Here is a 57,947-nt window from a genome sequence, read left to right on the forward strand (position 1 = left end):
ATAGGTTTAACACAATATAATACAAGTATCCAAGGACTGAAAAACAGAATCCTGTATTTACTCAATTTTTATGGAATATTGTTTAAATCTTTAAATTTGGCTTCATAGACGTCCAAGGGGGGGGGGTAAAGTGGGGATTACCCTCCCCCCCGCTTTGCGCGCATTTTTGATACTAAATATTTAATAAAATTTAAATTACCCCCCTAAAAAATTTTAACCCGGGGGTAAATTTTGGGGAGGGGTAAACAAAATTTACCCCCCCCCCCTTAAAAAAAATTTACCCCCCCCCAAAAAAAAAAGCTTGGACGCCCCTGTTCGGCTTATTAAGTTTTGACACTTGTTAAGTTCAGAGCTTTGTTTTTATGGGTATTGTCATTCTTGATAAAACAATATTTCACTAAAGAGTAAATTACCTTATTTCAATGGAGAGGTAGGTTGTGCAAAAATTCCGTAAAGGTGTGAGTTTTAAGGCTTAAAAACAGAAGTAGAACGATAATATTCACTAGATAAAAAATATGTGTAATCCTTATTGAAAAGAAATATAGACAAATTAAATTTTTTAAGTTAACATAAATTTTATTGATCTACTACTGTTTTTAAGCCTTAAAACTCACACCTCTACGGAATTTTAGCACAACCTACCTCCCCCTTAGATTAGGTTCAGACCATCTATTTACCAAATATTATATTTATACTAGTTTTGCAATAAAACTAAATTGGAATTTAAGTTTATGTAAGTAAATTTAATAGTTTCACTAAATTTATTTGAACTTAAGTTAGTGATAATGATAATAATTTAATCTATGTTAACAGCTGCATTTTTAAAGCATAAAATCAAAAGAAATAAATTTTCTGACACAAAGTTTTCAAAATATAAAGACCTGAAAATACTCTTGTATAAAATGCAAACTATTCAACCATGAGGGGGTTAACACAACTTATCTGGTGAAAAAGCTGCAAGTTAGCGCACTGAATCTATAAGCTTTCCAATTTTTAACTTTAAATGTCCTCTGGTCTGGTCGCATTGGTTTTATTAGGGATGGCAATCCGAGGCACTCTAGATTATGATTCTGATCGGATTGTCAAAAATTGGCGGATTTAATCCAAAACAGATGCGCCATTTCTTTAACAAATTTTCTATATGTGTCTCTTTGCAAAATTGAAACACTTCATGGATACAACAATTTGCAGAAGTAATTCATTTTATTTTAAAGCTAAGATTAGATTTTATATATTAGGAAAATTAATTTAATTTAATCACTGTTGTAGGAATTTTTTACTGTTAAAATATGGATTATCGGCGTTATCCTTTTATAATTTTTTTTTTCAATTTTGAAAATTTGAGTTCCCTCCCCCCCACAGAGAACAACTATTTTAGGTTAGGTTAGTTTATAGGCTAGGGAGCTGAGCGCTGCGGCTAGGCAGGCAAGGAGGCCGAGCGCCGCGACTAGGCAGGCAAGGAGGCCGAGCGCCGTGACTAGGCAGGCTAAGGAGCCGAGCGCTGCGGCCAGAGTTCATAGTTCTGTCGGGGGGGGGGGGGGGGGGGTACTCAAATTTTCAAAGTTGAAAAAAAAATTCTAAGGGGATATTCCTGGATTATCATTTAATTTTATTTACAAGATTCTCATGAGATTATGAATTAAGAATTTCTTAAAATTGATTATTTCAAGGGGTTTGTTTTTCAGAATTTATATATCTATTAAAATCAGGGATCATACGTCTAAGTAGGGTTGAAATTATTTGCACATTTTTAATGCAAAAATAAGCAAATGTCAAGTCCTTGATTAAACATTCTACGTATTTTTTTTTCTTAAATGCTGTTAGATTAATGAAAATTTTATCATCTTTTTATTTTCAAAAAGCCAAAAAGTACATACATATATGATACAAAATATTTATAAATGTTAATATTTAACTGATATGGTTATCATATGTCCTGGGAAGATTTATTACTATTTTCTGGGAGGGTACAAAGCCTCGAGATCAAATTAAAAATGAGGTGGCTTATAGACCCTCAAAAGAGCAGATACAAAAAGAACTTTTGACTGCTACATTCATCAATAAGTTAAATAAATAGGATTCATGATTATTTCTTTCAGCAAAACTTCTCTATTATTATATACTATTTGTGTCTGTCTCTTCTTCTGTCTGTTATGCCATGGGGGTAGTGTGTGCAGATAATTCACTTTCCCATTACTGAACTTCCTATCCATGTTACCTTTATTTCTTTACCCTTTTGCTTATTTTACCTTCCTTATTACTAACTTTTCAATATTCATGTTATTTGCAATTATTAACTAAAGTATCCTTGGTCCATACAACATCTATTTGTTTAATTTTTTTATACTTTTTGAAGAAACAGAAAATACATAAAAAATTCTTTTAAAGAATACTTTTTATAATCAAATATTTGTTACAAGATCTATTGCTAGGATTAAATACTATACTTGAGTTCTTACAGAGCAACTGATGATACAAAATGCTTTATATTAGTGGGCCAGTAGAACTTTCAGCTGGTGTTATTCTGTTAGTTTCACCATTTAGATTGGTACTACCAAATTTCTTGAATATCTTTCTCTTCATATTGTTGTAACCAACCATTCCTAAAATATTGATTGATAATATATTCCAGGGATTATCAACTATGCATCACCTGAATGTAAGGCTAGATGAAATCAATCGTTTACAATTTTTAAAATCAGAAAATATTATACTACCATGTAAAAAATGCAGGAACTACTACAAAAGTAACAAATATAAAAGCTACTGTATGTTATTTAAATGTACCCTCCTATGTAGTAAAGTGCAGGGGACACTACAGAAGTTACAAACATGTAGACCAAGTCAAGCCTATGTACCTACCTATGTAGTAAAGAGCAGGGGACACTACAGAAGTTACAAACATGTAGACCAAGTCAAGACTATGTACCTACCTATGTAGTAAAGAGCAGGGGACACTACAGAAGTTACAAATATGTAGACCAAGTCAAGTCTATGTACCTACCTATGTAGTAAAGAGCAGGGGACACTACAGAAGTTACAAACATGTAGACCAAGTCAAGACTATGTACCTACCTATGTAGTAAAGAGCAGGGGACACTACAGAAGTTACAAACATGTAGACCAAGTCAAGCCTATGTACCTACCTATGTAGTAAAGAGCAGGGGACACTACAGAAGTTACAAACATGTAGACCAAGTCAAGACTATGTACCTACCTATGTAGTAAAGAACAGGGGACACTACAGAAGTTACAAACATGTAGACCAAGTCAAGCCTATGCTTTATAAACACCCTTGTCTGTTGGTCTGGAAGCAACACTGTGTCTAAAAATATTCAATTACATTATCAGTTTTTTTTCATTGCAATAGAGAGGCTTTAATTTTTCTTATTAATATAATTATGTATAGAAGCTACTCTATAACTCACTTGTCTGTCCGTCGGTAATTTTCTTAGCTCAGCTGCTGTTTATGATAGATAGCTGGTGATGATTCCTTTTACCAGTGAGCAATAGCATGCAGTATATATTTTACTTAGTCTGTCAGTCAAGCTTTAAAGCACATAAAAACTTATTGCTTTGAAGGATTTTCTGATTTGTTGAAAATTATTTATCACATACTTTCTTTTTTATGACAACTTAACATCTGCTATTTTTTCATTTGTTTGTTTTTCTATCTGTGATTTTTTATGCTTAGCGACTTATGTATCTTGTCATCCTTGTTTTATAAGTTAATCTTAATTTTAATAAGAATCTTACTTCTCAGCATTCCCATCACCAAACTAAAATAAGAAATATATATTAACATATTGATGTTTCTTAACTTTGTTTTATGATTTTCTTGTTTTAAGTCTTGACAAAAATATAAAAAAGTTAAATTTCTGCTTTTTTGACATGAAAATATCATGAAATAAAACAAAATTTGACTTACTTGAAAATAATAACAAACATGATAGTGCCAGCCTCCAGGATCCAAATAGTCATATTGATTTTGAAAGAAACAGCATTATGCCTAAAAATAAAATTTAAATGAGACATTTAGGTCTTCATTAATAGAGATAATCTAAAGACACAATCTCTTAAGCAGCCAATAGGAAAATAGTGAAGGAACAACTGGTCACACTATTGGTTAGAAAGTGTCCAGATCTTAGTAAGAAAGGAAGGTTATAAATAAAGGTGTTTGTCTGCTAGAAAATCATTTTTAAGTCAGATGAACCATCTAGGTATCATAGGCGTCCAAGGGGGGGGGTAATGGGCCATTTGGCACCCCCAAACGATTTTAGGGGTGCCGTAGGCACCCCTAAAATTTTGTGAACAATTACCCCCCCAAAAAAAAATTACCCCTACCTTGGGGGTGCCGTAGGCACCCCCAACGATTTTGGGGGGGGTATTTACCCCCCCCAAACCATTTTGGGGGGGTAAATACTCCCCCCAAAATAGAAAATCTCTAACAAAAAAAATTTTTGCGCGCTTCGCGCGCATTTTTAACACTAAATTTTTTATAAAATTTAAATTACCCCCCCCAAAAATTTTACCCCGGGGGTAAATTTTGGGGGGGGTAAACAAATTTTACCCCTGCCAACAGATTTCAGGGGGGGTAATTACCCCCCCCAAGCAAATTTTACCCCCGGGGTAAAAATTTTGGGGGGGGTAAAAAAAATTTGCGGCGCGCTTCGCGCGCCATTTTACCCCCCCCAAAACCAAATTACCCCCCCCTAAAAAAAATTTTACCCCCCCCAAAATAAAAAGCTTGGACGCCCCTGCTAGGTATATTATGTCTAACAGTCTATTGCAACATTAAATCAAAGATATGTACTATTTATTATCATAAGAAATATATTTGTTACTTTTTTGATTATTTTTAAAAATCTAAATCCTACTTTTTTCTGTATTGTCTTTCTTCAGCAGTTAAACCAGGAGTTTGGATGTCATGAACTTTCAAGAAATAAAATATTGCCGCGTAGCCTAAACAAAAAGTTTATATAGATTTTTGCATGATATTTCTATGAAAATAATTTAGACGTCTTTTTAAAGAAAAAAAATTCCATTCCTTTTATTAAGTTGTTGGATTTCTAGTCGTTTTTGTCAGTTATTTGATGTCACATTGCCAAAGTAATAAGATGTGTGTTAGTTTGTTTATATGATTTTTAAAAAATTATGTTAATTTGTTATGTATGTATTCTAATTTTTGAAAATCCTCTAAATTTAAATGAAGAAATCTGTTAATGCTTTTGTCATTGTCAGCATTAAAAGCTTAATTATAACTGAAGATTGCTATAATGCATAAAACATGATGTTTTACAAATAATCTTTTGTTATTCATTCTATATGGACTATAAATTTCACATTTCTTGGCAATTTACCATGAAATTTGAAAATTTGACTTGTATTAGGTCTATGGGGTTTTATGTTTGTAAAAAAAAGAAATGTTCTTTTTTTATTTGAATAGGAATAAGTTTTCATGGAAACTTATCTTGTATTTCTTTCAAATAGTTTTACAGAAAGCTAATAAAAGAATTCCAATGACAAGATCAATAAAATATAATAATCAAATGCTCCAATTGAAACAGAATTATAAATGTAGAGTAGATGCTAATTGATTGAATCTTCAAAAAACTTAACTGTCTTTCTTATTAAGGAGCTTAGTAAATCATAAAAAAATATGATTTCTATCTTGAATAGAAGTCGAGAAAATCAAGTTAGAGTAGCTTACGGTATAAAAATAAAAATTAAATTCAAATGAAGACAAAATTGAAAGAAAATTGAACCAGCTATCTAAATGGCTACGAGAATAGCCGATGAATTAATGTACAACCTGAATGATAATACACAAAAACAGTCTTTCAGTTGATTTTATTTATTGGTTAAAAGTTTGGACACTCAACTTAATTAAACAATTAAAATTCAATAAAAGTCCCCAAACTTTTAAAACGTTATTATAAATTTTTGGGATTAGTGTAATAAACAGCCCGGCCCAATTTTCCCTCCTTCTCTGGATTTTTTCTTCTTCAAATTTCTATCAAATGCTTTGTTTATGTCAAACTAGCACTAATAAATAGTTTTCACAAATATTTTACTGTTTATATTTTCTTCTCAATAATTTGATATTTAATCCAAATCTAGTACATCAAAATATTATATAAACTTAAAATTCATTGCTATAAGGTGTTAAAGTCTTTACTTTTATTTTTACAAATTTATTTAACATTTTATAACAAGATTTTTTAAAAATTGGATCATGGAAAGAAAACGAAGTAGTGGTTTTCGTCTTATTTTCATAGTAGCTTTTCTCCTATTTCTAGCCTCTGTTGGGGTTTTAACCCCGCGAGGCCTATTTCCTAACCCTGCTGTACAATCATTAACATTTACCCAACCTCACCTAAAATAACCTATCAAAGGCTACTGTGAAAATACGACGAAACTGCTACTTCGGTTTTTTTCTCCATGATTCAAAAATTTTATTCCAATAGTTTGGAGCTTGAAAAATAGTTTTCGTACAGACACAGCTATCCTCAACAGTTTAGCGGATTTATAAACAACACGCTCCAAGCGGTCAACGGATCCATAAAATAGACATACTTGCTGAATCATACCTGGTTTTACCTAAATTATACCTGCTCCTTCTTCGGGACTATAGGCTTTTAAAGATTTTCACTTAAATTACCCTATTATTTGACTTAAAAATAGCGTTCGACAAGACATCCTGTCGCTGTTTATAAGTTTTATTACAAAAAAGGAGTCATTTGTATTTAATATATTGATAAAATTGTTAACAGCGTTTGCTTCTACCATTATTTACAGTGTTTGTTTTTATACAAAATTACCATTCAAATATCAGAATGTTAATTCATACATTCACAAAACTTACTACTTAACATTATAAGATTACTAATTGGTCAACCTAAACCTCTAGGGAAGGCGGGGGAGGAGGAAAATAGGACACACAGAAAACTGTCCCCAATTTGTATTAATTTTGAGGAACAAGACTCCAGTTACGTCATATTTTTCTTTCCCGAAAAAGGGAAGGGGGAAAGAAAAAAAAGGGAAGGGGGAAAGAAAAAAAAGATGGGAGAAAAGGGGGTTTTCCCCATCTCTTTTGAAGATATTTTCTTCCCCCCTTGCCTTTTTCGGGAAAGAAAAATATGACGTCACTGGAGTCTTGTTCCTCAAAATTAATACAAATTCGGGACAGTTTTCTGTGTGTCGGAAAATAGCCTAAAATAACTAAAAAAAACAATTATTGTGCTTTCTTGAAAAGTACAACCTAACAACTTTTCAGATCTTAAGCTTTTTTTAAAAAAGCTGGCTAATGTGAAGGAAACAAAGTTGCGGTTTTCGTTATATTTTCACATTAGCTTTTATCCTATTTCTAGCTCCTGCTGGTGCTCTAACCCCGCGGGGCCAATTGCCTAACCTTGTGGGGCAATAGCCTAACCTAACCTAATATAACCTTTCAAAAGCTCCTGTTAAAATACGACGAAACCCGCAACTTCGTTTCCTTCACATGACCCAAAAAAACTTACTACTTTATAAAGTAGGATTGGTGACATTATGACTACAGTTTTAAGCTGAAATAGATATCAAAACAAAATATGAAATGTAATTAGTAAATTACAGGGCAGTAAGAAAAAAAAATTATCAGAAAATGATCTAGTGTTCGTTTAAATCTCCAGCTAGTCAAGAATAGCGGTTTCTAAAAAATAATTATATTGCCTAAGATTACAGTATGATATACTAACATTAATTTAGGATCAAATTTTTTTATTGGCACAAATGTAAAATGTATTTTATACTTATTCTATTTTTTAAAGTTTTAAGGGGTTTTTTGTTTGTAGCTAGCTTAGGATTTCAATAACTAATGAATTGATTGAATTCTCGAAATAATGGAAAATTTAAATCGGTCTCAGAATGGTTTTAGGCTATTTTTCTGCCTTTTCCTTCCATTTTGAATACAAATTCCCTGGATGTTAAAGGGCAACCATATGTTTATTTATAGTAATAAAAGACATGTAACAATTTATGGAAAACAAAAGTAGCAGCATGTTTATGACAGGGTGATTTTTATTTTTTTGAAATAAAAGTAGTGCTTAGTTTAACCCACTAACCTCTGTTCACGCGTTTTTTGTGCTGTGAACTACCATCTAATACATATTTATTATTATTTCATAAATCTAAAGACTGTTGACCTGCTGTTTATATACTTACTGATAACTGCATCAAATATTTTTGGTATATAACGCCCAACACCAATGATAAAAATAGAAAATTTAATTATGCATTACTTTTTATCATATCAAAAGATAAAAATGATAATTGTGAAACTTGACAAGAAATTTATCTTTTCATACCGATTTTCAATAGTATGCTATAATTAATAGCAAAGAAATTTACAATCATATAAAAGATTAACTGTATTTTTATCTTAAGGAAAAGTTATAGGCTACAGTACTAACCTATATAATTGAAGTTTTACTCCAGGCATAATACAAGAAGGTGGATGGTAGAAATATGATCAGCTTTTTTGACTTCAAATTAAGTTAGCAGAGTATACTTAACATAAATACATCTATGTGTTTTAAGTTTTTAATAGCGAAAATATTACCTAATTCGGGTGGGTTTATCCTTCGATTTCAAAATCCGCGCGCTTGTCATGGGAGCTCTACTGCCCACTGTTGGATATTCATTTAAGTAACATTCAACAGACAACCAACACTTTGTCTGAGAAGGGAAAGGGGACATTGGGCTGTAGCAAAAGTTTTATAATAGTGTTTTCTTATTTGTTGGCTTATAACTTTGGAGACTTTTATTAAGTTTTGATTGATTGGTATTTAAGTTGAGTTTCCAAGCTTTTCAACCACTAAGTGTAAGCTAAATAAGGGGTAAATTTGTGTATCATCATTGGGGATTTACATCACTTTATAAGTCATTGTCTTATCCCTTTAGATCCCTGTCTCCCTACTCTAACTATTTATGCCGCGCACCTAATATAGTAACAGTAGGAACAATTTTTAACTTCTTTAATTGTACCGCGAACCTATCACATCCCTAACGAAGAGCGGATGCGCTACATGACGAGCCATAGTTGCGGGTTAGTAGCAGAACTACTTTATAATGTATCTTGTCTGTCAGTCCATAACAATATGGTGAAATTTAATTTTAACCAATACTATTTCAGATAGATAAGTCAATTTTTGTGAAGATATCCCTTAACAAAAAGTAACAGCATACAACTTACTTTGTCTGTCAGTCTGTTGGTCATGCTACATTTTTTATATTGATATTTAAGGGTTTCTCGGTTTTTTTATATATTCTCCTATCATTCTTTTCATTTATTTCTATTCCTCTATTTCCTATTTATTATGACAACTTAACTGATCATTTACTTTATAATTTACTTTGTCCCACCATTATATTTACGTTTTTCTTGAGGTTAACCTTGTTAAACCTTATATTAGATAAAATTACTTTAGTCTTAATACTATACCTCTATCATTAACTTAGTTTTTACTCATCCTCTCAACACTTTTCTTATTTTCTCGTCAACTCTTTCTCATGGTTTTAATTCATGAAATATGGATAGAAACGGCAGAGGGAACCAATAACAATTATATCGGTTAAATTTAAATTTAATAAAAGACATTTGGATGGCCTTAAAAGAAAATAATAACATCTTTTTTGTATTAAAACTTATAAACAGCGACAGGATGTCTTGTCGAACGCTATTTTTAAGTCAAATAATAGAATAATTTAAGTGAAAATCTTTAAAAGCCTATAGTCCCGAAGAAGGAGCAGGTATAATTTAGGTAAAACCAGGTATGATTCAGTAAGTATGTCTATTTTTAGGATCCATTGACCGCTTGGAGCGTGTTGTTTATAAATCCGCTAAACTGTTGAGGATAGCTGTGCAGACGTTCAAACAGACGAATAAACCTAATTAATAGAGTAGATGCGCTTCTAAAATGCGCATCAATATTTATATGAAACAAGAATGATATCTTACCGAAGGGCACAACAAATATGAAGAGCATATAGTTCACTGTTAGTAGCAGAGTCACGGGAGTTACTGCATCCCATTGGGTTCCTTTCTAATATCAAACAAGAGTTACAGTATTTATATAAGCAAAGATTATTAAGTATCATTTTTTAAATCTACGACATAGCATATCCGCTCGTCGTCGGGGAGGTGATAAGTTTAAATCTCGGTTCAACAACGCATCATAACTTAAGACATTAAAAATTGTTTCTGATGCGCGATAATAACAGACATAATATGGGGATTGCCTTGGTCTAAAACAGGCGCAACTCAGAACCATGCAAAGTTAGGACTTCTAGACAAGGGTTGTGCAATCAAAGAGTTGGTTGTCTGCTGGGTGTTAATTTATAGAAATGGAGAGATTTTACCCCCCCTCCCTCTAGCTATCCTAGGTTGTTGGACCTGACGTTAAAGTGTCAATGACAGAAATCCAATATAAGGTAATTAAAAGGCAAGTTTTATTTTAATAGTTTGTTAGTTTAAATGGAAGGTTTTGTCCTAGTTTCAACACAAGTTTTTAAAAAATCATTTGAAATTTAATAAACTTGAATTTAATGATTCTTAATTATGAAAATTTTTTTTAAATTTGATTAGAAAATAAAAAGAAATATAAGTACATTATTAATGATTAATAAACTAAAATAAAATAACTATTTAAAATAAAAGAAGATTATTTTGACAAAAGGTAAAAAAGCATAAGGGAATTTTTATACTGATACAAAAAAATATAAATAGTAAGAATATATGATTACCAATAAAGAATTTTTTTAAAAATTAAAATTTTAAACTTAATGTACTGTAATTTATTTTATTTAATCATTTTAAATTCTCATTAATCACATTTAGCAAATATTATTCATTTTTTCTCTAAAAATTGCAAAAAAAATGCAACATAATTGTTTTTCATTTAGCAAATTAAGAAAGCAAAAGTATATAAAATCAATATCAGCTAGACATCTTTTGGTAATAGGAAAAGGAAATGGACGGTAAGTCATACAGGTACCCAAAGTGGATTTACTTAAAAAGTTCGGGTACTCTTTATAAATAAATAATATCACCGGTAAATATGTTCAGAAAAAAAGTTATTTTTGGCGTTTAAAGTCATAAAATATTCAAAATTGGACATGGATACAACTCGAGATTAATAACATGATTTGGTTGTAGTAGATTATTAGCAGTTTTTAGGGAGGATTAATGAAGTATGCCTTGGCCGGTAATTAACACAAAATCGTAATATTTTTTTATCTGTGCACAATTCTAAGAAGAGGACGATTAGATTAGATAAAATAGCAGCAAAGAAAATTATATTTCATTTATTGCATTACGGACTGACAGAATAACGAACGGTCAGACAGACATAGTAAATTATAGAGAATCTTAGCTAAAACAAGGATGACAACATCCATAAAAGCGAAGCACTGAAACGGTAGGACAAATGGACATTAACACTTATATAGAGTCAGAACTGAATAATCAGAATATAAAAAGTCGGAGCAAAATTGTAAGTAAATTTGTTGAAAAACTGCTTTATACAGGATAATGTTTATGAACATACTTAAATATTTAGGACTTGATTATAGAGTTGCTTTGCTTATAAAATTATACTTTGTTGTCCCAGGATTCAATATACCAAAAATCAGATCAATCGGATGATTAGATCACTTAAAAATTTGTTGTTAAAAAAGTAAAAAAATCAGCATGTTTAAAATGAACGTACGGACATTCTGGTAATGATAATAGAGTTGCTACGAGTTCTAAATCGTTCCTAACTACTACAGAAATCATCATGCAAAGTTTGAAATCGATAGGACAAATCTAACGTGCCTAAATTAACGAATAAAAGCTATCTATCTCGGACGGACGGACGGACCGACTCTAATTATAGAAAAGCTTCGCTTTTAAAAATATATAACCTCTCTATCCCCCATACAACTGATGTACTCCTGTGACCCTTCTTTGTAAAGAGTACTGAAATTAAATAAAAATATTTCTTATAATATAATATAAAGGGGTGATAATCCCCCCCCCCAAAAAAAAAAAATTATTTGGCCAAAAAAAATTTAATTTTAATATTCTACCGCCCCCCCCCCCCCCTAAAAAATAAAAAAACTTAGACGTTCTTGCCTCTGTGATGTAAATATTACCCCCCCCCCAAAAAAAAAAAAAAAAATAATTTATTTTCAATTCTCCCCCCCATACCCAAATGAAAAAGCTTGGACGTCCTTGTTCGGAGGGTACATAATAAGAGAACAAAATTATACTACCTTATGTATGAGATCAAAACAGGAACAACAAAAAGCACAGCTAAAACAAGAAGAGTTATTTATCGCATCGTATTATAGACAGCTATCCGCGGATAATTATCAAGATTAATTCCAGTTTTGTAAAATACTAGTGTTTTTTTGGAGTGTTCGACATCCAAGAATATATAAGCTCAAACCAAGATATATTCCCTGAAAAGTAGAGCCCAATAAGTTCAGAGATACAGATCGTACTACTTTGTATTGTACTAGTGGATGCGCCCCTAGCCTCTTTGGGTAATGGAAATACATATGGTATCGTTTTTAAAGCTATAGAGTTATCAAAATATTATAGTGCGATGTTATTTAACTATAGGACCAGTAGCCATATTTCCTGAAGAGTAGAGTCAAATCGGTTCAGCGATTACTGCGATCTTAAACTTCAGACGGACAGACATCATACTACTTTGTATTATAGATAAAATCTTACTTTTGATTAAAAGATTGAATAAAACTTTATTTCTTTGTATCATTACAAAGTCATGGTGAATAACATAAACATATCTAAATACAAAATATTTAATAGTTGTTTATCGCATCGTGTTTTAAACAGTGTTCCACGGATATACATATAATGTACAAACATTAGATTAAAACCAGTTTTTTAGCTCCGATGATTGTATGTTTATTTTTATATTAATAGAAAAGTGGATATAATACGACGCTAGACATGATTTTTCAGTATGGCTTAGAACCGGTTATAATCCAGCGGATAATAAAATCGGTTTCGAAGGCATGCTGGAAAATCAATTATAAGATTACATAATTTATCTGTTTAATTTAAAAATAAATTCTTATTAGAAAAAAGCATTTTAGGCCTCTGTATTTTTGAAGAAAAATAATGAATGGATGTTTAACTGCGTGTTTGTCTGTCTGTAAAGATCTCGCCAACCTCTGTTATTTCTTAGGGGAGGGTAAGTCAATCCTACCAACGGCAACTGCCCCAGAAAAAAAAGCCCCAACCATAATTTTTATATTATCTTTTATGTTAGGATTGAAGCTACATTAGTTGATGCTACATAGATTGTCAAAATTATAAAGAAAATTTATATTTTATTGGAACCATAGTGTTTATTATTTCATACGCTCACTTAATAGAAAGTTATATTTTTTTAGAATTGCTGTCATTGTTTATGATCTACATATTATGATCGAAAAAGACGAAGCCCAATCTGTCCTACTTTTGATTACTGTGACGTCATAAAAATGAGGGAGATGAGAGAAGTGATTTGTGATTAATCAATTTAAAATTTTGTTTTTATAGATGAAAAAATTAAACCTGAAAGCAACAATCGCAAGTGGGATAATCCTATAAAATAAACAAAATTCATTTCATTGAAAATGTATTACAAAATGTTCAACATAAAAATTGTTTAATTCAAAATTAAAATAGAAAATATTAATTTTCTAAAAGTGTTAATTATCAAATGAACCTAGCAATTCTGTAAAAACGTATGCATCCTTATTATTAAAGAATTTTATAGAAAATCGTTCTTTCAGTGTTTTTTTGTTTTATATTTTTTAGGTTTGGATTGGCCCCGCAGGGTTGGGGCCTAGGCTACATAAGATTTCAAATATTGTATGAAAGGGGGCAAGTTTTCTTTTCTGTCGGATTTGGGTACTCTATAAAAAAAAATATTGAATGGTGGCTGGACTAGCATTGTCCCAGCTTTTTAACCAATAATTTTAAATAGCAAAAGGGTTATTATCATCAGGGATTTACAACAATTTAATCTCTTGTCTTATCTCTTAAGATCCCTCACAACACCAAAATATTCAGCCAAAGTAAGGATTTTTATTCTTCATTTAACTTTGTGATCATAAATCATTCGAGAACTGTAATATAATAATGGACAAACCAACAAATAAGATATGCAGAGAAGCCCTGCTTATGAAAAAATTGTTACCTATTGATATTTGTAATAAAGATGACATAAACTAAAAAGCTAGTACAAAATCCAGAATGTCTATGCAAAAAATAATCAAGTATGACAACATTGAACATCTAATAACCAAAAGTTAAACATTATCTATGATACAAAGTAGCTTGATGTCTTGTCCGTCATAGTATATTGAGTAGGAATTTTGCTACAAACATACAGACATGGTCCCTTGTAGAGTAGATTCACTCTGATGAAACCTATTTCATGAGAGAAAAAAAATAATGTTTTATATTATTAAAATGTATCTAGAATATACGTGGATATTATGACAAGGGAAGAATAGTCGTCAATTTAGAATGCCAATATGGGACTCATTAATTGGTAAGTTCATTCATCCCTTATGAGGGGATGGGATTTGGTAAAGGTGGTAATCGTTATTTTAGCCCGCTGCAAGTTTCACTTTATTATTAAATAGAAGTTCCGAATTAGTTCTGGTTGATTAGCCGTCTATCTTTCAATCACATTTCCCCAATAGCATGAATGACAAACGGACAAAGATACTTTGTAAATTATAGAGTAGCCTCGCCATTAAAGAGAACTACAGTTAAATCTCATGTATAAACTGTATATATTTAAATCTCTTTCATTTGTTTAAACGAATCTAAATTAAGCAGATTCATTTTAATATACTAATGTATTTTTTTCAGGTTCATAGGAAACCTTTCACGTTATGATTTTTTTCTTTTTTTTGATAAAAACATTTGCATAATTTCCTTAGTATTAAAATTTTCTTTCATAAAACTTTACTTGGACAGATGGAAATTTAATGTTATAAAGTAGCTTCAAATATAAAAAAAAACCTATATATTTATCAAATATGAAAAAACAAGGATGGCAACAGACAGACGGATGGACGGACAGACAGACATTACGAATTATATAAAAGCTTTGCTACATAAAATTTTTACCTAAAAGAATAACTGTAGCCAAATCCATTCACAAGAACCTTTGATAATAATAAATAATTCAATTAAATTAAATTAGTAATGTTTTTTTTTATTTTTTTCCGTTAAAATCTCACTAACCACGGAATAGATTAAGTTCCCGTTCCTAGGGAGTCTTCATGTAGGCCCCGCAGGATGGTTTTAGGCTATTTTGCTTTTAAATTTAAGTCCTTCGATAGTTTTAGCCCCCTTCAACCTTTATTATATTTCGGGGCTTCTAGATGCTAGGAAAGCAGGCGCTATCCTATAAGGAAAAGTAGTAAGGTTTTTTGTCTTAAGCTTAAGATAGCAATATCATCTGAACCGATTGTATTATCTTTTTAAGTAAGCTTCACATAGCTTTCAGATTAGTGTCTTGGAACGGTTTGAAGCTATTTTTATAGCCTCTTTGCCTATTCAAATACAGGGTCTCTATTTTTATAGGCTAGGGGGTGAAGCCCTTAGTTTTTTAATATTATTGAAAGAAAGTTATGTTTAAACTATGCACTAAAGTAAAAGTATTCTGCGTGCATGTCCAGAAATATATCGTTTCTCAATTTAAAGGAAAATGAATTATAGATCCAGTGAAGGCTTTTTAGCTTTTTTTAAAAAGTGGAAACAAGACTCTGTTTTCTCTCTGGAATATATCACATTTTTTGCTACTTTCTATTTCTTTAAAACATTGAACGCAATCAATTATATATCACTGACCACTACGCCCCTAGAAGCCTCTTGGATCAATTGAGGAGGGGTAGAGTCGAGTTACCCCATTTATAATTTTTGTTTTAGATGAAAATTTGGGGGGGGGGGAGGGTGATTTCTCTTGGAAGGTCAGTGGACCCTTTCCCCAAAATACTTTCAAACCTTCAAGACCTATGAGAAGCTACATTGTTCAGCGAGATCCTTTGATACATATAGACAGACATCCTGTTACTTTTACATATTGAAAATTCTTAAAGTTACCTTATGTAAAAGTATTATAGTATGACCCAAACAAATGATACATGCAAAATTTATTACAGTATTAATCAGGGTCTTTTTCTTCTAAACAAAAAAAAGTTAATGAAAATAAGAGATTTTAAATTGTAAGCTTGAAAATGTATGGTATCTAAATATCCTTGTATATAAAGTACTAGCGGCTAAGTAAGCAATTTTTTTGTGGGGGGAGGTATATTTTTCTTCAGGCGATTTCTCTTGGGAGGGTGGTATCCTTCACCAAAATAATTATAAACCTTCCCAGGACCTATAAGAAGCTACTCTGTAAAGGAGAACCACATCGGTTCATCGGTTAGCAAGATATTTCGATAAAAATAAACAGACAGTCATCATGTTACTTTATATAGGATATTAATATTTTTTTTTTAATTGGCTATTCAAGTTGATGAAGATTTACCTATATCTTGTGGGATGGTTTTTTAACTATTTTTCATGTCCATTTTGAATACGGATCTCCTTATTTGTTAAATTTAATTCGAAGATAATGTGTAAAATAATTTACCTTCCAAATGCTATGTATAACTGCACCATTAACCACCCAAATAGCAAAGATTATTAGAAAGCAGGATATGATCAGAATTGTATCCTTGTTTTCCTAAAATTAGTAAATATATTTCCAGTACGGAAAACCGATTGATATCGGCTGGATTAGAAGGCCGTTTCTCTACCATACTTAAAAATGATGTATAGCATTGTATTGCAGTTAATTTTGAACGAATATATTATAATAAAATAAAAACCAGTTTTATAAGTCCGGGGCTAACAAAACTGGTCATAATCTTATGATTTTTCATTTTAATATCCGAGGAAAGTTGTCTATAATACGATGTCACAATTAACTATTAGTCTTTATATTTTTTACATGTATAGCATATTCTCATAGTCAGGGAGGTGAGGGGTTTGAATCTCAGCCCATAACAGATAAGATGTTGAGAATTTTTTCCTACAACTTATATGACAGGTCTATAACAGATGCTCTACATGTAAGGGGGAATGCCTTAGACAAAAACAGGCTATGCACATAATAGTCCTCCAGACAAAGGTCGTGGAATCAAAATGTCGTTGTCTGTAGAACGTTTGGCTGCTTAATCAAGCACTGTATTTTCAAGATTTGTTGCAGATATATATCATCCGTCCACTAGAGCTGTCATCCAGTGGAAATTTTGATTATAAAATATTTTTGTCTAACCTCTGCAATATTAAACTCATTATCAGGAGTAGTTATTTTTTCACGTATTACAAATTCATCTTCATATTTGGAGTCGTTCATTTTAGAGTTCTAATAAACATTGAATTGTTTAAAAGTTATTTTTATCTTACATTTATTTTCAAATATTGAAATAAAATAAGCATAACCAAAAAAATTCTTACTTCTACTTTTAAAAATGTTGATTATTTTAACTATTTTGACACCAAATTTATATAATAGAGTTATCTTATTGATTTTTTGAATGGCGATTCCTAAAATGGTTAGCAAGAATATTATAGCAATAGTGTAGCATCTCTATAATTTATTCTAAAATGTGAGATACAATTAATCATGCAGTTGTACGACATATTCTTTCTTTATAAATATTTAATATCTACATTTAAGTTAAATGTTATTTGGTATGGACATCATAGAGGGGTGGGGGTGGTAAATGTTTTGTAAAGATATTATATTCTTACTGCCATTTGTAACCTCTCAAAAATGTTCTAGGCGCTTCCCCATTGTTAAAAACCCTTAGTTTTTCTTATGTTTTTTTTACATTTCGCACTAAAAATGTGGGTTTTCTTACACTCCCCGCCCCATGTAAATTATACCCTCTAAATTACCCCATATTATTATATCCTACTACAGTTAGTATGGTTTTATATTAACTAACGACTTTTCTCAATATTACACCTCCTTTGCTTAACATTCTTTCTTAAATTTTCTTTTTGTCTACAATCTCTTAAAAATTAGAGCACTTTCTTCGCACCAGTAATCTCTATTTTTCTCACTTTTCTCTCTTTCTTTCTCTCTCTCCCTCTCTCTCTCTCTCTCTCTCTCTCTCTCTCTCTCTCTCTCTCTCTCTCTCTCTCTCTCTCTCTCTCTCCCTGTGTCTCTGTCTCTCTCCCTCTCTGTCTCTGTCTCTCCCTCTCTCCCTCCCTTCTATCTCTCTCTCTCTCTCTCTGTCTTTCTCTCGCCCTCTCTCTCTCAAATTTTTTTTTACCCCATCTGGTTAACAAACCCCATGGAAAATGTCTGTACACGCTTCTGATCTTTACTGCAATTTACTTGCATTCTATCTATCCGTGGGTCTTGACTTTCTGTATATTAGACTTTCAGTAAGCTTTTGTTTTTGATGCTGGCATCTCTAGTATCTGCTTCCCACACTGACTGAATGACGTAGAAATGTTGATTCCTGTAAAAAGGAGGTACATTTTAAATACCAGAAAGTCAGCATATCTATTTGATAAAGTTAGTTTTCAGTAATTAATAAATTATCCTATATTTGATAGTGGGGTATTTCTGCCAAAAGGACACTTGCCTCTAGAGGCCGAAAGGGTATTTCTGCCAAAAGAACACTTTAAAGAGGGGAAATGTTCGACCCTCAATCTTGAATAATCTATTTTTATCAATTTTTGGGAGAATATGATTTTTTCTCTCAATGCAATGGCTGATTTCACTTGATGGGGTAGATGTTTCATTATTGGCCTAATAGATTCTTTGCCAGCATGATAGTAAATGCTGCGTCACTTATTGATATAAATATCCTTGTTAATAAAAAATCTTTAGATTATAAAACATCTACATAAAAATATTTGGTAGCTATATTTTATTTATTTTTTTTACGATTAAATATTTTAAAATATTGGCTCAGGGCTCGGCATCTGGAGCCGAGTGGTAGATATTTTTTAGAAGATATTCAGAATCATCCGCTAGTCGACTTTTTTATTTGTCTCAGTAGTCAAGAATGAAAATATAAGAAAGAAACAAAGCACACAATATTAAATCTCTTTTTGTGTACCAAAGGATCTCGCTAACCACTATGTTTCATCCTATTTATTATTTTTTTTTTTTACATTTTATATTATCTGCAACGGCTATTAATATCACCTCGAGAGAGATTATAATAGTCTTAGACACGAATTTCTTATGCGATTATATTTAATTTGTTATAATTAATTTTCTCGTATTCATTCGAATCCGGTGGATAGAAACCGGTTCTCATCCATACGAAAAAACTATGTCTAGCACCTCCGGCACCTCGGGGCTAAAAAAACTAGTTTTAATCTTATAATTGTACATTCTATAACCGCGGAAAGCCGTTTATAATACGATACGAGAAATAACTATTATTTTTTGTTTGTGATTATATATCTTGTTATGTATAATGTATATTTTTTGTATGCATACTGTCATAAAATAAATATTTCATTTCATTTCTAGTTACTTTTTAAAATTCATTTTAATCATTAAATTGCAGGCTAAATTATAATGAAAAAAATATTTCTGCGTAATATAAAATTTTAATTATGTAATTCTTCAAATAAGAATATAACGCAAAAAAGGATTTTCTTTTTTGTTGCAATTAACCTTATTTGAAAGGTAATTATATCTGCGCCTGCGCTGTAATAAATATTTTGCGTCTGCGCAATAAATACCGGATTTGTGCGCAATCGTTTTTTCTTGTGCGCATGCGTAAAAGCTTTTCATTCTAATATAAGCTGCCGAATTTTAAAATTAGATTGTTAATATTTTGCAATCTCATTTAATTCAAAGCATTTTAATCTAATTTGTTTGAGCATTAATTCACATTTAAAAGTAAAAAGCAATAAAAAATTATACTAATGTTTTATATTAATTAAAATTTTCTATTTTTCATAAGTTAACAAAATGTATAGCCGGCAAAGTATATAATTTGGCAACCATGGCCCACAGTTGGACGCATGCGCTCTGCACAGTGCGGTCTGAATTAAGAACACACGATGAGAACACCGACAGACACTTAGCAAAATACAATGATAGCCAAAAATTAAATTTTTAGCGTAAAAATAATGAAAATTATGCTTTTTAAAGCAGTTTTATGGCATGAAAAATGAAGATTTTCTGTTTTTGTTATGATTTGATGAGAAAGTGTAGTTTTTAAGTTTGTAATAATAACTGAAAATGGACGCACAACTTGGGAACTATACTATCCCGGCTGATAACAAGGTAAATAAAATTTTGTCATTATTAATCATGAAAGAGATAAATTTATGTATAATTAGGTAATAATTCTTAATTTAGAACGAATTATCTTTAATTATAAGCTAAAATATTATTTTAATATGCTTTTTAAAGATTAAATAGAAGCCTATAAACAAAGTAAGAAGCTAAAGATCTTTGTGTATGTTTTTTGTGCTTTTCAGAGAAGTCTATTAAAATCCTAAAGTTTTTTTGCTACTTGCCCTTGCAGGCCAATAACTAGGGTTAAAATAAGCTACTCTTAGGACCTTTGATTTCTTTAGATTATATGAATTCAGTTATTACCTACTTAATTTTAATTATTGAAGATCTTCGAAGTTTAATCTGTAAATTTTAATTCATTTGTTTGAATAATAGTATGATTTACTTCCATATAATATGAACGTATTTTACCTCGTAATTTTATTCGTATTATAATTTGTAATTAAAGCCTTTGTGGTTTTCTTTATATTTAACCTGTTCTATATATTTATTAAATTATTTGATTTAGGGAATTTTATCCTTGTTGACGGCCATAGAACAGTCTGAAGATCATGATCAACCAGGTTTGCACAATTTTATTTGGCACTTTGGAAGGAAATTAAACTTCAAAGAATGGCTATTTTCGCATTGTATTACATCTTTCCGCGGATGTATAATGTACAATTATAAGATTTAAACCTGTTTTTGTTAGCCCCGAGATGCCGAAGGCAAGGTTTATAATACTAGCTTTCAATATAATGATTGTACATTTTCATATTCGTAGAAAACTGGGGATAATTCGATGTAAGACATATGTAGTTTTTTTTTCGTATGGATGAGAACCGGTTCTAATCCACCGGATATTAATCAGTTTCGAATGAAAACGAGAAAATCTTTCCTCCATTTTTATTTAACTTATGTATTATATATTTTTAATCAAAAATTCATTTTATTAAGAACTACCTAGATACCTAAGCAATCCAATGTTTTATATATGCTCATATTAAATGTTAGATAAGTAGCGGGATAGATTAGTTTATATGTGAATATTAAGATATCTTTCCTTACATTTAATTATTTTAATTGATTTTTTTTGTTTAGAAGCGTCGCCAACAAAATTGGGGGACAAGGAGCCTTTATCAGTTTCTACAGATAACTTTTCAAATGTAAGTAAATCAAAAAGCTAATTTATTTGTTATCATATAAAAACTTACTATTGCTGCCATATCAGGAGCTTAGAAATTGGAATCCAAGGTAGTGCAATTAAAGGGTTGCTTATCACTGTGGCCCTGCAGCGTAGTGTAGTGTATCTTTTGTAAACAACTTTAGTCAAAGCGATATATCGCCCAAATCCCGACAAAATTAATCCTTTTAGTAGGTGTTAAAAACATCATATCTTTGGTCTTATTTAAGATAAATTAATAATTTTTTTGGCATAAATAATTTATTTATGGCCTTATTTATTGTTTTTTTTATAAAAAATAAATTAATATTTAATTTTTAATAGTGCTACCTTTATACGCAGCAAAACGCGGTAACAAGACATGCTTAATAATGAGTGTGCAAAATTTCATCCGATTTAATCCGTGGGAAGTTCACCCCATTTCACCCCGTATGAGGCATACTTTTTCTCACCGTTTCGGTTTTTCCCCCCTGGCGGCTTGGGGGAGGGCAATATTTTCAAAATTTAAACCAAATGTTTTAGACATTTTTAAGACCTTTTCAAAACATATTTTAGATTTCATGCAACTCGAGTATTACTTGCACTTCAAATTTTCAAATTTTGAGCAATGTGTCTGAATTTCTCCCTCCCTGCGTTGAGCAGCAACATGTTTGGTGGAGCCGGGGCCGGATCCGGAGCCGTATTTTTCGTTAAAAACGGCTCCGGCTCCGGACTAGCTAAAAATGATTTTTTAAAGTAATATTATAATTTGGCAATGGTCTATTTCCATATAAAAAACTGAAAAACTATTGTTACTTAACAAATAGACACACATCCTTCTACTTTTATATAGCTTTAATCAAATTAAAGCAAAATATTTTATATTATTTATTTTATTTTATCAAATTCAATAATGAAAAAAAATTGTTATATTAATTTTAAGGTAGGAGCCGGAGCCGGAGCCGCATCAAAATTATACGGCTCCGGCACCCTGAAAATACATGTAATCCCATTTCGAAAAAGGAAAAATTAAGTCATAACTCCTAAAAATAAAAAAGTTATGACGGTTTCAACTGTTAAGGTCAAGATTTACAAACAAAAGATACGCTAGGGCCACTGTGTTATAATAGAAGTTAAACATTGCAGATGTCATAAAAGTTTCTATGAGTTTTGTCTATTTAAAAAAAAGAATTCTAGAATGTTTTTAGCTAGTAGAAAGAACGCGGGTATGAAATTTTTTAAAGCTAATGCCTACAAATTTAAGGAATTAAAAAGATTACGCTTCCGTCGACAATTCCTTAAAAATTATGATAGTTGATTGTTTTCTTACACTTCTTGAGAACTACACAGTATACAAAAGAAATGTGGCAGATACTGAACTGTTAAATAAAAATAATACTTATTAATTTAAAATAGCCAAATTAATATCTTTTTCAGTTGAATCTTGAGACACTGGCCAGTGATGAGATGAATCTTGCCAACCTGAGTCTGTGCTTGATTTGTGGTAGAAATTTTAATGTTGAGACAACCAATAATGGCATGATTGATATCAATACTCTTATTGATATTCCTGGTGAGTCAGTTAAAGAGGAACTTTTATTTAGTCCTAAAAATGTAGTATTGTCTAATTATACTTCATATGAAAAGAATTTTAACTTAAAAGCATGGAGGGAGGGAACATTATACCGTTTTTTACACTAGTCCCCACAGTTTTATATAACTTCTTATTCGTTGGCTAAACAACTTTGGGGACTTTAAGTTAATTTGAGTGGTTGATTCATTAAGTTGACTGTCCAAAGTTTGACCTTCTAATTGTAATCTACAAAAGGGGCAATTTTGTTTATCATCATTGGTGAAGCACATAAATTTATCGGCCATTGTCTTATCCCTTTAGATCATTGCTTAAAGGGCTGATTATCGTGTATTTCTCATGAAATATTAATCTTATTGTAAAAATTCCTAATAATGAAATAAGTCTATTTCTTCAAACTTTCTCCTGACCTAAGAGTCTAAATAATAACATACGTTGGATCTGTGGATTCTAATGAAATGTTTGTTATTTATTCTTATAATATTATAATATACTATTGATATTATTTTACTAAGAAAATAATCCATGTTTTTGTGTGTAGGTGAAGACAGCCGTTCAATCCAGAGTGTTGTAGAGGAGATTATTCCAGTTATGAGAGACCAATCAGGTTTAACGAAGTTTCTTTTTTGAATAGTGCCCTTTTGAGACCGCATAAACTCTAGCGTAAAATCATAATGTAATGCACCGCCAGTCGATCTAAAACAGTTTGCACTTAATATTTATCAACTGAGTATTTTGCCGCCGGGGAAAAAATTATTCTTGTGAACTGTGCAGAATATACACCCCTGTGATGTCTTAGAGGGAGTTCACACAATAGTGTTTAAAAATGTTTCTTTCCCTGAAGTACTTCAAGCCTTGATAAATTAGCAGTCATAAAGTCAAAGGGGTAGTTTCACGAAATGCATTTGAACTTAATTTAGTGAACCGCATATTTTTTCTTAGTTAATGGGGTAAACTACATTTAAATAGCATATATTTGAAAAAAAATCAATTTTCTACCACGTAGTTTTTAAAATATCAAGACCTGAAAATTGTCTTTTTGTGATATATGCAATTTAAAAAGACGATTTTCAAGTCTTGATATTTCAAAAACTATGTGGTAGAAAATTGAAATATTTTCAAATATATGCCATATAAATGTAGTTTAACCATTTAACCAGAATAAAATATGCGGTTCACTAAATTAAGTTCAAATGCATTTCGTGAAACTATCCCTTTAAATTGTTAGTTACTACTTACTGGGCTGTAAAAAAACCCTCATATTTGAGACAGTTTAAATCTTCAGAAGCTGTAGATTTCGTGTTCATTCATGTTTACACTATTTTAGAATGTACGGAGACTGATCCTGATTCAGGTTATGTTTGTGTTGACTGCTTCCTTCTTCTTGATGGTATACTAAAATTAAGGTACTAAACTATCACTATTGGATTCTTTCTTCCTTGTTAATAATAATCTTCTGGCTTAGTCAGACAAATGGGGAAATAAGAGGAAATTTTGTGGACTTTTAAGTTCCTTTTTAAGGCGCATAAGCTTCTTTTATGCTATGGCTTACAAAATTAGTCTTCTTTTGCTGACATTCATTACTTAAAATTGACCTTTTAAATGGAAGGGGTTGGGAGGGATGGGGGGATACTTAATAAACTATTTTCCTAATTCTCGACAATTTAAAGCAAAAACAAATAACTGTATCACTATCCCTGCATGTGCATATTATATGTAAGAATATACTTACAGGGTGATCAAAGCATTTGAGGGGAGGGGGGGTGCTGACTCTAAAAATACAAAACCCTTGCGCTTGAATTAAGATTGTTAACACTGCTTTAAAATGCATTTACTAAAGATCCTATTTGTGTAGTCTTTTCCGAGGCCATATTAGCGCAAAAGTTGTCCAAAATGCTACGCGCACCCTGTAAAAAGTACATACAAGTGTGTTAACTAGAGAAATGTCTAGTGACGTCTTTCTAAACTTTTCAACAAGGAAAAAATTACTTCCCTCATTAGTCAACTGCACTGTGAGAATTACATATAAGATAGCGGCCTTTGACCTTTGAAATTACAAAGCCATTCAACAAATATGCTTGTCGGTCTGTTGGACTTTTATCCTAATCTTTACATTTTTTCCCCCTATTCCATTGCTTTTTTCTCCCTTTTTTCGTGCGTAAATGTGTTATTTTTAGGGTAATGGCCCAATGGGGGTTAAATAATGTCGCATGGATAACATGGAAGGATCTTAGGGAATAAGACTTCCAATTAAGATATCTATGCAGAATATCCCTTCTGTAGATAAAAATTAGTGGTGGTCACTCCTAGTTTGTTTCCCAATTTAAATTTTTAATATCTATCTCCGTCCTTCCTTGGTACCAGCAATTTTATTATTTAAGAACTTTCCTCAGCTAAGATATGGAAACGGTTATTGTCCCAAATTACGTTCTAATAACTTAAATATATTTAGGGCTCAAATCCACGAGTACATATCAACACTGAAAACCAAATACATGGAGTGGGTGGTGAAGAAAAAATCCGCCAAACTGCCAGAACTGCTTGAATTCAGAATACCCATAAGTATCCTAAATGTCCGGGATGAAGATGACAATTTGGACCAACCTAATTCGTCCTCTTTGAACCAGTCCAATGTTAATTCTGAAGTATCTGATCCCCCGGGTGGACATATGACTGATGGTAGTAGTAGTAACAATGTGTTTTATAAGAAGACTAAATTACAAATCTTAGCAGAAACGTTAGAAGATGAACCCCGCAGCCCTTCTTCGGGTAAGATATTGTAATAATGTTTTGTATTTAAATCAGGTATAATAAGTTTGTATGTGTTTAGTCAAGGATCTCGCTTACTTCTTTTAAAAGCTCAACTCCTATATGGTTGAGTTTCTCTTCTGTCCCGGAAAGGTTTAAACAACTAGAAAAGAAATACCCCCATAAAAATAAAATTGAAAAAAAAGAGGCTTAAGTTCCCACCTTCCTCACACTTTCACCCACTAGCCGATTGTACATATTATGCTTAGCCTTATAAATACAGGGGAAAGGTAATGTGATCCTGACAAACAATTTTAAAGGAAAATTTCCCCCACAACCCCCATCTCTTTTTCTCTCCCCCTTCTTACCCACCCCTTTTCAGTTACGAGAAAAATAAACAAGTTTTACTCAACAAAATATTAAATTTTGCGGCATTTTCAATTGAAATTAATTGGCTGAATAGCATAGCAGCCACTGCTATAAATCTTAATTGTAACCTTGTTGTTCAGTTGTGGAAACGGACGAGTTCCAGCTACCATCTGATAGTTTGGATACAGGGGGACAAGACGTTCACCTGGATATGACGATTAGACAACCTGCTAAGCATTCGGTAAGAATTGTAGATTTTTTTAAAGATAACAAAATTACCCGTTTAGTAGATTAAAATTGATAAAAAGATTAAACTAACTAGACAACGAATGAGAGACTGTGTTTATATAGCTTTGAATATCTTTACAGGGGTGTATATTCTGCACAAGAATAAATTTTTTTCCCCGGCTACAATTTTTTTATTTTTCCACCCCTAGTTTTTTCTCACCAAGTAGGGGGGAAAATCGAAAAATTTAAAGAAATATATTTTATCTATTTTATCCCTCCTACCACACATTTTTTTAGTTTTTTTTCTCACCAAGGAGGGGGGGGGGGCTATGGAAAAAATGTTTTATTAATTTTACATATTTTCCCCTCCAACCACTTATTTTTTATTCCCCCCCCCCCCTGAGCCGGGGATCCCATGTATAATATAATTATACACCCCTGTATCTTAATAAAGGTTTCTTGTTTTTTTTCCATATACTTCCTTTCCCTAATTTTTGGGATCACTGTTCGTAATATCTGCTTTATAAGTTACAATTTACTCTGTCCATTTAACCATACATATTACATATATCTTTGTACTTCTCTACTTATAGATGTTCTCATCCTTCTTTCATTATTAACTTATTTGATTTATCTCTTAGGATCTTGCAGTAACGAGTAGCATAGATCCCTCAAGATTACACCACATGGATAAAATCAGTATTGGAAAGGTATGTATAGTATTACTAGCGGCTTCGCCCATAGTCTCTAGGGGCTTAGTCCCAAGAGGTTTGATCGACCTAATTTTTCGTATTTTAGAATTTAAAGGAAAAGTAAAAGCAATAAAAAATTTGAGCGAATTTTTCAGTTTTTTTGGTACCATCACAGTACCAGTAGGTATACAGCTTTCCGCGGACATTGAAATGAAAAAGATTAAACCAGTTTTGTCAGAGCCTGAGTTTTGTAAGCCCCGAGGGGTCGAAGGCGCAAAACCTGCCCTGGACAAACTGAAAACTTGCCTGCAAATTGTTTTCCCGATAGGTCTTAATGGTTTACTATTATAATTTACTACCTACCTACCTAATACAGGTCATAAATAAGATAGTAAAATATTACTTGTTTGATTTGATTTTTATTGTTAGGAAAATCTGGAAGGGTGTTTAAGCTGCGGAGAGAAATTAAAATCTTCAAAATCTAAGAAAAACAAAGATAAAAACTTCTGTGATATGTGTATGAAAGTTAAAGGTAGGCTCTTTTAAACATTTCCTCAAGTAAGCGCATCAGGATGTCTGTCTGTGTTCAGCCAAGGAGCTGGCTTACCGCCGAACTGATACCTGGGAGGGAGTGGATATTTGGCTGTTCATTACACTAGTCCCCAAAGTATCATAATAAAGTTTTCTTATTGGTTGGCTTAATAACTTTGGGGACTTTTAAGGAATTTTAATTGGTTGGTTCATTGATATGGTTCTCCATTACATTAAGTCGACTTAATCCCCTTCCTCTTTTTCTTTAGTATCACTAGAGGTTTTCGTTCTAGTTGGAAAGAAATATGAATTTTGATAAAAAGGGGGAGGTAGGCTAAGCTAAAATTCCGTAGAGGTGTAAGTTTTAAGGCTTAAAATCAGTAGTAGAACATTAATATTCACTAAATATATGTATTCCTTATTGAATAGAACCACAGACGTAAAAATTTATATATAGTAAATATTATCATTCTACAGTTTTTAAACCTTAAAACTCACACCTTAACGGAATTTTAGCACAATACACTCCCCCCCCCCTTTGTGATGTTCTTTCTGCCCTTTTTAGGAATGCATTACCTTTATTGACATTTCTAAATGATCATTAGGACAATTCTAGCTCTTTATATTCGCAATACTGGCACATTGATTGTATTTATTTATGCTTTAGGATATAGAAAAGGTCATCCGTGTATAGTCTGTGGCTTAATGCTCAAAACTAAAAGTCTCCTGGAAGCACATAAGAAGTCCGAACATCCTTCATCCAATCAAACACAGGTTTGGAGATAAATTTTACTTAACAAAAAATGCATTAAAATCTGAGGGAAATTGATTCGTAATTAAGAAAGGGGTAGGTAGGCTGTGATAAAAATCCGTAAAAGTTTAAGTACGCATCCAATCAAAAGCGATCACAACCTACCTCCTCCTTTTTCTTTCCACGAGCTCTAATAACCGTTTTTGTGACGAAATGTCAATTTTTCAGAATTAAAAAAAGCAGGGTTTCGGATCCGGATCCGCATATTTTTGAGTCCAAAAAAAATGCGGGAAAAATGGAAAAATCTACCTAAATTTATATAAAATCTCAGACATTCTCTTGATGAGAGCCAATCTTTAAGGTTTAGGCTCAGACTTGAAAATTAAAAGTAGTTTTGACTTCGAATTAAAGAATAAAATTTTTTGAAAAATTTGGTGATTTTATTTTTATTGTGAAGGATCCGGATCCGCTTACAATCAATGCGTATCCGAAACCCTGAAAAAAAGACCTTTATTAGAATGAAAAGCTGCCTCCTAACCTCCTCAATACTTTCCAACACTTAAAAGGACTCTCCACAGAAAAATCAACTTTGGATTTTTGAAAATCTAACCTGAAACTATTATTCTCTGTTCAATTTTAGGCATTTTTTGTTTTTGTGGCATCGCGATCGAAGCCCTTTGAAAATTTTGTCCGCCGCCTATTTGTACTGCCGCTATAAAAATATATACTACACTTTCCTCCACTCAATATGTGTTCGCCGCTAAAGAACATTTGCTCCATTGCAACCGGCCGCTCTACGATTTATCCTCTTCCTTGACTGGACAATCCTGCCGCCTCCATTTTGTGTTCGCCTCCGCCAAATATAACCATCTTTTGCCGCAGTTGCCGCATTCATCGCCCTTCTCCGCCGCTACTCCGCTATACATTGCGTACGTAGCTATACACAACACCCCCAGCCTCCATTTAATTTCTGAACAAGGGAGAGGGGAGCATGTATTAAAAAGCGACGTACAGCGGAGTAGCGGCGGAGAAGGGCGATGAATGCGGCAACGGCGGCAAAAATAGAAGCTAAAAATCACTAAAGCAGCACAAATTAAATGGCGGGAGAATTCACTTAAAGGAGGTAAAAAATTTCAAAGGGCTTCGATCGCGATGCCACAAAAACAAAAAAATGCCTAAAATTGAACAGAGAATAATAATTTCAGGTTAGATTTTCAAAAATCTAAAGTTGATTTTTCTGTGGAGAGTCCTTTTAACTATCTACTAATGTGTGGCGTAAATTTTGTATTGTGCTATAACTAAATGGAAGTGGGTAAGAAATGGGTTGTGGGTATATTTTTACATAGTCTCTGGCCATCGTGTCCTTGTGGAAGTAAAAACACGTTTTTGCGTGCATAAACCACATGGAATTAAAATTTTTATTTATATTTTAGTACGAGTGTAGTGATTGTAGCCAAGTGTTCAGCTCGAAACAGTCCAGAACTAAACATGAAAACACAGTCCATAAGGTGAGCATGATCTTTTTAGCAGAACACTTGAAATTTAAAGCTGCTTTTTTTACGAGTTAAGCACCCTATCTTATATACTAGCATAACTTTTTAAGGCTTTTCACCTAATTATATAGAGATTATAATGTGGCAGGTGTCCAATGGCTACATACACACACACAGGAGGGGAAAAAATCAAAAAAAATTGCGGCAGGGGAAAAAATGAATCTTTTGCAGAATATACTCCCCTGTGACCTTATACCAAACAGCTGCCTAAGGGCGCCCACATCATTTCAACTAACGCTATCAGATTGTTAAAACTTTTAACTTGGTGAATTATATTAAAAGACTTTCTTTTATTTTAGGCTCGAGTTCCTTTAGAATGCGACGAATGTGGAGAATGTTTTCAATCCTCTCAGACATTACAATTTCACAAGTGAGTTCTTTTTTGAGTAGCGCACCTTCTTAATAAGACATTACTACGCCTAGATGTTAATAGACCTTTTACGTAAATATCCCTTAAAGTGTCTTATGAGTACTGAAACCATATCCCTTATTTTTGGAAAATATTGAAAATAGGGGGGAATGGTAGTTTTTTCGCTTGTTAGGTACCTAAGGTTTTATTGTGCACTAGTTAGGCCCGCAGCAGGGGTTAGGCATAGGTGAAACTCGATTCATTTGAAAACTAGGCGGGTAGAGGTCTGTTCAGTGTTCAGTGCTTGATATGCACTTTTTGGGAAAGCACTTCTTTTCCTCGATTGGTGCAATGGACGTACCTAGTCTTGGTAGTATTGAAATCTGTGGCACTTTTCACAAAATTAAATCCGAATTCTGATATAACTGTCAAATTATAGGTGGTTTTATTAAATGAGTAGAAGCTGTAATTATAGATTTTCACGAATTTTAAATTGGGATTCTGATTTTTTTTATTATTTAGGAGTCGTCATACCGGGGAATTTTCCTACCAATGTTCTCACTGTGGCAAGGGGTTCAATAATTTTAAATTGCTGGAAGAACATCAACATATTCATACTGGAAGGTAATTGTACTAATTTTTAGGGATCTTAAGGGATAAGATAATGGATCATAAATTGATGCAAATCAACAGTAATAAGCACTTTAGTTTAAACTCTGCATTGTAAAATTTTATACACTGTTAATTTTAACCAAACAATTTATAAATAATACACTGGGCAATGGCATCTGTTAAATTTTTGGACCATGGAAAGAAAAAGAAGAAAATCAGTTACCTAACCCAACCTTAAATAACCTATCAAAGCTACTGTGAAAATACGACGAAACCCACTACTTAGTTTTTTTTCCATGGTCCACATTTCTGTACCTAGTTTGTTCATCATATTTATAATTTTTATGATATACATATATTGTAATGTTACAATTATTTGTTTTCTTCAGTAAGCCATACAGCTGTAGCCAATGTCCAAAAAGCTTTGCCAACCGAGGATCTTTATGGCTCCATGTCAAGAAACATCAGAATGATAAACCTTACATCTGTGATTACTGCCTAAAGGTACATGGACATTTTATTAATAGTCAATTTTGGACATTTGGACAAGATTTAATGAAAGTTTTTTTAATCCAACGAAATTTAAAGCGCATATAAAACATAGGAGATACCAGAGAGATACTCCTTTATTCCGGATATTTTTGTCCTGAATTATCTGATTTTCATACTTGGAACTAGCTTAGATTTGATTGGGATAATATTCGAACTCACAATCTCCTATGTTTTGATAATGGGTATATTATTAATATTAAGGGATTCGGTCACGCCTCGCATCTAGCTGTACACCGACGCATGCACACAGGAGAACGTCCTTACTCGTGTAGGCTGTGCGAGGAAGGATTTGTGTCCAGCAACCACCTGAAGAGGCACATGAAGTCGCATCCTAATGAGGATCCGTTTGCCTGCGGCCTTTGTGATAGAACATTCCAGTAAGTTTTAAGTCTTGATTGTTTATCTAATACGTAGTATAGCAGGTTTCTTATTGTGCAAATGTACTTCTAAATACAAATCTTTCTGTCAAAATGTAAGGACACTAATGTTATATTCCTATGCAGCAACTTATTTTTTGTGAAAAAAAATTAAAGATAAAGTTTGTGCCTAGTTGAGCATAAAACCCGCTCTTAATTTCAATTTAATTAAATAATAAGTGTAGGTTTCTTTGTTCGCTAGACAATATTTCGGGAAAACATCGCATTCACTGATCTACCCTAATTGTATAGGAGCTTCGCTACTATTCTGAATTTATGAATCTAATCTAGGAAACGTAGTGACTTGGTTAAACACGGAAACGATGAACACGGAGGGAAAATTGTGGATGCGGCCGCTGCCTTGGCAAACAATCACAAATTGGTGAGTTTTATCGTTCTGTATACCTGCGTTTAATGTGGACTATTTCAATATTGTCACCTTTTCATAATCTTGATATAGTAGCAGTATATTCGATTAAAGGTTAAGTAGTTTATTAATGCATTGTTGAAAAAGTATTTAACTTAATTTTCCACCAAATCAAAATATTATTTTTTGATTTATATTCAGCCGTTTCAGTAAGTAGTATCATGTAACTATGTAGGAAGTAGGTTTGACTTTATGAAATTCTGGATTTCTTGCCTACCCATTTTTATTGGATTTAAAAAAAAAATTGATTCAAGTATTAGAATATTAGTAGACTGTTTATAGTTTTTATGTCTGAAAGAGAAGATATTTTGTTTAATCATGTTTAATGTTCATTTTTCAGGTCGAGGAAGAGACTACGTTACATCTAACATCATCAAAGTCAGACAACTCCATATTCGAACACATCACCTCAACATCGATAACTGTAACCAGCGCCAGCAGCAGCAGCTGTACGCCGTCTGTGGCAACGGACAGGATTTCCACGGCTATGACCTCGGCTGCAGCTATTGGCAGAAGCAAAGAATACCTTCTAGTTGATCAGGTGAGAATTTTTTACAAAATATTGGCGGTTTCCCTCAATGTGCATATTTTGAAATAAGTAAGGTGGGTTCGTTTTGTTATTACTTAAGGTTAGGTTAAAGGCACTCTGAGGGAAAATACAGAATTAGGATATTATTATCCCCCAAAATAACTGACTTTTAGTAAATCCTAAGGCTAAAACTTTTGATATGTTACATTTTACTACCGCTTTGATGCCGTTAAGTAAACTCCATAAAGGTTATCCAATGTTATATTTTTCCAATGCCAATTTATAATATTTGTGACTTCAGACTGAAAGGAAATACAAATGACCTTAAGATATACAAAGCAGCTCTACGAAGCAAAGTTCACTCGGACTAACCATGTCATAGATCATTAGCTTCATACACTAAAAAACTTTTATTTCTTTTTAATATTGGATAGTTCAAATATAATTTTATATGTCTTTTATTTAGACTGATCGTATACTCTCCTTGCCAAAGTTGGAAGACGAAGCAGATTTTATATTGCCAGCTAATATCATGGATGAAGATCCGAAGGACCAACCCATTGTTTTCATTCAGGTATTGCTTTGTTAGTGGCGCAGCCTTTTAATCATTAGGATCCGTCTGTATGTCAATAAATAAATGTATGTTATTTTATACTAAACGCATAATAGTACGCAAGGAGGAAACAAAGTTCGACAGATAAAACCCAGAAACTACGTAGTTGAGACATTTAGTGCGACAAATAAAACACAAAGACAATAAAGTGAAAATTCAAAACTAAACAAAAACTTGCATACCTAATTTTTTTTCCACTTGTAAAATTGACAACGGACGACATGTATAATCTAAAGAAATTTGAGCAATATTTTTTCTGTTAATGTGTATATAAAATATTTTTTTCAGGTTTCCGATAATCCGCCATTTCAATCTGGATTCATGCAGTGATGGACAATACATATGTACAAATTCACCTTAAGAGAAGTTTTTAAAATGAAAACCACTATTGTACTGGAATATTATAAAAGCGGCTATAAAAATCAATTTAAAACCTAATTAATCCTACTTAAAATTACCACTACCTTTATATTTTCTTGAATTTGAAAGTTTTCTTTATCTGTGATATGATTCATATTTATAATAATTAGATTAAAGCCAAAATTTGTCAAGTACCTGAATCATTCATTATTTATTATTTAGTAACTATCTGTTATTATTCACATTGTTATACCCTGTTAAAAATATGTCTTTTTTTTTAAAGGTCATTTTTTTTGACAGGGTTGATATAGTTAATACCCCCAGATTGTAATCAGGGTTGTTTATTCTGCACAAAGGTTATTTTTTGGCCGCAAAATATTTCATTTTCTCCCCTCTAGTCCCCCCCCCCCTCAAAGAGGGTGAAAAAATAGGGGAAAAAAATTTCAGTCTCTTTATTTTATTAATTTTTCTATCACATATGTCCCCCCCCCCCCCTTAACAGGGGATCCCATGCAGAATATAAACCCCTGATACTTATACCCTCAGATTGTAAACAAAACCTTTAAGGGATTTTTCCACGAAGATTGTTTATGAATAGAATTTTAATTAAGTTTTTCTGTCTCTTCAAATTAACGAAACATACTATTATTATTTCACGGAAATACCCCTTATAGTCAGGGTTGTCGAATTGGGCACTTTTTTTTATATTGGGCGGCCCAATTGCCCAAAAGGGTTTTAGGCGGGTTTTGGGCGCCCAAAAGTGGTTTTGGGCACCCTTTTTGGGCAAATGTCGTAAAAAGCATATAAAAAGGATATAAAATAGCCTAAAACCATACATAGACTTATTAGAAATAAAATAGCCTAAAACCATCTCAGGACCTATAAAGGCTCCACTGGAAAAGAGAACCATATCGGTTCAGCAGTTAGCGAAATCCTTCTCTAGATACAAAAAGCTTACTAATTTATATAGTTAACTAGCGGTTACGGCCCTAGAGGCCTCTAGGGGCACTTGAGGAGGGGAGAGTCAAATTTAATAATCCAATTATTAAAAAAAAATTTAAAAAGTTTTTGGGGGAGTGTAATCTTTTTCTTGGGGCGATTTCTCTTAGGAGGGTGGTGGTACACTCCCCCAAAATAGTTATAAACCTTCCCAGAACCTATGAGAAGCTACCCTATTAAGGAGAACCCGATCGGTTCAGCGGTTAGCAAGATCCTTCGGTACAAACACAGACACACAAACAGATACACATCCTGTTACTTTAGTATAAGGATATCACCCAAAAATAGGCCCGCCCCCCCTCTTTTTAACCCCCTTCCCTTTTTCTCTCCCCCTAAAAGGGGGGTACCCAAAACTGCCCAAAAGGACCTTATATTGGGCGGCCCAAAACCGCCCGCCCAAAACTGCCCGCCCAAAATGACGACCCTGCTTATAGTTATTGTTAAAAGCAAAAATTTATTATTTAATATTCTATTAAATTAAGCTTTAAAATTAATATACTAAAATTTCAGATTGTAAAAACTAAAATACTTGGTTGCTTGGTCGGTTGCTGAGTAAACTAAACATCACTCTGGAGTTCTCTTAAGGGATCAATAGGTAAGTTGTAACCAACAATTGTAAAAAAAAATATTTCGCAATTTCGACTGTTTTTTCCCCGTGATTTTGGGGTGCAACGCTTAGTTTTTTGTGTCCACCAAATATTATTTTAGTTTTATTACGCATGTTAAATCACCTTATTCCGGAGTTCATAGTAGGGTTTAAGTGGATTTGATAAGATTTCAACTTAAAACTTATCTGTATTGTATTCAATTCAATTTTTACCAGCTACCAAAGGCGGAAAAAATATAAGAATTGCGAGAAGATTTATCAATCCCTAGGTTTTTTTTTTGAAGATTCCTGAATATGATTTTGTTTCAGGTATAATGGTAATGGAACCACCGACCCCCCAGTGTGTTGGCCGAGAATTTGTTAGGCAGTATTATACACTTCTTAATCAAGCACCATTACATCTCCATAGGTACAGTATTTCCTTTTGATTAATACAATGACGTCCAAGCTTTTTTGAGAGGGGGGGGGGGTTATACACTACTTATTATCCTCCTTGGACGTCTGTGGATAATAAAATACCTATCTTATGAATATCACGGAATGGTTAATACTTGCGACGATTTTATAGTCTATTGGCAATGCCTAACTGGATCAATTTTAAAGCAGTTCTGGAACAATCCTACTGTATTATAGGCTAGAAGAAAGAATACAGTTTTTTGATACACTAGGCAGTTTTTGTTTTTAACCATCAGTTTTAAACAGACGATTTTGTTGTAATAAGCTAGTTTATATGTCACTCATATGACATAACAGAAAAAAAGAGATACATTTCGTACTCTTAGCTAATTAGGGATCGAGTTATATATGAGCTAGCTAATACGGCCCCCTTTGACCCATTTAACCCTGACCTATATTTTGCAGGTTTTACAACTCTCAATCAAGTTTTGTGCACGGTGGAATAGACGGGGGAACTGAGGCTGAAGAGGTCAAGGGACAACAACAAATACACGAGAAAATTGTTCAACTCAATTTCAAAGACTGTCATGCTAAAATAAGAAAGGTAATGATAGCTTTTTCACTTGCTAGCTATTTGATAGGATAGGTTAAAATGGGCTAGTTGAAGTTCAGGATAGCTCCAAGCAAGCACACCGCAGGGCAATTACAAAATTTTAAGGAAACATATCAGTATCTCTTGCATCAAATTTCTTATTTCTTCCCAATTTTATTAAAATCTGATACTAAACACTAACAGGGGTGTTTAATTTTGTTCTGCAGAAGATTCATTTTTCCTCTGCTGAAAAATATTTTTTTCCTCCCTTATCTTCTTTCTAAGGAGAGTAAAAAATGGAAAAATGTTTTCATTACTCCCTCAATTGTCCCTCCCACACATTTTTTTCTGTTTTTTCTCCCAAGAAGAGGGGTAAATGTATTCGGTACTCTAAATTCTTAATATTTCTTCCCCTCCCACATATTTTCATTTGTTTTTCCCCTCCCCCCTATCAGGGTATCCCATGCAGAAAATACACCCCTGATACAAAACTATGTAAAATAAAGATTCACATAATAAAAGTTCTAAAAATCTTGTTTTCTTTAAAAGTTTCTTACATCTTAACCAACATTAATATAATATAGGTTGACTCTCACCAGACGCTGGGAGATGGCGTAGTGGTGCAGGTCTCTGGAGAGTTGTCCAACAATGGTCAGCCCATGAGGAGATTTGTGCAAACCTTTGTGCTCGCCCTCCAGTTACCCAAGAAGTACTACGTGCACAATGATATCTTCAGATATCAGGTGGGTTTAAGCTTTTTTTATATAGAAAATCAGCCCCTATTTTTTCAACCTTTCTCCACTTTTTCACCCACCCACACCTCCTTGTATAAATCCGCTTAAAACTGAAAGTAACCAAGAATGCTCAAATAGGATCGAAAAAAGACGGCCCAAAACCAGTAGGAAAAAAACATAAGACTGACCAAAAAAACACCCTGTTACTTTTATAATAGGTCTGGGATTATAGAATCGAATTTAAAAAATCACTTTACAAGAAATTGTTGAATTGACATGAGTTTTAATTTGATAGGACGAGGTGTTCACAGATGGTGAGAGTGAGACAGCCAGCAGCCTCAGCCAGGCTGAGGAGCAGGGCAGATTTGAGAAACCCATCCAGGTATTTTTTGAAACAAGCTATTCTATAATTCATTATACCTCTTAAGTCAGTGCTTATTTATTAGGTAACTCATACTAAAACAAACAGATTAGTATAACATAGTGATGGCAATCCGTCAAATTGTTGGGCCGAATTCGGATTCCGGATTCTTAAAAGAATCCGTCAAAAAAATGGCGGATTCCGGATTTCTCTATAATTTGCTTTCGATAATCGAACCAGATTTTAAAAGATTTTATATGTAATGATGACAATCTTTGCCCTCAAAAAGAGGCAGTTGAAAGAAAAACCTCGAGACGCTAATTTTAGCCTACCAATTAAGAATCCGGAATCCGCTTTTAAAAAACGGATTCCGGATTCGGATTCCAAAATTGGCCAAAAATTTGGCGGATTTCGGATCCGGATTGCCATCCCTAATCAATATAACAACTGAATTACATAAATGGACTTCTTTGGACTTCACTATCATAATATAAAAGTAACAGAATATATTGAGTTTGTACGTCTGTCCGAAACTTCTTGCTAACCGCTGAACTGTTACAGTTCTTCCCAATTTATGTAGGTTTTCATAGGTCCCGAGATGGTTTATAACTATGTTGGGGGAGGGTTGTACTAGCCTCCCAAGTGAAATCGCCCCTAGATTTAAATAACCCCACCAATTAACAAAAAAAAAAACAGATTTCTACAAAAATTAATAATTTAGGAGCAAATCTTGGCTGCAGCCCAAGCTACTAAGCCCCCAGTGCCCCAGGGTCAGATGGCCGCCATGCAGGCACCAGAGCCAGTGAAACCGGTTCAACAGCCAGTCGAGCCTGTCCCAGTTCAGGAGACAGACAACTACGTTCAGGTATGATTTCATTTTTAAGAAAAGAGAGCATTGTCTTCGCCATTAGGGATAAGAGTTTGAAAATGATTGGTTGGCAATTTTATAGCTTCAATCCCAAAAGGAACCTATAGGTATACGTATGTGCTTAAGTTATATAGTTTTAAGTAGAACTAATTCTAAAATAAATGAAATTGCGATCGCAAAAAAACAAGGATCTAAAACAGCTGATGTAAAGTTGTATTTGTACCTTTTATTGTTTCACTAAACTCAATTTTCTTATATTCTCTGTAAATTAGATGTGGGTTAGTTTTAATCAAGTCTGTTAGTGTTTTTGTCAACTTTTATTTACACACAATAGACATATTATATCTAGATGAGCCATCTTACTCCATTTTTCGTCAAACTTGGAAAAAAAATCTATCAGACACATGTCAAATACCTTTTTTTTAAAACTAACTTTTAGAAATTCAACTATTCAAAACTAACTTGTTATGTGTTTCGTTATGTGCTTCACATTATACGAGGGAAGAAATTTTTACATGAATTAATTTTCTTAAGAAAGGTCTTATCCTGATATAAAAGACGTTTCATAGCTGACTCATAATTCGAACGAAATGAAAAAATTATGGCTGTACCTACTAAAATCTGTACAATGTTTGAACATGGCATGGCTTTTTTCTCAACTAATATCTTTTTGGCTGCTTAAGAGATTATATATCTAGATTATATCTATTTTACACACATATACATTTTATTATGGCTAGAGAGAATCTAATTTTGGCATGAAACAAAACAATACTCAATTAGATAATAGATTTATGACCCTAGATGGACTGTGAGACATAACAATCTGTCCAAATTTCTAGCAGAGGTTATATTATTCACATGATTAATCTAATAATACGGGGAACGAAATTTGTGGACGATAGAATTTTTCGGAAGCTAGCTTTATTAGAATTTTAACTATTTATAGCTGACTTCTATATATTGATAAAATAGGAAAATAACCGCCTGTTTTAACCAAAATGTGAACATGTAACGTTCTAACCAATAACATTTTATTGAGAAGGGATCTAGATCTATATAATATTCTTAAAAACAGAATTGTTTATATGTAATAGTAAGTCTGCTTATATTTCCATGAACTAATAAATATATTTGATTATAGGAGCCCCATGTGAATGGAGTTGGAGGGTATACCAGCAGCCCCCCTGTCCCAGAACTAATAAATATATTTGATTATAGGAGCCCCATGTGAATGGAGTTGGAGGGTATACCAGCAGCCCCCCTGTCCTTGAACTAATAAATATATTTGATTTTAGGAGCCCCATGTGAATGGAGTTGGAGGGTATACCAGCAGCCCCCCTGTCCTTGAACTAATAAATATATTTGATTATAGGAGCCCCATGTGAATGGAGTTGGAGGGTATACCAGCAGCCCCCCTGTCCTTGAACTAATAAATATATTTGATTTTAGGAGCCCCATGTGAATGGAGTTGGAGGGTATACCAGCAGCCCCCCTGTCCTTGAACTAATAAATATATTTGATTAAAGGAGCCCAATGTGAATGGAGTTGGAGGGTATACCAGCAGCCCCCCTGTCCTTGAACTAATAAATATATTTGATTTTAGAAGCCCCACGTGAATGGAGTTGGAGGGTATACCAGCAGCCCCCCTGTCCCTGAACTAATAAATATATTTGATTATAGGAGCCCCATGTGAATGGAGTTGGAGGGTATACCAGCAGCCCCCCTGTCCCTGAACTAATAAATATATTTGATTAAAGGAGCCCCATGTGAATGGAGTTGGAGGGTATACCAGCAGCCCCCCTGTCCTTGAACTAATAAATATATTTGATTTTAGGAGCCCCATGTGAATGGAGTTGGAGGGTATACCAGCAGCCCCCCTGTCCTTGAACTAATAAATATATTTGATTTTAGGAGCCCCATGTGAATGGAGTTGGAGGGTATACCAGCAGCCCCCCCTGTCCTTGAACTAATAAATATATTTGATTTTAGGAGCCCCATGTGAATGGAGTTGGAGGGTATACCAGCAGCCCCCATGTCCTTGAACTAATAAGTATATTTGATTAAAGGAGCCCTATGTGAATGGAGTTGGAGGGTATACCAGCAGCCCCCCTGTCCTTGAACTAATAAATATATTTGATTTTAGGAGCCCCATGTGAATGGAGTTGGAGGGTATACCAGCAGCCCCCCTGTCCTTGAACTAATAAATATATTTGATTTTAGGAGCCCCATGTGAATGGAGTTGGAGGGTATACCAGCAGCCCCCCTGTCCTTGAACTAATAAATATATTTGATTTTAGGAGCCCCATGTGAATGGAGTTGGAGGGTATACCAGCAGCCCCCCTGTCCCTGAACTAATAAATATATTTGATTATAGGAGCCCCATGTGAATGGAGTTGGAGGTTTTACCAGCAGCCCCCCTGTCCCTGAACTAATAAATATATTTGATTATAGAAGCCCCATGTGAATGGAGTTGGAGGGTATACCAGCAGCCCCCCTGTCCCTGAACTAATAAATATATTTGATTATAGGAGCCCCATGTGAATGGAGTTGGAGGGTATACCAGCAGCCCCCCTGTCTCTGAACAACCCCCTATGGACATTGAAGAGGTAAGAAACAATAAAGCATTTTGCAAAAAAAATGATATGAAGGTTCAGTTAGTTTTGTATAAGTATTTAAGAGAGTTAAATCAATAGCGCAAGTTTTACAGTTTTCGGAATCTCAATATTTTTTTTGGGTTCAAAGTATCTGAAAATAAATTGGGTTATATGATTTACCACTACTCCCCCCCCCCCCCCCCCCCCTCCCAAAGTAAAAAAGCTTGGGCGTCCCAGCATCAGTCAAACCCCAACTGACACCAAGTATACTATGTTATAACATTACAATTTTTAGATTTTCATAATTGGCATAAAGTAATAAACAGTATAGGGCCTAACAACTTCCTATTTTTTATTTGTAAAAGGCCAATGTTTTAATGAAATCTAATGTTGTTGTGCATAGGAAAACACTGGAGTATGGAAGGATCCTAAAGCCGAGGAATGTATGGAAGAGGATGAGCAGGAACCTGACGTCCCAGCAGCACCCGCCACCCTACCTGTCCAGCAACAGGTATTAATCATAACACTAATATAAGGGGGGGGGGGGGGGGTAAAAAATATGTAGGAAGGTTTGAAAAATAAAAGAAAGATAAATAAAAACTTTTCCCCAAACTTTGAGGGGAAAATCTAGGGGGGGGGGGGGGGGCGGGCGAAATATAGTGCAGCCGGGGAAAAATTGAATCTTAGGCAGAATTTACACAGTGTAAAGCTACTTGCCCTCCTTTTTACAGACACTAAATCCCTTAGAATGATGGGAATATTCACCCCTGGAAAGGCTTAAGGGGGGGGGTTTTTAATGCAACCATCTCGTAATCAGTGATTAAATGGCACTTAGAATTCGAATTTTGATCTGAAATTTTGCATGAATAATCCTTGGTAGGTCTATTTTCCCTAAATCGAACAAAAAGTTGGAAAAGTAGCGGCTGGCGGCTGGCAGCTCAGCCGTTTAGCCGTTTTTTGCCTATTTTCAGGGCAAATTCATCATTAATTACGTAGGAATCAACTTTTAAAAACTTATTTTTGGTTTAATTCATGGTAAATGATAGCAATAACCATTTTTTAAATTTCTAGTACCAGCTGCTAAACGGCTAGAACCGGCTGAAAACGGCTGGGAGCTGCCAAGAGTATGAAGGGTAGATATGGCTTGTGACGTGTCTATGGGTAGGTTTTTATGGCTGCTGAGCTCAAAAATACTTCTAAAAATAGTGGCGGCTCATCCATATGGCAGCTGGGTAACAGCTGCAGCTCAGCTGGGAGCGGCCAAGAGTAGAATGAGTATATAGGGCTTGTGACGTGTCTAGGGGTAGGTTTTTATGGGTGCTAAGCTCAAAAATACTACCAAAAATAGTGGCGGCCCATCCATATGGCAGCTGGGTAACAGCTGCAGGTCAGCTGGGAGCGGCCAAGAGTAGAATGAGTAGATAGGGCATGTGATGTGTCTAGAGGTAGGTTTTTATGCTACCTAAAAACTTATTTTTGGTTTAATTCATGGTAAATGATAGCAATAAACATTTTTAAAATTTCTATTACCAGCTCATGGTAAATGATAGCAATAACCATTTTTTATATTTCTAGTACCAGCTGCTAAACGGCTAGAACCGGCTGAAAACGGCTGGGATCTGCCAAGAGTATGAAGGGTAGATATGGCTTGTGACGTGTCTATGGGTAGGTTTTTATGGCTGCTGAGCTCAAAAATACTTCCAAAAATAGTGGCGGCTCATCCATATGGCAGCTGGGTAACAGCTGCAGCTCAGCTGGGAGCGGCCAAGAGTAGAATGAGTATATTGGGCTTGTGACGTGTCTAGGGGTAGGTTTTTATGGGTGCTAAGCTCAAAAATACTACCAAAAATAGTGGCGGCCCATCCATATGGCAGCTGGGTAACAGCTGCAGGTCAGCTGGGAGCGGCCAAGAGTAGAATGAGTAGATAGGGCATGTGATGTGTCTAGAGGTAGGTTTTTATGCTACCTAAAAACTTATTTTTGGTTTATTTCATGGTAAATGATAGCAATAAACATTTTTAAAATTTCTAGTACCAGCTGCTAAACAGCTAGAACCGGCTGAAAACGGCTGGGAGCTGTTAAGAGTATGAAGGGTAGATATGGCTTGTGACGTGTCTAGGGGTAGGTTTTTATGGCTGCTGAGCTCAAAAATACTTCCAAAAATAGTGGCGGCTCATCCATATGGCAGCTGGGTAACAGCTGCAGCTCAGCTGGGAGCGGACAAGAGTAGAATGAGTACATAGGGCTTGTGACATGTCTAGGGTTAGGTTTTTATGGGTGCTGAGCTCAAAAATGCTACCTAAAATAGTTGTGGCCCATCCATATGGCAGCTGGGTAACAGCGGCAGTTCAGCTGGGAGACCATGAGTAAAATGAGTACATAGGGCTTGTGACGTGTCTAGAGGTAGGTTTTTATGGCTGCTGAGCTCAAAAATACTTCCAAAAATAGTGGCGGCTCATCCATATGGCAGCTAGGTAACAGCTGCAACTCAGCTGGGAGCAGCCAAGAGTAGAATGAGTAGATAGGGCTTGTGACGTGTCTAGGGGTAGTTTTTTATGAATGCTGAGCTCAAAATTACTACCAAAAATAGTGGTGGTCCATCCATATGGTTGCTGGGTAACAGGGGTAGGTCTGAGCTTAAAAATACTACCAAAAATAGTGGCGGCCCATCCATATTGCAGCTTGGTGGTAACAGCTGGGAGCAGCCAAGAGTAAAATGACTACATAGGGCTTGTGATGTGTGAAGAATATCAAAAAATATACCTATTATTTCAGTAGAATTAAACTTCTCCTAATTAACATTATAACTTTATTTCATGGACATATTACTGGTAACACTGTTTTAATTTCTAGATTTCACTGAAAACTACCAATAACGTCTGAAAACAGTTATCAACAGCCAAAAGTATATGTTGTAGATATAGCATGTGACATTTCTAGGGGTAGGTTTTTAACTTTTTATGGGGGTGTTGAGCTCTAAAATACTACCAATAATAGTGAGGCCCATCCATTTGGCCGCTGGGTAACAGTTACAGCTGAGCAGCAGCCGTTACCCTGATGCATATGGATGGGCCTTACTATTTTTGGAGAATATTAATATGCTTGACACCTATAAAAATTTACCCCACACATCACAAGCTACCTATGTCTTAAACTTTTACTTTTATTTGTTGATAACTGTTCTTAGCCAATTTCAGCTGTTTAACAACTAAATCAATACTGAAATATTCAATATTTGGTTATCCTTTAATAGTCCCAAAAAGTGCTAACAGCTGAGTCTTAAACAACGGTTTACTGCACAGCTGCAGCTGTTACCCAGCAACCATATGGATGGGCCACAACTATTTTTGGTAGTTTTTTTTGAGCTTAGCACCCATTAAAACATACCCCTTGACACGTCACAAGCCCTATGTACTCATTTTATTCTTGGCTGCTCCCAGCTGAGCTGCAGCTGTTACCAAGCTGCAATATCAGGATTATGGATGGGCCGCCACTATTTTTGATAGTATTTTTGAGCCCAGACATACCCCTGTTACCCAGCAACCATATGGATAGACCACCACTATTTTTGGTAGTAATTTGAGCTCAGCATTCATAAAAACCTACCCAGACACATCACAAGCCCTATCTATTCATTCTACCTTTGGCCACTCCCAGCTGAGCTGCAGCTGTTACCCGGCTGCCATATGGATGGGCCGTTACTATTTTTGGTAGTTTTTTTGAGCTTAGCACCCATAAAAACCTACCCATAGACACCTCACAATCCCTATCTATTCTTTCTACTCTTGGCCGCTCCCAGCTGACCTGCAGCTGTTACCCAGCCGCCATATGGATGGGCCGCCACTATTTTTGGTAGTATTTTTGAGCTTAGCACCCATAAAAACCTACCCCTAGACACGTCACAAGCCCTATCTACTCATTCTACTCTTGGCCGCTCCCAGCTGAGCTGCAGCTGTTACCCAGCTGCCATATGGATGGGCCGCCACTATTTTTGGTAGTATTTTTGAGCTCAGCACCCTTAAAAACCTACCCCTAGACACGTCACAAGCCCTATCTACTCATTCTACTCTTGGCCGCTCCCAGCTGAGCTGCAGCTGTTACCCAGCTGCCATATGGATGGGCCGCCACTATTTTTGGTAGTATTTTTGAGCTCAGCAGCCATAAAAACCTACCCCTAGATACGTCACAACCCATATCTACCCTTCATACTCTTGGCAGCGCCCAGCCGTTTTCAGCCGGTTCTAGCCGTTTAGCAGCTGGTACTAGAAATTTGAAAAATGGTTATTGCTATCATTTACCATGAATTAAACCCAAAATATGTTTTTAAAAGTTGATTCCTACGTAATTAATGATGAATTTGCCCTGAAAATAGGCAAAAAACGGCTAAACGGCTGAGCTGCCAGCCGCCAGCCGTTACTTTTCCAACTTTTTGTTCGATTTAGGGAAAATAGACCTACCAAGGATTACTCATGCAAAATTTCAGATCGAAATTCGAATTCTAAGTGCCATTTAATCACTGATTACGAGATGGTTGCATTAAAAAACCCCCCCTTTCTACCAAGTAGTCTTGAATATGTAAAGAAAGATTCTACCTAAACATATATTATGTGTAATAACAGATCATATTTAATATACAATTTAAGGTTGCACCTGTTGTTGCTGCTCCTGAACCTGCTGCCCCTACAGGACCTATGTCCTACAGGGACAGAGTTCTGGCCAGCCAGAAACCACCAGTACATCCTGCAGCCCCAGGTGCACAATATTTTATTTTATAGTATGTCTTCGAAACCGATTAATATCCGTTGGTTAGGAACCGGTTGTAATCCATACTGAGCCCTTGTTTGAGACACTTCACTTTCTGCTCTTTTTTTAGCGATTTGGCTGTTTTAATATTTCCGTCACTATTGGTTGATTTTTAAGGACACAATTGAATGTCGACAAAGGATCTTCGGAAATGGGAAATAGTTATTTAACCCCATCACCCCTCTATAGTTTTACTCTAATAATACAACCATAGTATGTGAAGTAACGTTCTTAGATTGCTGACCAATTCACACCACGTGCCTATATTAGATAAGTAAACATTAGATGTTGGATTAGTATTTCTAACCGAAGACCCCTACCCTGTCCTGACTAATAATATGGCATGTGTCCTTTAACCATGAGCAATACTTAAAAGTTTCATAGTTGCGTAGAATTAATTCTGATCTTTTAATTTGTATCAAAAATAAATTCCTTTTTAGCCAAGGACACGGCCTATCCCACAGCCCAGCCCGCCGCCCAACCGGCAATGCCAGCTACCGCCGTAAACAACACAGCAGCTGTCAACAACGGTGGGCCCGCCAAAAATTTCCGACCCCCACGCGAAACTAGCCGCGGCCGTTCTGCGGCTGGTGAAGTTAGAGGACCTCAGGGCGCTCCCGGAGCTCAACAACAGAGAGTTAATGACAGGTACAACAGTATCAACCTTCAGAGATCTTTTGTGATAAGATTATTGCCAATGAAATGATGTACATGCCCATTAAAATGACCAAGACATGTGAAATTTCTTATAAACACAGGGGTGTATATTCTACATGGGATCCCCTGCTCAGGGGGGGGGGGGATAAAAAATAAGTGGTTGGAGGGGGGAAAAATGTAAAAATTAAGAAAACTGAAAACTTTTTTCCATTCCCCCCCCCCCTCCTTGGTAAAAAAAAACTAAAAAAATGTGTGGTAGGAGGGATAAAACAAATAAATTATAGAGTTTCTTAAATATTTTTCCATTTTCGCCCCTACTTGGTGAGAAAAAACTAGGGGGGAAAAAATAAAAATTTTGTAGCAGGGGGAAAAAATAAATTTTGTGCAGAATATACACCCCTGTATAAACATAAAAAACATACATCCTATTAGGATCTTAAAGGATATGACAGTAGCCTATATAAGATGATTTTTTTCGAAATTTTTTCTCATTTAGAGGCAAGTTGGAAAAAACTAAATGATCCTTGAAATAATAGTTTTTATGAGAAAACCTCGTCCTAAGTAGCTTTAAACCTGTCCTTGAATAGGTTTCATACAAATAAGGGTTATTCTGTAATCTGAACCTTAATTAATATCTAGGTATGGACGTGAGGATGGAGAGGGTGGGCGCCAGAGGATGAGCAGCAACGCTGGAGACCAGTACCAGCTATTTGTTGGAAACCTGCCACACTCATGCACGGATCAGGACCTCAAGAATCTTTTCATGTCATACGGACCGGTAAGATTTTTCCAGCCTTTTCTTTAATTATGTAAATCAATCTTTCGGCCTCTTTTTTTGTCTTAAATTCTAAGGAACAAATGAAAGTTTTAGAAATTGAACGTTGCTTTATTGCAGAAATTATAAAAGTTACGTCATTATGAACACAGTGAAGGGTTGTTGAAATCCATCTGGTCCTAACATTACAGAAGGACAGACGCATACACTAATAGAGTAGCTTTGCTACTAGATATACATACGTCAAAAAGTTTTCATTTTTAAGACTTTAATTTTATGATATTTGCTTGATTTAGGTGCAAGATGTGCGCATTAATAACAAGAAGGGAAATCGTAGCACTCCAGGTATTAATAGAATTAAGCAAATGGAACTAAATAAGTAATGAAGTATAGACGTATGCACAAGAAAACTACCTCCCTAGGACCCTAATATAATTCTTAACTGACTTTTAATTTTGGAAAAAGTTTTGCTGACAAATCTAGAACCAATGAGGTTCCATTATTGAGTCAATTGTTTTTAACTGCTAATCCTTTCTCTTTAAGTTTTTTTTTATTTTAAACAGCGTTGTTACTATTTCATTTCGTCGGCCTTGTTGTATTTTTAGGTAGGGGAGACAACTCGTAAGATTTTTAATAAATATTATTTATAGGAGGAAAGCCTGGGTATCCAGTGCCGAACTATGGATTTGTCGTATTCGAGGATATTGCCAGCGTGGAGAAGGCTATGACCAGCCAGCCTATCATGCTCAATGGCACTCACAGGTCAGAGCTTCTTTTTATTTTATAAAATAGCCTAAAACCATTCATAACCTTAATATCTACTACCTTGGGATGGGTCTACTTAAAGCTTCCCCATAATGGAAAACCCTATTAGTTCATAAGTTATTAAGATTTTAAGCTTCAGACAAAGACCCTTACTACTTTATTTAATAGGATATATTTTTTCTGCGTATTATATTTATGTAAACCCACTTCTTATGTCTTTTTGAAATATAAGGCATCTAGTGTTCACTACTTCCACCAACTCAAAATTTTTTAATGTTTTCTCTGAATAACTATGGCATTGGGGACTTCTGATTTGAAGGTCCCCAAAAGGTGTTAGCCCGCATTCTGTCATTTGTATGACAGGACGTAAGTCTAAGTAAGTTAGGTAGCAAAAGGAATCTTTAAAAAATTAAGCCATCAGTTGTCATGAAAACTATTTATTTTTATTTTGGAGAGTAATATTATCAACTAGCATTTAGGGTCTAGAAAAATAGTTCATATCCATTCTTGAATCTGAATATAGAATATCACAGGGCCTATATTAGACTTAACTAAAATAGAAAACCCAATAGGTTTCAGTAGTTACTATGATTCTAAACTTCAGACAAAAACCATTACTACTTTATTTGATTTTAGCATTGTATTATAACTTTTTAAACCGGTTTTCATTACAGCTGAAATGACTCGGCTTTGCTCGTAGTCAAAATAGAAAATACCTTTATATTACTTTTCAATAGGTATGCAAAAGTTGATCGGTCGTTTAGTAATGCGCGTTGTGATAGAACAAACATTTTTTACAACGTTTGTATGTAGGTATGTGTTGGTTAAAATTCATTGAATATATCTGAAGTTTTAGCTTTATGAATACACTAATACTGAAAGTTCAATGTCCACACCCTCTATTTATTTAGTTCTGACAGGGAAATTAATTAAACAATGATTTCATTTTAGTTCAGTTATGTACCCAAACTTACCTTTATTTGAGAGAAATAGAAATACGAAAGTGTTTCAACTTTTTAGTTTATGCTGTTCATTTAGCAAAATTGGTACTTTTTTAATACTGGTATTATGCCTCTCGTGTCATTTAAGAGGCAGGTGGTATCGGCCCACAACATTAAATCTTCCTAAATAAATAAATCCATCCTGGGATCTAAAAGAAGCTTCTCTGTAAGGGGGGATGGGAGGTGTATTTTCCGTGTAATAAATGCTATGTAAAACGATTTTTTTTGCAGAGAATCTTTTTAATAACATTACGGGGGGGGGGAAGGTAGGGGATGGAGGAGAAATTATTGATCAATGCTCATAATGGTCAAATTGTCTTTTGTGATCTCATAAACCTTTTTTCTGCTAGATTATTTCAACACTTTTACCAGAAGTTGAAGAAATCAACAATTCAACCTGGCTTTGTCTATTTCTAAATTCTTTATTTAGTCTATCAATACAATACTAGATATAATGTATATTTATAGGGTTGAATTGAACTTTCAGTTTAACCTAGTTTTAGGAAAAGAGAACTTGGAAATTTTAGATTAGAGCTCGCTCCTCATGAATAGAGGCGAATAGAGAAATATTTAAATTTAAAGCATTTTTAGCGTAAAAAAGCGCTAACGCCGAAGCCCAAAAATCGTTATATTTCGACTTAAATAGCTTTCCTTTTTACAAAGCAACTTGGCTCTATTCCTGGTAGGGTTTGTGCTATTTTCATTAAGATCTAAAAACATTAAATAAAGAACTAATCACAAATGAAAAGATATTTGAAATATTTTGTTTATTCAAAAGGTTGACAGTAAAAATTCAATACATCAATATTTAGATTGATTCTGTTCAGACCTTGGAATATCCTTATACTAAAGTAACAGGATGTCTGTGTGTCTGTCTGTGTGTCTGTCTGTGTGTCTGTGTGTACCGAAGGATCTCGCTAACCGCTGAACCGATCGGGTTCTCCTTAACAGGGTAGCTTCTCATAAGTCCCGGGAAGGTTTATAACTATTTTGGGGGAGGGTACCACCACCCTCCCAAGAGAAATGACAAAAAAATCGAAATTTTAAAAAAATTAGGGGAGACTTCAACGTCAAATAAAGAGGTATCGTCATAAAAATTAACTTTAACAAACAAAAACATTTAAAGTGCCACTAGAGGCCTCTAGGGGCGTAGCCGCTAGTTTATACATAAACTGTTGGAAACTTATTTTACAATTTGTTTGGCAGTGTTTTAAACAGACAAGGAAAATACAAACAATAAAACTCAGACTTTTTATAATAGCGAAGCTTTTCTATATGAGGATCCACAGGATTATTTTTAAGATGATTTTTTTTTGTTGAAAAAACGTGGTCTCAAATGATTCCAAATCGCCTAATTTTGCGAGAAATGTAAAATAATGGAAAATGGCACCGCCATTTTTTTTATGAAAGATGCCAAAACTTGAGTTTGTTATTGACTCAACCAAAAAGATAAAATACAATTATCTTTAAACCATAGGGAGTAGAACCCAAAATAAACTTTATGGTATTTCGTATTACGGGACGCCACAAATCCCCCACCCCTAATTTTTATCTTCCATTGTCTTATCCCTGAAGATCCCTGCTCTAAATATATTTCAATATAAAAACAACATTGAAAAGAATAAAATACAGATAAATCTTTGAATAGGATAAAAAGTTAATTTACTTGATCTAATAATGGTCACTGAGGGATAAACTGAATACCTTTTTCATGATTTATTATCCTTTATTATTTTTACAGACAGGATAGTATTTTATCCAGGGATAATTTATGTACATCCCAATGATAAAACACAAAATTTCTCCCTCTGTAGATTACAATTAGTGGTTGAAATGATTGGACACTCAACTTTCTAGAACCAATCAAAATTCAATAGTCCCCAAAGTTGTTGAGATAACGAATAAGAAACCATTATTATAAAACCTTGGACTAGTGTTTAATCAACAGCCCAATGTTCCCTCCCACCCTGTATTTTATCTCTAAATCTAGGTACAACTAAATATTTTTCTTTATGGAAGACTTAAAAAAAATTTGATTGTCTATGTAAATGTTGGTTTTTGGTACTTTAACAGTACTTTATTATTCACTAGCGGCTTCGCCCTAGTCTCTAGGGGCTGTGCCCCAAGAGAAAATTTTTAAAATTTATGCGAGTATGGGAATCCTTACATCTTCTATTATTTATACCTAGCCGAAAAAATTACGAATGAATCTCCAATCCCAGCTGAAAAAATTGCGAATGAGTCGCCATTTTTCGCGATTAAATAGCGAATTCGCAAAATAAATGCAAAAAAAAGTCTATTAAAAGGGGGGGGGGGTTGGGTTGGGGGTGTCCTAACCTCCCCCTCCCCCCCCCCCAAAAAAAAAATAGCCTAAAACCACCACATGACCAGTAGGTATATTCCATGAAGAATAGAATCCAATCGGTTCAGGGGTTACCGAGATCTTAAGGAACGGACGGACGGACAGACAGACATCACTTTACTTTGTATTATAGATAGAGTAGGATGAGACTCGTATGTTTAGCAATTAGAGCCAGTTCAAGCTAGGCACTATGTTTCATGGGAGCTTAAAAATAATCAACTTTTCTTTTGTAACTTACACGTTCCTTATTAATTTAATAAAATTAACTTTCTGCTTTAAACCTCTTTATGACGTTTGTTCATATAAAAAATAAGAATTCTTAAAATGCTGAGCTATGTGATCTACCGCATTTTCTGAGACTTACATTGTATTGAGTTAGCACTTTTATCTTTTAAATATGTAGGAATAAAAAAATTCATAATATTTTATAATATTATTCGATGACCATTCAAAAGTAAACCCTTAATTAAACCTCAAAAATTATTATGTATTTCATCGGACAGAAAATAGAAATGATATGCGCAAAATAATATTTCGGAATATCCCTTATACCATGGTTCAATTCCTTGCGAAAAAAAAGCATTTTTGCAAATATTTTATTCACCTTTTCATAAATGAGCTGAAGAATAGACATTGTCAGCATATAGTTCAGTCTGTAAGTGTAAGGTTTTTTTTTTAATGCAACCATCTCGTAATCAGTGAGCAAATGGCACTTAGAATTTGAATTTCCTATTTTCCCTAAATTGAACAAAAAGTTGGAGAAGTAACAGATAACGGCTGGCGGCTTAGCCGTTTTGCCATTTTTTGGATATCTTTATTGCAAATTAGTCACGAAACCTATCTCCACATACTCTTTTCCACTCCAAAACGCTATCAAACGGTTCTAGACGGTAGCTGTTGGTACTAGAAGTTTTAAAAATGGTTATTTTGCTATCATTTAACATGAATTAAACCAAAAATATGTTTTATAAAGTTGATTCCTACGTAATTTATGATGAATTTACCCTGAAAAAAGGCAAAAAAACGGCTAAACTGCTGAGCCGCCAGCCGTTACTTTTCCAACGTTTTGTTCGATTTAAGGAAAATAGACCTACCAAGGATTACTAATGCAAAAGTTCAGATCGAAATTCGAATTCTCTAAGTGCCATTTGCCAAGTAACAAAATCTGTTGTAAAGTAGTAAGGTTTCTTTAACCGTTAGTTCTCCAATTCAGGGAATCTTTATATAGGTCATTGCCCATTGGCTAGTTTTAGGCTAGTTTAACAAAATATAAAAGCCTGTAGATGGTTTTTGGCTATTTTTCTGTCCCATTCATATTAAACCAGACCCCTAGTTGCTAGAGTCGCAGCCTATAAATGAAAACAAAAATATCCTTGTGTTTTGAAGTAGGTATCATTTCAGTAAAAATAGTCTTTTGTGTATGTCAAAGAACCTTTTGAAAAAGTTAGGTTTAAGCTATTTTAGATTAGAATGAGTATCTTCTGGCAAGGCCTTGTTTAATTTACTTTTTTGTTCAGGTTGAACATTGAAGAGAAGAAATCCCGCGAGATGAAGAGAGGCGAGGGTGAGGGAGGTATGAGGGGTAAGGATGGCATGGACAGAATGGGGGGTGGTGGTGGCATGGGCGCCCCGTATGACCGCTCCCAGAGTGGCAGAGGAGAGAGAGGCAGCCAGGTGAGCTATTTTTTTTTTATCGTGCGAATTGTTATTTATCGCATCGTATTGTAGACAGCTTTTTGCGGATATTATGTAAAAATTCTAAGATTGTTAGCCCCGAAGTCCAGAGTTTATCAAAACTTTTATTAATTTTATGATATTTATTTTGATATTCGTGGAAAATCGTATGTAATACGATGCTATACATAATTTTTCAGTGTGACAGAGAGCCGGTTCTAATCGAGCGGATTTTAATCGGGTTTGAAGCTATACTGGAAAAAGTTACCTTTTCCACAAATAAATTTTTTTTTAATAGCATCAAGGACCTATAAAATGGTCTCCCCAATGTCTTAATAAAGGGGGGGGGGGGGTAATTCAATCATCTCGTGAGTCGTAATCAATGATTAAATGGCACTTCGAATTCGAATTTCGATCTGAAATTTTGCATGAATAATCCTTAGTAGGTCTATTTTCCCTAAATCGAACAAAAAGTTGGAAAAGTAACGGCTAACGACTGGCGTCTCAGCCGTTTTGCAATTTTTTGGATATCTTAAAAGCAAATTAGTCACGAAACCTATTTCCACATAATACATTTTGTTTCTTAAAAACCTTATCAAACGGTTATAGCCGGTAGCTGTTGGAACTAGAAATATATTAAATGGTTATTGCTATCATCTAACATTAATTAAACCAAAAATATGTTTTGAAAAGTTGATTTCTACGTAATTAATGATGAATTTGCCCTGAAAATAGGCAAAAAGCGGTTAAACGGCTGAGCCGCCAGCCGTTACTTTTCCAACTTTTTGTTCGATTTAGGTAAAATAGACCTACCAAGGATTACCCATGAAAAATTTCAGATCGAAATTCGAATTCTAAGTGCCATTTAATCATTAATTACGAGATGGTTGCATTAAACCCCCCCCCCCTTAGATAAGTATTCAGCCTGTCCTTTTTAATTTTTGAAAATGATGCTTTCAGAGCAGTTTTTCCTCAAAAGAAATATCCCTCTGCGTTTCATTAACTACCTGGATCTCCATTTTGAAGACATTTTTCGGTTGTTGCTTTATGCTCTTTTGTAGCTACTTGGCTGTGTTAGTATTCCCGACGCTATTGGCTTATTTTCACAGACCAATTGAAAGTCAAGGCACATGGTCCTTGGAGAGAGGACATGCAGTTATTAAACCCCTTTCTCCTCTAATGTAAAATCAACGTGTAATAATGTGTTGCTAAAATTGAACCTGTTTTCAGGATAACCTGCGCAGCGCTGGACACGTGGGCGGTGGACGCGGTGGTGGTGGGGGCGCAGGCAGTGACAGAGGAGGCAGGGGCATGGGTGGAGGTCGTGGAGGAGGCGGCGGAAGGGGCAGGGGAGACTTTGGCAACAGGGGCCGTGGTGGGGTAGACTCCAGGGGTAGCTTCAGAGGTGGGGGCGGGGGACAGCGCAACTAACTTTTTTTCATTTCTTTTCCAGCCGCCAAATTAATATCTGATGATCCTTTATCAAGCACAGTAAACCTCAAATGCTTAAATAAATAAAATTACAAAAAAAACATGTAACCAATTCCAGATCTAACCAAAAATTCATTGTTTTCTTCCTTCATAAATCGGCGGATGGTAACTTGTTTTTTAGACATTTTTGCTAACATTAACCACTTAGTGAAAGTGAAGGACTTGTGTTGAACTTGGTCGTGGAGTTCTGGAACGCGCAGATTTAGTGAACAGGAGGTGGCATTTGTGTTTAGACCGCGTTTGTTTGCGGATTCTTTTTCTGCATATGTGAAATAATATGTATTTAGTGCATTTATTACACTTTAAAACGCGTCAAACATGAACTCGACACCCAAGAACCTGCCCCCGAAAAGTCCTTTTTAACATAAACTTAACACAATTAAAGTAAAAAAAAGATAACTTAAAATCTACAAATGAGGAACAGAAAAAAAGTCCAGAGATTGAGTGATTCAGTTAGTTATTATTGGTTGATTTGTTTTAACCTCTTTTTTTTATAAATTGAAATAATTTGTAAGAATGTGTTGACACCTGGCGGACAAAATTTGGACTACAAATGTACTTATTATTAATTCTTGATATCTAAAGAAACCTTACTTACTGTATTATGTACATTAACAGAAAACCAGTTTTATCGCCTTGTGACTGATGTTTGTTTTTTTTATCAAAAACGAAAATGATATTTATGTTAATTTCTTTTTTTTTACGTTCTGTCCTCATTTCAATATTTCGCTGTAAACCCCCCATCGCTACCAAATCAGTTACTTCAAAGTCGAAAAAATGCATAAAAATCAAACAGTTTACTTTTTACACCTCTATTTAACATGTGGAAAAAGTTACTTAAATTTTTCTTTAAAAATTGGGTGTTCTGTACTGTACATACAATTTTGGCTATTCTACATTGATCTCATTTTCTAGCGTTTTTTCTAAATTTATACGGTGGCTGTGTAACTTATTTTTGGGAGAGTTTTTTTTAGAAGTTTTGAGTAATTTTTTGTTATCATAAAAATTGTTTGTTTTTAAGCGTTTTTTTGCGACTTTTGAAGTAAACCTCATCTCATTTCTTTTTATTTTACAGTAATATTGCATTAAGTAAAATTATTTTGAAAGAAACGTGAATTTTGAACAGCATTAAATTATTTTTTTCAAGGGAAGAAAAAGTAAGGCATAATATTTATTAAACTTACGTGCCGTTAGACTGTGTTATTTTTTTACAATGAAAGGAAGGTGAAAAATAATGTCAAAAATTGACCTAAAGTTAGTTTAAAAGGTGTGTCCAGGGCTGAGTTTGAAAGGTCTGTCTGTTTTTCACGTGATTCTAACATTTACAAAACGTTAAGGAGTGTAATTGTTAGAGTCGCTGAGTAATCTTTTTTTATACATGTTCTAAATCTTAATATTTTATTATTCTTTTTTCAAAAAAATACATAAAATCATAATCATTTGAAAAAGAATGTATAGTTTAAAAAGATTTTTGAACACCAACTTTTTTTAAATCCTAGTGTAAATGTGAGAAAGAAATAACCATAATCCCCAATACCCCTAAAAGCAACTATTCCTTATTTCCTCAGTTTTTTCTAAAAGTATTATTTTAGTTGATATAAAATGCTTGTTTTATTTCTCACAAGTGTTATTGTGGCGCTATTATATTTGTCGTTGTCTTCTTTGGCCTTAATAAGTGTTAGTTTTTTTTACAATAAATCATTTACTTTTTTGAATACCAGGATCTTTAGTTCTGTAAGCCTTTTAAAAAAAAATTAGGAATTTTATTTGTCAAAAGTATGATTTTCTAGCAATAATATTTTAACCTACAGAACTTTAAATCTAAGTATTTTAACTATATTATAAAATCTAGATATAAGAATTATTAATTTCATTATTTAAGCTAAAGAAAATTTGAAAAAATGTACATTAAGCTTTTGAGTGAAATTTGAAAGTCTTAAATTTAGATTTTACTTTAAAAAAAAACCTCGCATATAAAATACATCCTGTTTAACACACAAATCTTATCACACTATGAAACCATTTTGGAAACTAGAAACAGTTTAGTAAGCTTTACAACAACAGTAAAATAACAAGTTAGTTAAAAGTCCTTTTTTAAGCTTCTTAATTGTAATAGCATTTTTAGTTAATACTTTGCTTTTAAGGCAAAATTTGTACACAAAAAAATATTTAGATATTAAAGCCAACAGTTATTTTTACATCTAACCTTTTAGTAAAAAAAGTAGAAAATCTTTTAGATTTTAAATAAAAAATTAGGCAATATTTAAATCTTTAAATACATTAAAAATAACATTATAACAAATTTTGCTCTTTTTTTCTGCATAATCCAAGTTCATCTTTTTTGTTCTAGTCCTCTAGTTCTTTTTTTTCTTTGTTTCCTTTTTGATGATATTTCTTTAATAAAATCTTTATGGGAAACAAATCCTTTTAGAAAACAAAAAAAATATAAGGCATTGAAAAAACTAAATATTGAAATACCTCCCTTCATAATAACTGTCTCGCTCTCACCACATAAGAATTCAGAACTCAATATTAATGTGATTTCACTTCTGTGTTTATTATCTTTTTTCTTTTTTAATTTTTGTTGTATTATTATTTTCATTTCACACACACAAAAAAAACACATTATTAATAAACAAAAGAACACACTCATGTAATGTGAACTACCTTTTAAACGCCGATTTGTATCCTAAACATTAAGCAATTTACTTTTAGGTACACTGAAAGTTTATGTATTTAAGCTTAAGTGATCTTAATGTATTTTGTAAAATGTTTGGATATTATCGGCCCAATGTTGGCTGTTTCAGTTAAATTAACTAATAAATAAACACAATATAGTATTGTATAACAGTCTTAGTTTCTTTTAGCTGCGTAGCTACTCTTGTGTGGGTTATGTTCGTACGATCCAGAGAGAGAGAGGGGACAATAAGCTGTTTATTGCACTAGTCGTCAAAGTTATACAAATACGTTTTCAAATTCGTTTGTTAACTTGTGTTACTTGAATTTTTATTGGTTGGTTTATCGAGTCGAGTGTTCAAACGTTTCAACCACTATTAATCTTCAAAAGGGGTAATTTTTTGTTATCATTGGGATGTACATCAATTTTTCGGCCATTGTCTTATCCCGTTAGACCCCTGGTAGTTACATTGGAGACTTTACTAGCGATATATTTTCAGACCTTCGGTGTAGTTTTATCAATGACAAACAATCAGGGATAAGGGATGGGAAACCTGGCCGAAAATTAGGTCTCAGCCTCCTTTTAAAAGTGATGGGGCAACTTTTCTTTTTTGCCTATAAAATCAACTCATTTTCGCCAGTTCCTCATTGGCTGTAGGCCAATATCCAATAACCTGAATTTTGCTTTTAGCATTAACCAATTATTAATAACAAACGCGTCCCCCAGTTCATTATTGGCT

At 33.9% G+C, this 57,947-nt stretch overlaps 2 protein-coding genes across 26 annotated transcripts; both read left to right on the forward strand.

Annotated features, from left to right (window-relative positions):
* Positions 1-20,079: 20,079 nt before the first annotated feature.
* On the forward strand, positions 20,080-35,359 carry LOC145323664 (uncharacterized). Of its 4 annotated transcripts, none has more exons than XR_013881052.1 (21): positions 20,080-20,372; positions 20,896-20,950; positions 21,468-21,532; positions 22,966-23,101; positions 23,661-23,726; positions 24,447-24,525; positions 25,572-25,888; positions 26,377-26,477; positions 27,106-27,174; positions 27,586-27,688; positions 28,355-28,461; positions 29,872-29,946; positions 30,291-30,361; positions 30,863-30,964; positions 31,342-31,456; positions 31,706-31,881; positions 32,212-32,302; positions 32,688-32,888; positions 33,343-33,450; positions 33,778-34,205; positions 34,352-35,359. XR_013881052.1 is itself a non-coding variant. In XM_080166084.1 (20 exons), the coding sequence occupies exons 1-20, from the start codon at positions 20,328-20,330 to the stop codon at positions 33,817-33,819; spliced, it is 2,124 nt and encodes a 707-aa protein (XP_080022210.1). In that variant the 5' UTR covers positions 20,080-20,327; the 3' UTR covers positions 33,820-35,359. The 4 variants fall into 4 exon arrangements, 1 of the variants encoding a protein (XP_080022210.1); XR_013881051.1 differs by having other exon boundaries at positions 33,778-34,185; positions 34,396-35,359; XR_013881053.1 differs by having other exon boundaries at positions 33,778-34,176; positions 34,396-35,359.
* On the forward strand, positions 34,366-57,376 carry rin (ras GTPase-activating protein-binding protein 2). 22 transcript variants are annotated; one of them, XM_080166085.1, is made up of 20 exons: positions 34,366-34,522; positions 35,283-35,443; positions 35,765-35,864; positions 36,317-36,455; positions 37,028-37,186; positions 37,473-37,559; positions 38,260-38,403; positions 40,938-41,015; positions 41,407-41,514; positions 45,647-45,755; positions 46,247-46,454; positions 47,103-47,241; positions 47,535-47,583; positions 47,889-48,000; positions 52,884-53,040; positions 54,271-55,326; positions 55,553-55,823; positions 55,981-56,208; positions 56,414-56,719; positions 56,963-57,376. In XM_080166085.1, the coding sequence occupies exons 3-16, from the start codon at positions 35,770-35,772 to the stop codon at positions 54,469-54,471; spliced, it is 1,785 nt and encodes a 594-aa protein (XP_080022211.1). In that variant the 5' UTR covers positions 34,366-34,522; positions 35,283-35,443; positions 35,765-35,769; the 3' UTR covers positions 54,472-55,326; positions 55,553-55,823; positions 55,981-56,208; positions 56,414-56,719; positions 56,963-57,376. The 22 variants fall into 22 exon arrangements, with proteins under 22 accessions (XP_080022211.1, XP_080022212.1, XP_080022213.1 ...); XM_080166086.1 differs by having other exon boundaries at positions 55,553-56,208; positions 56,414-56,576; XM_080166087.1 differs by having other exon boundaries at positions 55,553-56,208; positions 56,478-56,576.
* Positions 57,377-57,947: the final 571 nt, after the last annotated feature.

Source organism: Acartia tonsa, chromosome 7 (genome assembly GCF_053477335.1).
Source record: "Acartia tonsa isolate MP-2025a chromosome 7, ASM5347733v1, whole genome shotgun sequence".
NCBI classification, from domain to species: domain Eukaryota; kingdom Metazoa; phylum Arthropoda; class Copepoda; order Calanoida; family Acartiidae; genus Acartia; species Acartia tonsa.

What these genes read in the sequence shown, in the direction of transcription:
- LOC145323664 (XM_080166084.1), top strand. Translation starts at nt 20,328, where the DNA reads ATGGACGCACAACTTGGGAACTATACTATCCCGGCTGATAACAAG. An exon ending in TATGTGTATGAAAGTTAAAG is followed by an intron (nt 27,689 to 28,354) that starts GTAGGCTCTTTT and finishes TTTATGCTTTAG; the next exon opens with GATATAGAAAAGGTCATCCG. An exon ending in TGGCAAACAATCACAAATTG is followed by an intron (nt 32,303 to 32,687) that starts GTGAGTTTTATC and finishes TTCATTTTTCAG; the next exon opens with GTCGAGGAAGAGACTACGTT.
- rin (XM_080166086.1), top strand. Translation starts at nt 35,770, where the DNA reads ATGGTAATGGAACCACCGACCCCCCAGTGTGTTGGCCGAGAATTTGTT. An exon ending in AGACAGACAACTACGTTCAG is followed by an intron (nt 38,404 to 40,937) that starts GTATGATTTCAT and finishes ATTTGATTATAG; the next exon opens with GAGCCCCATGTGAATGGAGT. An exon ending in GAGGAGAGAGAGGCAGCCAG is followed by an intron (nt 53,041 to 54,270) that starts GTGAGCTATTTT and finishes ACCTGTTTTCAG; the next exon opens with GATAACCTGCGCAGCGCTGG.